Consider the following 72,089-nt stretch of genomic DNA (forward strand, 5'->3'; position numbering starts at 1 on the left):
GCGTAAAACTGACTGGTTTCTGGCAATGAATAAGTTTTCTCTATACAAGGAAACGGTTTACCACTGTTGCAATGGATTGGATTGGCCCCACAGGATGTTCAAATCTATGATATGCCAAAAATATGATAGGCTTTGCAACAATCTCAAATGGTTGGAAATGTCCATCCAATGATTATTGGTTATTTTTCAATGTTTTCCATATTATGCCATTGATCTTGTCTGCATGTAAAGTTTCCCACAACTTCTTATTGAACATTACTATGGTGCAGTAGGGGTGAGACTGCTGGCACATAGCAGGGAAACAGAAAAGGTTCATGGAGGGGGAGGACATTATATCAAAGGTTTGCGAGTAATTTTTTTATTACATGAAATGCAAATAAAAAGCCCTTGAACAAAGACTTTCAGATTCATAAGGTTACTTGCTACTCATTGCTGAGAGAAGGAATATTGTAGTTGATGGCTACATTGCAGGTCCCATTGTGAGCTGTGAGTAGACTATTTTTAGGAAAAAGTGAGTCAGAGCTGAGGAGCTTGATCACTGCTGAACATGAAAAGTTAATAGAAAAGGTTCTTCTTGCTTTTGTCTTTGTGTAAAGTCAATCAAATCAGGAGACACTACTGTTTAGTTAACAATGATTTATTAACAACATTAACCTATTAGCAATGATTGTGAATAAACAATGACTATGAATGTTCAATAATTATGAAATGTTCAAAGTCTTTGGCGATTAGACTCCATCACGACGTTGAGATGTCATGCTGACGTCATCGTGCTTATGAAGGGGGTAGTGAAGCCGTGAGTAGAATAGGAGCCTGGTAAACCAGCGGGTCACGTGAACTCTCATTTCATTTCGTACACACTACCAACACAATAAATACCTCAGGAGTTGATCTGTCATAAACACTGACTGCTGCTCAATACGTTTACATGGGATACATCAGGTGCCTTCAGGGACACTGAAGGATGGAACGAGTCAAACAAAACAGGACATGTTTAGGTGGCAGATTTGTGTGATTTGTGTCAAATCAGCCATCAGACCATCTTACTTTGTCTGTTCAAGCTGGATTTCAATGAGTGATACAAGGAAATTATACATGGTTAAAAAAAAGTATATATATCCAAAGGGGGGTGGAGGTTTCATAGACAAAGACTTGAAAGCAGTTGGAAAGCCAGATTAGAATTGTTCAGTGAAAATTTCTGCTCATGAAATCAGTCAAAATGATTCAAAATGAAATCATGAAATCAAAATGTTTCAAAATGAAATCAGTCAAAAATGTTTGTTAAAAGCTTACACTGCCAATCTGATAAAAAGAGCAATTCTGGGTATGATTTTGCAGTTACTCAATCTTCATCCACAAGGGGGCATCTTGGAACTGCATTCAACTCCATAATAATTAAACCTTTATTAGATAGCCCTCTCTCTGTCACTCCTTGTATCTGCACAGAGAGGATGCACTTCCCCAAGGCCTTACAGCAAGTTGAGCTATTTCAGGCATTAACCAAATTGTCCTTACTCCAACAGCCGGGTGTGAGTAGAAAGTGAATTTGAACACACCAATCACTGAGCACATCACTGTCTAATTATGCATAAAGGCTCCTGATTTGAACATGTTACAGTGATCAGACTGTTGCAGGCCGTTTATCCTACAACCTACACCATTGGTTCTTAAAGTGCGGTCTGGGGACCCCCAGGGGCCCTTGAGGGGGTACCAGGGGGTCCACAGCAAAAAGGGGAATCATTTATTTTCACTAACTCCATCCATAAGTACAGTAACACAATGACAGACTGTATGGCTATTTTGGTCATGGGTTCCTACACTATGTAAAAGCAAAAATCGTATCAGAAGAGGGACCCTGGGACAAAATCTTATCAAATGGGCGTCCGTGTTCTAATTTGTCAGTTTAGGGGTCCTTGGCGTGACCAAAATCCTACACTACACTATTATAGTAAACTAGAAACAGAGCAAGCCACTCACACACAAACAGTGCTGTCGTTCACACTATGCCTTAGCAAATTCATGCACAAATGATTTTTTTTTAAGTGCCCCCAAAATGTTATCAATGTCCCCATTCTTTTAGACAGTGAGGGCAAAAGTTGCCGCCCAAATATTTGTTAAATTTCCTACACTAACTGTACCTCTTTGGTTTTCCCTCACATTATGCAGCTTGGCTGCTGCACAGCCTCGCCCGCGATATTAACTCCAGGACACTGGGCAAACTAATGATACTTTCTCTTACTGTAGATAATACAACTAAACTGTATTCCACTATATACTCCCTGTAGGCTATTCTTTATCTACATGGTTTACATTTATAGCTTTTGACATCTTTAATAATGTTGATGATTTCACTCTCTAACATCATTCTGTCTTGGATAGATAAGGACTGTTCATGTGCTGCTATAACCTGCAAAAATAAGATACTAAATGAAATTGCAACATAGCCTTATCATTTAATATTTTAGGTTCCACTGTTATACATTTATGGATTTGTTAAATTATCATGTGTAGTCACACCAAAGGGCAAATTGAGAGTTGTTGCACTTGTTAAGTAGTTCAGTATTGTAACAAAATGAATACCTTAATTTTGAGTGAAAGAAAAGAAGCTGGCAATTTCCCCACTCATTTATAGTAGTATACTTGTGTGATTTGGCATAGTAGTAAACATACCATTAGTATGTATTAGAATATATGGGTGCCCTGTGCATAGCCGTGCTACTCCAGGGTGCAGTTAGAGCAGGAACAGAACATCATTTAAGATCAAAGTAATTCAGCACACCCTAGGGGAATTAGTTTCATTCATATACATGAATTAAACTAAAAAGTCCATTTGAACACCTGGACTACTTTGATCTTGAATGCCATTAGTATGATCAATGTAGAATTCACAGTATCAATATGACTGTTAAATGCTTTCAATGAAACATTAGATAGCAGGAATCCAAACAATACAAAGAATGCACACAAAACAGACTTCTTAATGAAAATTTGACATTTTAATGGAAACTAAAATTGTGAACACTTGAGTTTTTTTTTATTGAATCTATTACATTGTTTGGAATTTGAGGGTTATCATGCTTTAAAAAATGAACATTGTAATGTGACACTTCTGTTAAATAAAAAAAATAAACAATCAGACTGCACACTTAAAAACTTAAATGTCAACTTGTAAGACATTTGAGAAAGAAATGCTATTGCCTCATATTTGGGGGCTAGAGTTGTAGACGTGATAAAGGAGGAGCAGACCGATAATGCATCAATAAGCACAATAGCCATTTGAGATGACGAGGAGAAACGGAACACAGATGACGAGGCACCACAGATCTGTTCTCTTCATGGCCGTTGGCGGTACAGAATCGTGTCAAGACACACCTTGCCCTTGTTTCTACCACGTGTAAACACTGTACTGTACCTCTCAGGTGCCACAGAGTGAGTTAAGAAATTAACATGTGTCACAAGAGGCGAGGAGAGTGGTAGGAGGGACCGTTTTAAAGTGGAGCACAGAGTCCAGCATTTCCCGTGACAGACGATTGATTACTGGATGAAGAAGCAGCACTTTCAGTTATTTGTTTTTATCTCGATATTGTCTTGCTTTTTGGATTCCTCCTCTCTCAGACCGTAACACACTCAAAAGTGACATTCAGCTGCTACAGTAGTGACTTCACTAGAAAAGATTCTCCATAGCCCAGCAAAGTTGTCAGGAAGCTGCTCATCACCGTCAATGTCCCCCATCGGTGCATTTTCCATACAGTAGCTGAATATCTGAGTCGTGTACCTTTGGCGAAAGCAGATTCAAAGTTGTCGGAACTGCATATTAATACCCTTAAACTCACTCGCCCTCACAACATATTAATACCCTTAAACTCACTCACCCTCACAACATTATCATATTAATACCCTTAAATTCACTCACCCTCACAACATTATCAAGAACACTAGAAAAAAATATATATTAAGAGGAACTCTTGATGCAGTGTATTTCAATGGTCATTACTCCATCACAACTATTTGAAGAAATGTGTTAAAGTAATTTGTATAAAATCTGCTGGAAAAAGAGTAACTTCAAATATATTAACATTGATGCTATAAGGGAAAATAGGTCTACTTCAACCTTAATCAACAACTAAATAGTCTAAAACTGATAAAAAATTAGATCATTTTCCTTTGAAGTAGTTTCATTCTAATTGTGCATCTATGGATAAATTAAGTGACAATTCAAAAATAAACTTGTTTTCTTTTAAACATACAATGTTAAAATATTAATTAATTGAATCAGTTCAGATTAATAATGTGCTACTTCAGACGTTAATGTGACAATGAACTGGCAAGGCTATACACCAGCAAGCAGTTGTCATCTGTCCCATTCAAACTGATTTTGGCTTTAGGTCACACAATTTTTAAGCCATGAAAATTTCAAAACCTAGAAAACACCAAAAATACTCTTTCAGCTACTTCCATGTCACTTAAAGAAGAAATTAGGATAGCTGTAAGAAAATGTGAACAGCATAGCAAATGTTACAACAAAAAATAAAATAAAAAAAATGGCACGGATATATGCTGGAAGCAGATTTTAAACAATCCAAATCGCTGTAAAAGTATATGTTTTCACACAGGCACCTGAACATTAAACAGGGATTTTGAAATATATGGGGAACTTGCATATAATAGGAAGAACTCACTATGCACACACCCACAAACAACAAGGCCCAGCGGCCAAACGACTCACTCACAACCTGGAAGCCAGCATCAGCATCAGCATCCTTGAGGTGATTGCACATCCTGAGGGGGTGAAAATATAGACTCCACATGTTCAGGCTTAACTTTCTCAACACAAAGCACACCGACACTCACTCCCCCCATCATTCTATTACCATACTCAGCTATTAAGAACCAGTTTTTGGTTTTGCAGGCTACAATGCTAAATAATAGTTCTATCTTCATAAATGCATATTCAATATAGCCTTTTTGCTGTATTAAGTGCTTTAAAATGACGAGCCTTGGGGCAGGAGGATGGTGATTCTCTGATTTCCCTGAATCCAGGACCATCCTCTTAAAAAAAGGAAATGTCAAAGGGTTAGGGTATTCACCATAAGACAAAAGTAACATCACATACATATTCTGACCAGTGTCCACCCTGTTTTACATTTAGAAGTCCATGAATGGATTCACCGTCCACTGACATTGAATGCTTTTAGACTGTTTTGAACATAATGATACTACATCATTTGGCATGTAAAGAATGGGATCCTTATGAAGTCACTTTGTCTAAGCAGTACGGGCAATCAGAAGAAAATGAAGTCATGAGTTCTGCCAAACTTCACTACGCCAGATTGACCTTCAATTCTCACTAGCAGTCAAAACATAAGTCTACATGCTAATGGGCAATATCCACTCAAATCTTCTTGCTTCAACGACCACCGCGTAAGACACAATTTTGTTCTTATTATCTGATAACACACTCATCCATCACACGCTGTACGACAGCAGCAATAACAAAGCATTTTAAATAGCAGAGAGCTAACTGGGTTTAGACAGATGGAAGTAAAACATCAGACAACTTGTACAAAACATGGTTGTAATTACGACTTCCAGTTCCCTCTCGTTAAGCACAAGCTGTGGCATTGCCTAATCAGAACACATTAGAAAAGAAAGCTCATACCCGGACTGTAGCACGAGCAAACCAATATAAACAGCACTGATGTTCAGACTGTAGCACGAACAAACCAATATAAACAGCACTGATGTTCAGACTGTAGCACGAGCAAACCAATATAAACAGCACTGATGTTCAGACTGTAGCACGAGCAAACCAATATAAACAAACAGCACTGATGTTCAGACTGTAGCACGAGCAAACCAATCTAAACAAACAGCACTGATGTTCAGACTGTAGCACGAGCAAACCAATCTAAACAAACAGCACTGATGTTCAGACTGTAGCACGAGCAAACCAATATAAACAAACAGCACTGATGTTCAGACTGTAGCACGAGCAAACCAATATAAACAAACAGCACTGATGTTCAGACTGTAGCACGAGCAAACCAATATAAACAGCACTGATGTTCAGACTGTAGCATGAGCAAACCAATATAAACAAACAGCACTGATGTTCAGACTGTAGCACGAGCAAACCAATATAAACAGCACTGATGTTCAGACTGTAGCACGAGCAAACCAATATAAACAAACAGCACTGATGTTCAGACTGTAGCACGAGTAAACCAATCTAAACAAACAGCACTGATGTTCAGACTGTAGCACGAGCAAACCAATCTAAACAAACAGCACTGATGTTCAGACTGTAGCATGAGCAAACCAATATAAACAGCACTGATGTTCAGACTGTAGCACGAGTAAACCAATATAAACAACCAGCACTGATGTTCAGACTGTAGCACGAGCAAACCAATCTAAACAAACAGCACTGATGTTCAGACTGTAGCATGAGCAAACCAATATAAACAGCACTGATGTTCAGACTGTAGCACAAGCAAACCAATATAAACAAACAGCACTAATGTTCAGACTGTAGCACGAGCAAACCAATTTAAACAGCACTGATGTTCAGGAATAATAAATGAAGAGGCGCTTCACTATGAACATGAGAGAAAACGAGCCATCAAAGATTGCGAGAAGATGACCGTCTATTACACAGGGAAAACAGCGCATGGAGCAATGTGCTTTTCTAAGGAGAAATCTAACGGAAAAACTCGAGCCCAAAATGATCGATGACAGCACCTTACATGCCATGACACAGTTTTCTTCAAAAGAAATAGTGTGGTGTTTTGTCACAGCATATGAACTCTATAATAAGACTCCAATTAAACAGTTTCCAATTTGGGCACATTACATGATGGAGGGGCCATTTGGCAAAAACAATATTTAACATAGTCATGGCTTTATCAACACTACCTGAGTTACACTTAATAATTCTGTATTTATCAACTTATTTTTCTGAAAAGTAACAGCCCAGAGCCATTCTTTCAAGGAGTATTTCGTGTCAGTACATATAGATCTCTCTAGTAATTAAAAGATAAAAGCAATTAGTTTACATAAAGTGCTATTAATCCACACATTAACCAAATCGTATCTTCTAGAGAAAAGAAACCTGGAGAATTCCTTCCTCAACTGAAAGCCAATCGTGATTTGGAGATGGTAATAGAAACGAGGCCATGGCTGGCCAGTTAGCATGTAGTATCAATGTGGGCTCCCTAGCCTTCATTAGGTGTTTCAACACAACCTCTTGTATGCAAGCATGACATCCCAAACATTTTGGACACAGAAAGAAGCTACGCGCTAAAGGCCACAACACTTTCCCCCATATAACCCATTCCACAAGCTGTATGGGGTCACACAGTGTTATTGCACACTGGTTTGCAAACTTAAAAATGTTATCCACAGTATAAACGTAAGAGTAGGAGTCGTCATCACATTTCAACACAGTATGACAAAGTGGCTAGTCAGGGACCCTGGGTTAGTATTGCAATTGTTTTGTTACCGTCATCTTTGTGTGGCAATGAACAGTGACTTCTGACTCTCCACCAGTAAACATGCAGGAAATACAATGCCATAGTAATCAAACAGAAAATTAAAGACCAACTGCTGAGTTAGCAAAAATAATAATAATCCAAGTTGAAAAATGCAACACGTAATCCCTTGAAAACAGGAAATTAACCATGATTCCATGGAGAGAAAATGCAGGCAAAATAATTTGTATGGACATCCTGAGTCTTGCTGCTTAACAAATAGCTCAAAACACAGAATACCACTTATTATAAGCAATATCTCCTGCTCCAGAATGTCACTCGCGCCTTATTCCTAAATCTGTATGATTCGTATAATATTAAAAAGTTAGATGAATCTGGATTTTAAGAATAGGCTGCACTGATCTCACATCAATAAACCGCATGAAATGTATTTAGAACTTTAGGAGCAAAAATGTTTTAGACTGATGAATACATAACCTGATTTTTAAATCTTTAGCACACCTATAATAAAAAGTGAGATGAAGGGGCGTGGCTTTCCTTCAAATTGGGCACTTCTGTATCTGTGCTCTGGGATCGTACTGCAGTGCAGATAACACTTATTCATGTAGGTCAGACAAAACGGCATAAAAAAAGAAAGCAAAAAAAGCAAAAAGAGCAGTTATTGAATTACTGGGCATTCTGATTTCCCCTATTATTTAAGACAAAGGTTCTCCCTCACTGGATAGGGCCTTACCCATCAGCTTTCACTTCAACAGAACTCCTACAAAACTCCATTTCACAACTTCCAAGGCATTCTTTTCAAGTTGTGTTCTCATTTCTTTCAAGATGAAGTCAAACTTGCACACTCGTGTATGAATAAATTCTAACATATCTACATTGAACTTAATTGAATGCAGAAGAAATCAAATGACAGATGGAGGCCTCCTACAGTTAGACTGATGGTTGCCGCAGTACAATGGACAACAGGAGAAAGGCTTGGGAGGTGCAGTGGATGACACCTTCCTTTGTTGAAGTCCAAACGTCATCTCTAAAGAGCTATGAGGCAGACCTCTAGCACAGCTCATTTTCCCACGTGTCCATCATATTGGAGAGGCACCGATCAACTCTTTAAATATCCCTCCCGAGTCTGTGTTTCTGAACTAAGTCCAGTCTGATACCTCCAAGAGTCTGTTATTCCGCTCTAGATTCCAAAGAAAATCTGTCCCGCTCAACACTCACAGTTGTCATTTGATCTATCCAACGGGATCAAGACTTCCAAGGTAGAAAACTGCAGCACCCAGGAGAGGAGTAGTTTTGTACTGTAGACGATCTACCTCACTGAGCAGATCCATCCTTGGTCTCATCATACACCACTACTCTTTTTGGATCTAGAGCAGGTGAGATGAGGTGAGAAGAGAAAGCACAGGATTAGATTATTTTCTCTATAGTGCCACAAATTTTACAACTTCAATTCCAAAGAACCAGATGCAACAATTGCACAAAGTAAAAAAACATATCCTGTAGATAATTAGGGCTGGGCAATATATCGATATCGTGATATGAAAGTAGATATCGTCTTCGATTTTGGATGTTGTAATATCTTGATAAGTGTTGTCTTTCCCTGGTTTTAAAGGCTGCATTACAGTAAAGTGAGGTCATTTTCTAAGCTTACCAGACTGTTGCACCTTTACCCACTTAGTCATTATATCCACATTACTGTTGATTATTTAACAAAACTCTCATTGTGTAAATATTTTGTGAAAGCACCAATAGGCAGGGAAGGAAACCCTGTCATATTTTGATCAGTCTTGTTTTAATAAAGTGCTTGTGTCATCTCACATGTGGCTTTGACTTGCAATTAAATATCTAGCCCACTTAGGAAATACTGAGATATACATTGTGTATCGCCGCCATTCAGTCTAAAAATAGATGATTTTTAGTCCATATAAGTTTAAGTTATCCTTTATTTATCCCCATGGGGAAAAACTCATCCTCTGCATTTGACCCATCCTCTAGTAGGAACCTTCCTAGAGCTAGGAGCGGTGGGCAGCCGCAGTGCAGCGCCCGGCGACCAGCTCCAGTTCTTTTGCCATTGCCTTCGTCAGGGGGGCACTGACAGGAGTCTTAAACCTAACATACATGTCTTTGATGGTGGTAGGAAACCGGAGCACCCAGAGAAAACCCACACGAACACGGGGAGAACATGCAAACTCCACACAGAAAGGACCTGGGACGGACCGGGGTTCGAACCCGGGACCTTCTTGCTGTGAGGCAACAGTGTTAACCACTGAGCCACCGTGCCTATAGGCTGAGCCCTATAGATCAGGGGTTCAGAAACGTTTCCGTCCAAGTACCACTACGTACCAAACCAAATTTCCCAGGGACCACTTCCACTGGGTATACCAACCCCCCCTAAAATATAATTGGCTGATTTAACCATGCAATAGCAGCAGAAGGGCTAAATGACAATATAAGGCTACTAGCTGGTTCAAAATGGACACACACACCTTTTGCCCCCTCGCCAAAATTTTGCCTAACTTTGTTATTTAGCCACCTTCCTAACAATCTAGCATGACATGGTTGATATAAATCGATTCCTTAGATCTTTTAGTTTCATATGATACCAGAAACTTCACTCTGGCTTTAAAACTGAGCCTGATGCAGCCTCTTAAAGTAAATGGTCAAAATTGTGATGTTTCCCAAATATCGCGATATTTCCTAAAATCGACCCAATCTGGCTACTCCTCAGGGTTAATGTGTCTGTAAAAACTGTTGTCTGTACTAAAAAATAATAAAATAAATAAATAAATGCAATTTTCTGGCGGGCCACCAAGCGGAGCCCCGCGGATCACAGTTTGGGAACCATTGCTATAGATAATGCAGAATGCATGCAAAATGTAAATTCTACTTCCACAAAATTGGCAACTGTATCTGCCTCAAAGCTCTGGATCACAGTATCTCAAATGATACCAGGCTGTTTGGTAGAATGAGTTTTCATGCTTTTAATCCAACTTCAGCAGCATCAATGTTGTTCAGGACTTTAGTTTGCTTACATTTCTGCTGTTTAATCAGAAAATAATGATGGCCTTCATTTTGTGAGAATTAGATGTCAGTCCAAACTGCAGCTACAGTACCTGTGCTGGGGAGGCATTCCAATAGGCATTTGTATGCATGCAGGGGCATCGGACAAGCCAAAAATCTGAGGGGGCGACTCTTGGTGGCGGCCGAAGGTCCACCGCTGATTTTTTTTCCCCCCCATTTGAAGACAGATTTAGAGGAATATCTCATTTTAAATTAGCATTAGGATTAGAGAGTTGTGATGTCATTATTCAGTTTTAACCATCAATAATGGTTTATTTTCTCATTAGAGTAAATACTGTATATTTATTTAGAGATTGTTGTCAATTATTTGTGCTGTTATGGTTATTAGCTTAATCACTCACTTCTACACTAGCTTCTACACTGCTCCCACTTTTCTTGAAAAATAGCAAAATCTTCCTTCACCCAAAAGGTTATTCACATAAAAAGACCATATCTCCACATACATATATATCCACAATCGGGTTGTTATGCAAGCAAAATTCAGAGGGGCTTGGGTCGCCTGTGATTTTTTTTAGCTGTTTTTCAAAAATGTTGGCCGTTTGAAGCCAGATTTAGAGAAATATCTCGATTATCTATCTACAGTATTATTATCTCTATTTTAAATTAACATTAGGATTAGACTGTTGTGATGTCATTCAGTTTTAACCATCAATTTGCTCCTTTTCTCATTAGGGTAAATACTGTATAATTTATTTAGAGATTTGTTTTGGTCAATTATTTCTGATGTTATGTTAATAGCTTAGGCACTCACTTCTACACTGCTACCACTTTTCTTGAAATATAGCTAAATCTTGCTTCACCCAAAATGTTATTTACATAAAAAGACTATCCACAATGCTAATTATTTTTAGAGAACTGCATCTTGACCTGGAGACATCGAATTCAGTGTTTTGCTAACTACAGTATAACCTGTGATCACCTTCACCTTCACCTATCCCATTAGTCTCGGTTTCCAGACGTTTGGTGAGCGGCGCCAACAGCGCCACCTAACCACCAAACGTCTGGGAATTTCACTGTCAAAATCTTTCTCTTCGAGCCCGGCGAGAACGGCCGGCAGCAGACACGCCTACATTTATTATTTAAGTTTATACCTGTTGTTTATTTTACAATAATTGTTCCTACCCGGAAGTGGTCCGCTTGCTACTGTGAACTTGTGTGAAGTCATCAGTAGGCTCTGTAACGTAAGCCTCGGGAGTGGGGCTTATCGCTGGGGGAAAGACCTCTAGCCGCCGGGGCCGGATGAAACACGTCCTATTAACAGGTTATGTTTGTTTCTAAGTGATTAATATGTTTCTCTGCAAACGCGGCAATGTTTTGCGAGACACCGGTTCTGCCCCCAGAAAGCAGGCCCGCCCACAACACTCAGGATTGGTTCTCCGATGCAAGGCTTCCAACAGCACCACCTGACGTTATGAAAATATTTAAATAGTAATATTCTCAGTCTTACAGTAGTGAAACGGATTATGACTGAGGGCTGAGTCTACTATCCCATAACCCCGGAGGGTCGTTGGGGCACCACAGACGATCTGTCGACAAGCTCTGTGATAGTAGTGATAGTAGTGGTAAAAGCTCTGTGATAGTAGTGGTAAAAGCTCTGTGATAGTAGTGATAGTAGTGGTAAAAGCTCTGTGATAGTAGTGGTAAAAGCTCTGTGATAGTAGTGATAGTAGTGGTAAAAGCTCTGTGATAGTAGTGGTAAAAGCTCTGTGATAGTAGTGATAGTAGTGGTAAAAGCTCTGTGATAGTAGTGATAGTAGTGGTAAAAGCTCTGTGATAGTAGTGGTAAAAGCTCTGTGATAGTAGTGATAGTAGTGGTAAAAGCTCTGTGATAGTAGTGGTAAAAGCTCTGTGATAGTAGTGGTAAAAGCTCTGTGATAGTAGTGGTAAAAGCTCTGTGATAGTAGTGGTAAAAGCTCTGTGATAGTAGTGGTAAAAGCTCTGTGATAGTAGTGGTAAAAGCTCTGTGATAGTAGTGATAGTAGTGGTAAAAGCTATGTGATAGTAGTGGTAAAAGCTCTGTGATAGTAGTGGTAAAAGCTCACTGCCATAACAGCTCTACATGACATGGAAACATGATTAAGGGATGGCTAACATTACAAGCTGCCTTGCACAAGTAGCCAACTAACTTGTTATGCAAACTATGCCTATAAATAACAGCATTTCATTATCATGTTTGAAAAGGGGATTGATTCTCTACTACTAATGACCGCCATGCCATGAATTTTGCAAAAAAAAAAAAAAAATTAAAATCTGAGGACCCCCGCAGTTTCTGTATGCATGCACCAATTTGTGAATTCAATGTGCAACTGTAATTATTCACTCCAACCAGTCTTACACTTACAGTACACTTTTCACAACCCAGTTTAAGTGAAACCACGCCCACGCCCGCATGATGCGACCGAGGTTTCTGCATGTCACTTCTGCTCGCTCGCATGGAAGCCGGCAAGCTTGGAAAAATACTTCGGAAAGATAAATGAAGATCGCTGCTTATGCAGCAGAGCACATATTTATTCACTTTATGCATAATATGACATTAATTATGTGGATATATATATCACTTAAAGAGTGTGGTGCAGGTAAAAAAAAAATTTATTTACAGGACTCAAGATTCTCATGAAAATACCCCCAAAAAACAAAAACAAAATTAAAACATGCCCCCAGGGCAGAAATATGGAGGAAAAAGGTGGCATTATAATGCACATGTTAAAAAAAAAGCCATCTGTGCAGATAACACCTGTGACGAGACTTGGGCTACTGTACTTACTGTAATAATAATAATAATAATAATAATAATAATATACAGTCAATCAGCAGAAAACTTTCCAAAACACCAGATGTACGATAATTATCGTATTTGTACGATAATTTGCCACCAAAACCAATAGCATTTTGACCCTCTGTCTGGTACGATAGTTTGACACTGCCCAGAATGTATTTCAGCATTGACGGGAGAAAAAGAAAACTCCGCTCCATTTCCCCCCCAAAGGCAACTTTTTACTTTCCTTTTAGTTTGTGCTCTATCTATGGTTAATATGGCACTTTATAGTTTCAGTAGTCAAACGTAACTAGTAGTAAAAACGTTTTTCTTTTTTTTCCCGATTTTTTTTTATCCCATTTTTATCCCCCTTAGTGCTAATTTACTTTTATTTATCCTGGTTGCTACTCCACCCTCTGCCGATCTGGGGAGAGCCGAAACTGGCTCCATGCTTCCTCCGAGACATGGGCAGTTAGCCAGCTGCTTCTTTTCACCTGACAGGGGAAGCTTCACTGGTAGGACATAGCACGTGGGAGGTTCACACTATTCCAACTGGTTCCCCTCCCTCCGAACAGGCGCCCTTAACGACCAGAGGAGGAACCACATTAGCAACCAGGATATTGCATGTTTTGGTGAGGGGTTCCTATATGAAGGAAGCCCCCGGGAGGCACGGGGAGAACATGCAAACTCCACACAGAAAGGCCCTTTTGACGACCCCACCCGGGCGGTGGGCACTCGAGGACATGCGGACGGGCACGCATTCCTTCATCGTTCACAGGTGAGAATCGAACCCAGGACCTTCGAGCTGTGAGGCGACAGCGCTTACCACTGCACCACCGTACCCCCAGTAAAAACTAGTTGACCCCCAATATGCAATCGGTTTTTCAAAATAACGCCCATTTGCAAAGATACATTTGGGACCGACCATCTCAGCTCGTGTAAGCCGGCTGCAGAATGGTCTGAGGCGGATAACTTTATCGTCAGAGACGGACGCAAGTGGCACTCACTGGAGCTCAAGAGGAGAGCAGTTTCAGCTACAGAGGGGAGGAGTTTTAGCTGCAGAGTGGAGGTGATGTACTGTAGTGAGCGGCCTCTCGACAGGCGGACAGACCGGGACAGACGGTCGGCGTACAGAGGTAATGTTCCCAGGGAACATTATTGTGTATTAAAATCGTCACAGGTGTTATTGCTAGATTTGAGGGGTTTTATGTGCGTGTGGCAGATGCTTCACAAAAACCAGTCTAGATGCAGCAATGTGTGGGGAAAAAACAAAAGAGAATCCTAATTGCTACATAAAAGTCCCACATATTAATGCAAAGTGGTGTCTAACCTGCATCATGCTCTTTAATGCATATAATATGACATTATTTAAGTAGTAAAACAGATGTTAAGTAACATTATTTTTTCTTGGCTTTTAAAAGTAATCATCTCTGATTCTAAAGTGTATTTCGGAGGGTAGGCTGGCTTGACCGTAGTCTGATGAACTGAAATGTGTAATGGATATTTGAAGTTACAATTGGCGTGAAGTTTTCTGAAGGTTTAATCCTGCGCGGTAGAGGGGTAAAGATTCGGTTAATAAAAAACTTTTTAGGTGAGCGTTTTGCTAGCTTGCTAAGCTAGCAGAGCGCCGCGACGTGACGCTTCTTCCGGTCGCGTCATACAGCCGTGGTTTCACCTAAACTGGGTTGCGAAAAGTATACACGATGATGGCCAGGCTATAATTTTGCTGTTACTGGTACTAAAATAAGTATGGGCATGTTTTCCCCTAGCTCATTTAAAAAGTGATAACAAATGTGGCAGCATGATGCCTCAGGTGGCAGCATGATGCCTCAGGTGGCATTGGTTACCATGGCAGTTAACAAGGCTTGTTAGGATAATAGGCTGCGCGGGTGGCAGTTATAACCGCGCTGACCGCGGATATCCCGCCCCGCAGTCTGACACATATGAATAACTTGAACTTCTGGCCTGCATTTGATTACATTGTTACCCCTCCAACCATCGTGAGTACCATTAAAGACGAGCTGAACCCAACGGAACCCAAGTGGCGCGAGTGTTGGAGACGTTTCAGACTGAAAACAAATCTTGTCTGAGATGACAGATGGTTGAGAGGCAGGGCATAGCGTGTCGATGATTTGATTTGACAATTCTGGGGGCTGGATTTGGCATTGGCCAATCTTGGCGTGTTCTGCCCCCAAATCGAGTGGGTTTCAGCGTGTTGTGGCGCTACGCGAGTGGGATCCACGGAGAACCTGGCAGCTAGCTGCTTCCGTGTGAACAGGAGCGGAGAATCCGAGGCATGAGTAGTACCTGCCCATCTGGAATCTCTTGAGGGGCCGGGATAAGACCCGCGTACGTTAACGTTATCCTGGAATGCGAGTTTAACGAGCCAGTTACATGTCTTTGCATTCTTAGACATTACTGTTTGCTTTATTTTGTATGTTATACAATTGGCCAAGATATTAGTTAGTTTATGGGCTAGAAATTCTGCCAGGTTACAGGCACTAGGCAGCTATTTTCTCCTTCATTTCGAGGAGAAAATTCTCCTGAAATGAAGATTGATTGACAGCTGAAACTCACCAGTAGCGAGCACACTGAAAATGGATGAAAAACTCACTGGGTGCAGGGCAAGCAAAGAGTTGAGTGAAGAGAGAAAAGCCAGCACTCCAAATGTCCTTTCACAGTTCCTCAAACAGGGCAGCAGCAATGAACGTTTCAGCCAAAGGCCTTCCTCAGCATTGTCGACAACGTTGAGGAAGGTCTTTGGCTGAAACGTTCATTGACAGCTGCCATGTCGTGATATGATTGGTTGAAATGGGGTAGAAATCTGATAGTACTATGTGATGTCAGCAAACTGTAGATTACTGTTGTGAATTAAATCTTGAAAAATGAACTTTTGATGTGAAAAAGTGTGAAAAACTAAAGAAATTAGATTTGTGATTTTTTTTGCATACATTATTAAATAGGTGCACTCAATACCCAGGTATTTGAACTAAAATAAAAAATAAAAACTGGTTCAGCTCGTCTTTTAACTTTTTTTAAAAATAAAAGTTCCGAATATTGAGACTAACAACTTTTGTTTACCTTGTTTTTGCAAGTTGAAAACGTATTCCATTTCTGTTGAAGGAAAATAAAAATGATATTAGTTCAGCACACAAAACAAGACTGGATGAAGTCTTGAGGAATATATTTTTTTTTAGCAAAATGCACTACGGAATCCTTCATCAAAATTATATCAATAAACACATTTAGACATTTTTCATTTATCGTTTCATTTATCGTAAGCATTTTTACAAATAAACTTGGAAAAACAGTTAATAGGTAAAGTTAATGTAAGTTACCTTTAGTGTGATAAATGACAGCAGCTTTTATATCAAACGTCCCCCAGCTACACCTCCTGCCAATGTCTTTAGAGTGGACCTGTTCTTTACATGAGCCGAACGACAAGGTGCTCAGCAGGCTGTGTCCAGGCTTAGCACCGCTGTCCTTACTGGGGGCTGACGCAGCCTCAGCTTTAGCGTTCTCCTGGCCAGAGGCAGCACAGTCTGGAGTCAGAGCCTCAGCTTTAGCTTTCTCCTGGCCAGAGGGATGCATCTTGGTGTCCTCCCCACTCATCACACAAGCAGAGGAACAGGCATTAGACACACTGCTAGGGGCACAAGTCCTTTTCTCCGGGTCTTGAGCTGATGTGGCTGGCTCTGGGATTGATGGCTGAGCGGCCTTGGCTGCGACGGCCTGACGCTCGCCTTGAGGTGCGACCACAGTAGTCTTGTCCTCCACAGTTATCTGCCCGCTTCCTCCTTCTGGCCCCAAGTTGGGCTCGTTGATGAAGGAAAGCCCCCACTGATTTTGGAAGATATCTCCCAAGGCTTTCTGATTTGTCTGAGCAGCCGGTGGGTCAAGTTGGCGAGCACTAGGGAGCACAGGTTGCATATTTAAAGGGTAAATTAAAAGAGTACACTTTCTAAGCTCATACGCTTCTGCATCAACGGGACTGGTTGTAGAGCTACAGTTACTTTCCAAAGAAGATGCTACATTGTCACCACTTGGGATAGACGGGGCTAGTGGAATACTACTAGCAGCAGGAGCAAAGAAGGTACCCACTGATGGGCAGCTGTTTCCATTTCCAGAAACAGGACCATTACTAAAGCTAGCTGAGGTGATGGTTTTCATAGCAGACATGGGGACCTGTGACAGTCTAACAGGAGGAGGCAGCGCTTCTCCCCCAGCTTGGGCTACTTTGTTTAGGTTCTCCTTTACTTTACTTGCATAACTGATCTTGGGCACAATTTTAGCACTGCTATTGTCCACAGGAAATACTGGTGGGGGCTTGAACAAAGTCCATGAGTCCTCTTTTGAAGGTGAGGAAAGCTTGGCTTTGTGCCTTTCCTCAAACTTTTTACCAAAGGTGCCTACTGTTTTGCCATCTGAGGTCTTCCTTTGAGATTCCCCCATTGAAGCCTCAGGGGCAACTGGCCGTCTACTAGCTGCTGACTGAGCCTCTACTTTATGGACAGCTCTGAAGCCATCGAGTCGTGAACTTACTCCCTTCTCAGTTGGCTCAAGATGAAAAGCCCCAGCCTCCTGTGTAGTGTTGCCCTGTTGCATGTCTTTCTCCTTTTCTCTCATCACATTGTCAGTGTTCTTGACAATGTTACATCTGGCCTTGCGTTTCTTTGGAGTAGTATATCCACCTTCTGAGCCGCTGCCATCATTGTCCTTGCAAGAATAGCCATTTGCAATGAAGCCACAGTTTACACCATTTTGAAGCAACACAGAGTCTTTCTTATCCAAAGGTTGACCCTCATGGTGATTCACATCCAGAGCCTTTTCCTTGTCATGTTTAAGGTCCATACTCTTCTTATGCTCCAAACTTTTGCTGCTCACCTTTGGAACGGTCGTGTACAGCTTTTGGGTTGACTTCTGCTTCACGCTTGCATTAGTGATGTGTCTGTTACCATTGCTGTTGGGGGGATGCGACATACCAACAGTATCAAATGGATGTGGAATCTTCTCCCCCTCCTCGTCACTGATGTTTACTTTTTTATTGCCTGAAAGGGGAAGCACAATCAGTTTATAGTGCATTGACAGAAAGAATAGCTCAACCACTGTATCCCCTACATTCGCTCATTCACCTCATAATATAAATGGCCCCAACTGCTAGGGGAAAACACTGGAACAACAAAATCCCATAACAATTCAATACAAATAGAAAGGTTTAATTTAAAACAGTAGGCCTATATATTTGCAATTGTTTTCATTATTCACTGCCTTGCATCTAAAGCACCCTCACTATAGACAATGGCCATACGTCAAAGATAAGTGCATAACAAAGCATTTAGGGATATGTGTCAAAGGAGTTGTGTTTAGTATTCATGGTTGGCAAGGATGAACAATTCAGTCAGTTCATGAAACCCAAAGGAATGGCAAAGTCCCTGCATCTAGTCTCATATGGCTCTAAAACTTCAAACCCAGCTTATAATCAACTATATTTCTAGGGACAAGTAAAGCTGTTACACTATCAGAAGCACACAGTTTAGAGGGTAGTATGCGTCCCTGACATGACCCCCCCCCCCCCCCCCCCCGCACCGTCTTGCAGATAATATGGCATCTGATATATCCAGATCTACTGACATATGAATTATCCACATTTTAATGAAACCATTGGCATTAAAAAAGTATCTCAGTTATCCACATTGAAAATAATTTCTTTGCAAACTGCAAATATGCATGACCAGCCTCGTTTGCAAATATGCATTACCAGCCTCATAATTTAATCTTTTTTTATTTTGTTGGCAGTTAATAGAAATCTACTGATCTCATGATGTGATATAAGCAGTTTTTCTTACATGCTTTAAACAATTTCCATCTCAAACAGCAAGACAAATTAAAAACGGATAAAAATCTGGGTATACAGCAGGGAAAAGAATCTGCTCTGCACACAGTTCTTGTAGGTGGACTGAAAAGTGTAACCTTTGTATGATTTAATTGTATCCTAAGTGTCAGTATGACAAAATTGATCTCTGTGACCACATCCTCACGTTGGGCTATCTGATCGCCATCTGTTTTTAAAGTGTAACTTACCCCCAAAACACTTTTTTTCAGCTTTTAACCAATATACATATGGCTTTTGGGGTGGTATGTGAAGGATTCTGGTCAAAATCTCCACATTTGAGACCAATCTGTTACAATTTTACAAACCCCTATCATTTCAGCAGCATAAGTTCTAGGGGTGGGGGAAAAAATCGATACACCATAGTATCGCGATATTTTGCCTGACGATATTGTATTGATATTGGACACACACACAATTTTCTTTCTTTTTTTTTTTTTTGCAGGCCATGCCACGCCATGCCACCGGGCTGCTATAAACTTTCGTTCCAAGGCCAGCAGTAAACAAACGGTAGCATATTTTCATTTTGTTTTAACAGTAACAGTTTTGTCATAACAGTAATTTACAAATTCCCCAGTTACTGAATGGGCTGCACAAGATGTTTTGTGCAAGTGAAGTGAAGTTGCATTGTTCAAAAACTACCTAAGTACAGTAGTCCACACACACATCCAGTTAAGGTGGACTGTAAGTAGACTGTAACAAACAGTTCAGTTTGTCAGGTGCATGCAACTATGACATGTAGGGCTGGTACGGATCACGGATAATCCGTGACCCGTACGGATCAGCCCCCACGGTTCGGAACGCGGTTCGGAACGTCAATGGTCCGCGGACCCCCCCCCCTTTCATTTAACGTTAGTGTATGAGAACGCCTGCAGCACAGCCAGACACAGACAGGCATAATCATGGCAAGCACAAGTGAGCTTCCTCATCCCTTGTCGCCGCTCTAAAGTCTATCTGAAGGCTGTGGCTAGTGGCTACTAAAGACAGCGTTGACAACAAACTTATTTCAACACCTCTGAAAAAGCACAGGAATGCGATCAGCGTGTTGCACAAGATAACGAGAGCCACAACACACACACACGCGCGCGCACACACACTTTTCACGAACACATCATCACCGGATGGTGAAATGTTGCCTTAGGACACATAACAACAAAACAACACGTGGGGCCACTGAGTAGCTTAACGTAGCATCAACGTTATATTTCCAGACTCACATGGTCTGGTCTGTACCCGTGTCAAGTGACTGCAGGTTGTTAGCAAGCAACAGCCACGAAGTTAGGCATAGCAGTGCCACCTAAAACAGGAAGTTGGGTTGTTCTGCCTTCAGAGTAAAAGCATACATTGTGTCACTTATGAGAAAAAAATATTTTTTGAGCTGTGCAGGGCAACAAATGGTTAGAGAAGTATAATAGTATTAAAAAAATCAAATCCAAAATCTAATTTTGAGAGAAAAAAATCTGATATATATATTTTTTTGCTGATCCGAAAAATCCGTGATCCGTGGCTCAAAATCCATCACGCGATCCGATCCGTGGGTTTTCTGATCCGTGCCAGCCCTAATGACATGACTTTATGAAAGTTGTTGGTCTGTCTACTTGACAATGTTGCTGCAATAAAATGGTTGAAGTCAGATGTACAGACTGGAAAATTGTTCTTATATAAACCAGATGTTGACAAAGTTTTCCTTTGGGGACATCATTTGCAGTTAAAAAATTAAGAAATCGCAATATAGCAATATTCAATATATCGCAATATCGGCGATATCGCAATACTATCGTATCGTGACTCAAGTATCGTTTTAGTATCGTATCGTGGGCATCTGGTGATTCCCACCCCTAATAAGTTCCCTCTATGGGTTCAAACCTGCATTTTTGTGTGCCCTCAAATGAATGGGAGATTTGGTACATCGTGACGTCACGGTGGTATTTGCGCATGCCCCACTCATGTGGGGGGGGGGTAAATCCCATGTGATTATTACTGTAGTTCACTCGGCGCGAGCCCTTTAAGAGCAATGCATCCATGGGTAATTGCCTACTGTGGCTAATATTAGCCGCTAGTTAGTTATGTTACATGGCAGTAAAATGCCACTGAATGACCAAATTGATATAACCTTTAAAGCAGCTACGAGCAAGATTTGATTGTTATTAAACAGTCTAAATTGAATATCGATGCCTCACATCTTACCTCTAATAGTAGACAAGACCAACGCCGAGTAGTCTCGCTTGAACCCCGAGTGAATCGGCCAGTGTTGTCTTGATGATTAGTCTGTCTGTCTGTTAGAATATAACGAGAGATGTTCGCAAGAGTAGCAAGCCCCTGGATGTAGCGACTAGCGAGCATGGCGTTCTCCTTGTTTATGGTCTGTTGCTAGGCAGAGCGAAACAGTTGAAGGCAGGCAGCTGCCGTAAACCGTTTCGTTTCACTTCCTGGTCTATCCGGCATGCCGGAAGACAGACAGACTCTACAATCATCAAGAGAGCAATCTCCGATTCACACGGCTTTGGTCTCAGCTACTATTATAGGTAAGATGTGATGCATCAATATTACATTTAGACTGTTTAATAACAATCGAAAATCTTGCTCGCAGCTGCTTTAACCATTTCGAGTAACACTGTTTCCATACGGATCACCAGCGTTAGTTTGTTGTTTATAACGTGGCTGTATTTATCATTCTCTATCTCTGATACACTGAAAATACTGGGAGGCGGGCGATAGCGTCTCTGTCGATGATTTGATTTGACAGTTCTGGGCACTGGCGTTGGCCAATCCTGGCGTGTTCCAAGATTCAAGATTCAAGATTTTTATTGTCACTCCATGGTACACGTATCACGTGTGAAATTCTTGTGCTGTGGACTCCGTTTACAACATAGTACAAATATAGTCTCCACCCCCAAATCGATTGTGTTCTGGCGCAAAGCGAGTGGGTTTCAGGACGAAACAGTCTCAAGCCACTTACATTATCTTTAGAGCAGTGCAGTAAATACAATATTCCTGGAATGCGAGTTTAACTAAACAGTTACATGTCCTCTGCATTCTACAACAAATAAAGACATTACTATTTGTTTTATTTTGTATCTTACATACTTATAGGCCGTTATGATCGTTTATTCTGCCAGGGTACAGAAGGGAGTATAGGCGGCCATCTTGCCTGCAGTTTTCAAATCAAGTAGAACACCGTTTTGCAAGAAATCTTGGGGGTCAGTCCCCCTTTAAAAGGAGAATTTCGGTTTTTTTAACCTGCAGCCCTCTCCTCACATTAATTATGATCTTAAGACTCACCCAGTGATCTCCGCAGCGTTTTTGTCCGTCCTAGGCGTTGTTGTGATCGAAATAGTGTGCAAGTCAGTGCTAGAATGTAGCTCCGTGGGGGCCAAGTGGCAGCGTGTTTTCCTCCATGTAAATAAGACAGTTTTATTCCCGTTTTCGACGCATATCGTCATAAACTGTTCCCTAAGGAACGATCAGACTGCAATTGTCCCCGGGCGCCGAGCAGTAGTTGTTACAGGCCTGTCGGATCAGTGAGACTTTCCTGAGGAGAGCTGACCCGACAGGCAAAAATGGGCTGCCTGCAACCACCAGTGAAAAGAGCCCGGGGAAGAATTGCAGTCTGATCGTTCCTTAGGGAACAGTTTATGACGACATGCGTCGAAAACGGGAATAAAACTGTCTATTTACATGGAGGAAAACACGCTGCCACTTGGCCCCCACGGAGCTACATCCTAGGACTGACTTGCACACTATTTCGATCACAACAACGCCTAGGATGGACAAAAATGCTGCGGAGATCACTGGGTGAGTCGTCAGATCATAATTAATGTGAGGAGAGGGGTGCAGGTTAAAAAAAAACGAAATTCTCCTTTAAGTGTGTCATCAAATCACTTGCATCTATGAACTGTGTAGCCTACTGGATTATGTGGTTTTAGGCTGTTTAAAATTTAGGTTTAAAATCTGATCTGACATCCAAGATGCATGTTAATGCCAGGTGTACCAGCAGAGATCATAGGGACATTTTTGAAATAAATATGGACTGGCATGGAGTCTCTGTGCACCATAAATAGGTACTGTATATGCGTTGCACAAGGGGCATGGGAACTGCTGTGTCAACGTAGACTCCATTCAGTGGTGCTGTCGCTCATGTCAGATATGGCATAGCAGTAGCACACATTACGCTTATTGGTGCAGGCTTGCTAGATTATGCTTGCAATGCACAGGGGGCAGTTTCTCGCTTATTGTTGACTACCAACTGTTACCTAGCTATCGCCGAATTGATGGCCATCCTAACACCAATGTCTGTTCAGCTGTGGCATGGCCATATCGCTTCAACTAGGCTGCTGCGTGGCTTCACGTTGACTGGACAACATGCAACAGGCCTGAGAGAGACGGCTAGCATGTGCTAATGTCAACTAACCAGCCGCTAAGCGTCAAGTTTGAAACCACCACCACCAGTGGGTTGTGCTAGCTACAGGATGTAGCTAATAAACTTAGATGAACACAAAAAGAAGAAAACTACATATCATTACCGAGATAAATTAAAATACAGTATTGTGGTGGTCAAGATGTGCTAGCTGGCCAGGTAACTTTAGCCTTACAGCTCCCAGTGATGTTCTAACATGGCCGACAGGAAATGGCAGCTCAGAACATTCCAGTGGAGCCGGTGTAGGTTTCCTAAACTGGACAGACATTCTGAAATGAATAAAGCGAAGCTATAACGACGCAACGGCGGTTCAACATGCACATATAAGGGCTATGATGAACGGCGACCTAACAAGATGTTCGCAGAGGATCCCATTGCATTAGCAAAAGGAAAATGGGTGGTGAAGCCGGCGCACAAGGTCAATCCCCGATATGTCAAAGCACCACCAGCGGCAACTGTCACGCAACGTCAGCTAACTATGCTAACGTCATGGCTGCTTTCTCGTCCCATATACAGGCCTCTATCTGCCTCATCAGCTACTAACCAGTTGCGGCATTTCTTACATTGTTTTGGCCAATGTAATGACAATTTTAACTAAGAGCTAGCTAAGCCCTAAATAACGCTGGAGTTAACGTTAGTTAGCGTTAGCTAATGCTAGTCGGCTCGTTGACATTAGCTGACTAAAGCTAGCCCAGCGTTAGCTAACTTTTCCGGATGGCCCAACCTGTTTTCTTCGTCTGCGTTTCCTGATGCTGGTGCTGGAAGTGGCTCTGATCATGTTTTAGACAAGTTGTATGTTGAATAGGATTTCTCTCCTCTCCGTGCTGGTAATAATGCCTCTCTTGTGCCCGATCTTTGGGCTGTTCCTCCATCGAAGTGTAGAATGTCCGACTTGTTCAACCAGTACGTTAGCTAGGTAAGTACAGAATAGTCCAATCACTGCCAGTGTAAAACGGAAGCTATTTGAAGCCTCTGTAAACGTCAGCAGTAAACGTCTAAAAATGATACTATTTTGGGTGGTCACCACCGCTCTCGAATCCCATGTCTAGTATTTAGGCAGAGTTATGCTGGGGATAGTCCACACGACTTTTCTTCAAATCCTGACAGACGGTGAAAATAGAGATCACTTCACACTAAATAACCGATGACCAGTACTGTTTAAAAAAAAAAAAAAAAAAAAAAAAAAAAAGCTTGTCACGCAGGCGGAAAGGTTTGCAGACTAGACGATAGCGGGGTGGGGTTCATATGAACTGTAATCATATGACCGGAGCGCTGCCACGTCTCCATGCTGTACAGGGGACACACTTTGGTACGGGGTCCGGGGAGGATATGCCGCCCTCTCAGTATTGGAAAATCGATCTCTTGCAAATTCAATATAAAATAAATTGTTTTAATAATGCGTTGATTTGGAAGTATTTATCCAGACACCGGAAAAATAAATAAATATGGCCATTTCTCCCCTGCATCCTGGATGCCAAAAGTTTGCACCAATTGAAATCTTTCAGCATTTATGTATGCACTCAAGAATTTGTCATGCGATGGCTTCTACCACCAGGAATAACTTCTATTCTATTCTATTCAACTAAACTAAAATAACTTGGAGAACTTGGAGAGACGTGTTGCTCAGTGGAGAGGTAGGCTATATTCCATCATTGTGCAAAAAAATAAAAAATGAATTCATTCGGGACGCGCGAGGTCTTAGGTCTTGTCTATTTTAAAGCATGGTTGAGGCTGGACTGGTCCACCTACTATAGGCTCGATCAGTACTAGTAAATACTTCAACTAGTTTCCCATGGTCAGTGAATGCTATACAATATGACCAGATATACGAGGGATCATCAGCCGAGCAGCATTTTGGTAAACAAACCGCGTCACTGGGTGGCAACGGCAATGGAACCCTATGAAGTGGCGCGAGGCATGAGTGTCATGCTCTAGCTGGCTTGACTCTGTTTACATTTAAAAAACTGCGACAGTTCACACAACTTTAACACGACATGCATATATTATACATCAAACTCTTGAGCAAATTCTGCTCTCACTCAGAATGTCAAAATATAAGTGATGTGATGTATAGTTTTTGAGATATTAACGTTTTTGTTTGGCACAACTCATACTATTAACTGCCGCGGGGTTCCGCATTTCTGGGTGTCAAGTGACGTCACGCTGATTTAGACAATCTGTAGACAACACTGCTCATTTCACTGGGGTGCAGAATTTGAATCAAACGCCTTCACCTGTTGAACAGACCTTTTGTCATGTCAGGAGACCAAAAAAACAGTGGTAACTTGCTGTCACTACCTTAGTTGCTACTAAATTTTAATTGGTTATAGAGCTGCGGACCACATTGTCAATGAGTCTATGACTTTCATGTGTCATCCTTGATCATTTTAGATGCATTGGTGCTTTGCTTTTTAGATTGATCAAAAATAATTAAACTTACTGTATTGTTTATTGTTTATTGTGGATCCCCATGTCTACACCAAGGTGAGACTACTCTTCCTGGCGTCCAAACACATAACATAAAAACATAATACAATAACATTGTCGACAAGTTGATAATTATAACAAACAAAGACAAAAATAGAGTGAATCAGCTCACTCTATTACATATCATATATTTCATATTTCAATCATGAGAGACCAGAGGGTAGAGTTTTAACAAGCAAGCTTTATTCAAGTATGGCAGAGCGATAAGATCTATGGCATGGGACGGTATGGCAACTAATTCTGATGGCATGGCAGCATGGCGACTAGTTCTTTGGCGTAATGACTCCACGCTAAGATGCCTCTCTTCTTGCGGTGAGAGAGGGCATCTGCTCGGACTAGAATAGAGAATCCCCCCCCTGTAGGGGATTCTTCAGGAGTCAAGACATTGGTGATGGCCTGGGGAGGTGGGTGGGTCGAAACGCAGCTTTCAGAGAATGGGATGCGATCAGCTCGGGTACGGCGACCAGAAGATCAGGGAAAGAGAACGATGACCCACGGAGCATGGCTATAAATACTGCTACGTCATAGCCTCGGCACTGACGACATTATCGGCGTCATATAGGCAAGTGCGTCACGCGGACGTTACGCTGGGATTACACTTGTGCTCGTCACACTAGGATTACATGAGGTGAGGTGAGGTCACTAGGATTGCGCGTGGTGCGAGGCAGCGTGTCTGGTCTTCATCTTGAAACTAGGTCGAGACCACCATTTCAATCATGAGAGACCAGAGGGTAGAGTTTTAACAAGCAAGCTTTATTCAAGTATGGCAGAGCGATAAGATCTATGGCATGGGACGGTATGGCAACTAATTCTGATGGCATGGCAGCATGGTGACTAGTTCTTTGGCGTAATGACTCCGCGCTAAGATGCCTCTCTTCTTGGGGTGAGAGAGGGCATCTGCTCGGACTAGAATAGAGAATCCCCCAAAAGAAAGAAAACCCAAACTGCCAACCGGTCTGCTTGCCTCAGCGCTACAGCGGGCGCTGGGCGGAATGCGACGCTTGTCGCCGACCGGTTGGCTTGGCGGCCGCGACTTACGAAACCCCCCGGGCGTGGCCGCAGCGCTGCAGCAGGCACTGGGTGATCGACCAATCCGGCGAGCTTCGGCGCGCTGACTTAGGAAAACCGCCGACCGGGCGCAGCTGCGCCCGGTCGCGGTTTTGCTTGGTTTACTTGGTTCACGGCGGCTTACGAAAATCACCGCCCGGGCGTGGCCGCAGTGCTACGGCGGACGCTGGGTGATCGACCAATCCGGCATAGATCGGCGCGCTGACTCAGCATTAGGAAAACCTCACAGCGGCTTACGAAATCACCGACCGGGCGTGGCCACAGCGCTACAGCGAGCGCTGGGTGATCAACCAATCCGGCATAATTTGGCGCGCTGATTTAGTGTTAAGAAAGAAAACCCCCCTTTTAGCCAAAACCCCCCTAGCATTGAGAAAGACAACCCCGGCTTTCAGCCCTTTGCATAAAACTGCCAACCGGTCTGCTTGCCTCAGCGATACAGCGGGCGCTGGTCAGAAGGCGACGCTTGTCGCCGACCGGTTGGCTCGGCAGCACGGCGACTTACGAAAACCACCGACCGGGCGTGGTCGCATCCAGCGACCAATCCGGCATAATTCGGGCGCGCTGACTCAGCATTGAGATTTGAGAAACCCCGCAGCGGCTTATGAAAATCACCGTCCGGGCGTGGTCGCAGCGATACAGCGGGCGCTGGGTGACCGACCAATCCGGCATAATTCGGCGCGCTGAATTGGCATTTAAGCCAGACGACCCCCCTTTTTGCTTTAAGAACGAAAACCCCCCCTTTGCCTAATCCCCCCCCAAAACTTTGACTACGGGCTGTTCAACACCCGAACACTTTGAGTAGTCTACCGTACTTACAGGCTGTTCAACACCAAACACTTACAGGCTGCTCGACACCTAGAACACTTTGAGTAGTCTACTGGGGTCTGAATTAGTGATTTGACTACGGGCTGTTCAACACCCGAACACTTTGAGTAGTCTACCGTACTTACAGGCTGTTCAACACCAAACACTTGCAGGCTGCTCGACACCTAGAACACTTCGAGTAGTCTACTGGGGTCTGAATTAGTGATTTGACTACGGGCTGTTCAACACCCGAACACTTTGAGTAGTCTACCGTACTTACAGGCTGTTCAACACCAAACACTTACAGGCTGCTCGACACCTAGAACACTTCGAGTAGTCTACTGGGGTCTGAATTAGTGATTTGACTACGGGCTGTTCAACACCCGAACACTTTGAGTAGTCTACTGTACTTACAGGCTGTTCAACACCAAACACTTACAGGCTGCTCGACACCTAGAACACTTCGAGTAGTCTACTGGGTCTGAATTAGTGATTTGACTACGGGCTGTTCAACACCCGAACACTTTGAGTAGTCTACCGTACTTACAGGCTGTTCAACACCAAACACTTACAGGCTGCTCGACACCTAGAACACTTCGAGTAGTCTACTGGGGTCTGAATTAGTGATTTGACTACGGGCTGTTCAACACCCGAACACTTTGAGTAGACTACCGTACTTACAGGCTGTTCAACACCAAACACTTACAGGCTGCTCGACACCTAGAACACTTTGAGTAGTCTACTGGGGTCTGAATTAGTGATTTGACTACGGGCTGTTCAACACCCGAACACTTTGAGTAGTCTACCGTACTTACAGGCTGTTCAACACCAAACACTTACAGGCTGCTCGACACCTAGAACACTTCGAGTAATAATAATAATAATAATACCTTTATTTATATAGCGCTTTTCAAAACAAGTTACAAAGCACTTTACATACAGATTAAAAAAGGCAGAAGGCAGACAGTACATAAAAATTGCATACAATTAAAGACACTAGGTAGACATTAAATATACCATGTAAACGTGTAATATTAAAAAAACTAGGAGGAATAGAACAATAAAATCACAATAAGATCAATAAAAAGCAAGTCTAAAATAGTGAGTTTTTAGACGCGACTTAAAAGAGGACAGTGTGGTCGCTTCCCTGATCTCCTCTGGAAGGTCATTCCATAACCGGGGAGCGTGAACAGAGAAAGCCCGGTCACCTTTAGTTATGAGTCTGGATGGAGGAATGGCCAGGAGTGACCTCCCAGAGGATCTCAGGTTGCGGTTTGGCTCGTAGGGGTGCAGGAGGTCAACTAAATATTCTGGAGCCAGTCCTCTACAAGCCTTAAAAGTGATCATTAAAATTTTAAAATCAATTCTAAAACGAACTGGAAGCCAATGAAGTGATTTTAAGACCGGTGTGATATGTTCTCTCCTGTTGGACCTGGATATGAGTCTAGCTGCGGCATTTTGAATTAACTGAAGTTTATTGATGTTTTGTTGTGTGAGACAGGAGAAAAGTGAGTTGCAGTAGTCTAATCGGGATGAAATAAAAGCATGAATGACAGTTTCCAGATTTTTAGTGGATAAGAATGACCTTATTTTTGAAATTTTTCTTAATTGGAAAAAACATGATTTGACAACGGAGTTTATGTGCTGATCGAAATTGAGATGGTTGTCGAATATGATACCGAGATTTCTACAGGAGTTAGTAATGTTAGATGAGAAGGGGCCAAGATGGGAGGAAATGTGATTCTGCGATGAGTCTGGAGCTATGATGATGATCTCGGTTTTACTTGTATTTAACTGTAGAAAGTTTGATGCCATCCAGTTGTTGATATCTGTAATGCACATATGGAGGTTATTTAGTCTACTGGGGTCTGAATTAGTGATTTGACTACGGGCTGTTCAACACCCGAACACTTTGAGTAGTCTACCGTACTTACAGGCTGTTCAACACCAAACACTTACAGGCTGCTCGACACCTAGAACACTTCGAGTAGTCTACTGGGGTCTGAATTAGTGATTTGACTACGGGCTGTTCAACACCCGAACACTTTGAGTAGTCTACCGTACTTACAGGCTGTTCAACACCAAACACTTACAGGCTGCTCGACACCTAGAACACTTCGAGTAGTCTACTGGGATCTGAATTAGTGATTTGCAATCGTTGACTACAGGCTGTTCAACACCGAACACTTTGAGTAGTCTACTGTACTTACAGGCTGTTCAACACCGAACACTTGGAGTAGTCTACTGAACTTACAGGCTGTTCAACACCTTAAACACTTCGAGTAGTCTGCTGGGATCTGAGTTAGTGATTTGCAATCACCACGGCATTTGCGAGTCGTTACTACCGTAGGCACTAATTTGCCGGAGCGCTGCTGGCGCTATGAATTCGGGGAGGCTACCACCAATGAAATGCGAAGTAGCAAGCTACTGCGAGGAAACGAGAGAATGAATGCCAAGTGCTTACCATTTGAAGCCTAGGGGAGGAGGGATCTTTGGGCAGACAGTATGGCGGCCTGCTCCGGTCGGATGTAGGCCGCGTAGGCTGACGAGGACTAGCAGCCCCGGAGAGCTGCAGGGCAGGTTGGTGCATGAAGAGCTGCAGGGCAGGTTGGTGCATGGAGAGCAGGTGCATGGAGAGTTGCAGGGCAGGTTGGTGCATGGAGAGCTGCGGGGCAGGTAGGTGCATGGAGAGCTGCAGGTGGGTCGGCTGCTGGATGGAGGCTGCGGAATGCCATTTGCCTAGGTGAGGAGGGATCTTTGGGCAGGCAATATCGCAGCCTGCTCCGGACGGATGTAGTTGCAGGGAGGCGGAGGACGCCCCTCGCGTGGCGGTCGATGTGGCCGCGCCGATCCCGAAGGAGTGGCTGGAATAGTGCCCCGCTGGGAGGTCACACATCTGGAGGATCCGCTTGGGGAGAAGAGTGAACCAGGCTTTTGTCATGTGATGGTGGGGCGAGATGAGGAACAGAGGACGGGCCAGTCTGGGGTCGAATTTCCGCGGAGCGGGCCATGGAAGCAAAGGGGCAAAAGGGGGAGACTGTGATGATCGGGATGAAACTTTAGATCGGACCGGGTCGCGTTCCGGGAGGGGTCGAATGACGCCGGACATGTGAACTCGCCAGCGCGGAGGAACCCATAAAAGGCTAACAAGAACCGCATTCTAAGAGAGAATTTTGCAGGGGAGAGAAAAGGCCGTCTCTTGAGCGCGCTGATGGGGCTTTGAACAGCAATGGATAAGAGGTCAGCAATGACCTACATGTTTAAGGTCAGCAAGCCAGACCATGACTATGATGATGACAACGATGATGTTTTGAGCTTAGCCGCCAATGCTGTATGGGTCTGGAGTGGCCGCATTGATCAGATGATGAGCGTTGATGAGCTGAAATGAACAATATGATACATGGACTGAATTGCTAGCAGGAGAGACAGACAAGATTCGCCCAATAGCATGCATGAACTAACGCTCCTTCCGGCATGCCTAGCATTATGGACACTAGATGCTCAATTCGCTAAATGACTGGGATTAATGCCGGAATGCGATTAATGCCTTTTCCGAGGCCCCGGTGCTGGAGCTATGGCATTGACACATGATTGATACGGGGATAGAGGGACGCAGGAGGTCTCTCAGCCTGATTGATATGACTGACAATCCGCAAACGGCATGATACCAAGAAGCATTATTATTATGAATGATGAAAGGATACGGTGACGCACGGTGTTGACGGCCCGGCGATGCCTGGAGAAGCCTGGACACCAATGGTTGCTGCCGGTGCGGGAGCCCTGGTGGACGCTAAGTGCTGGTTCTGCTGGCGACGGTGCGATCGCTGCAGTCCTGGACTCCTACGAGCCGGCGCTTTAATGACTTGCACGGTTAACGTGACAAGGGCGGTGATAGCCTGAACAGATATTTTTTAACTTGCAGCATTGTTGCCGTGGAATGAGAGTATATGAGGAGCCGTATGCCGATGATGGACATCGCCCTGCAGCACAATTAAATATCCAAATCGTAGGCTACTGTGACCTCACTTGGTTTGCCATTTAAAGAGGAGTATGTTTGATGAGCAGCCGGCTTCTGTTTATTTGACTGAATGGCTAGAGCATCATCTCGGAGAAAGGGAAACGTTTTTTTGGGGGGGTTTTTAAGTTTAAAACGGAATCTGGCTGTCATTAGGCATTGATTAACTGGATGCTATTGCTAACTGATACCTTGAACGTCCATTTGCCATGATTCTGGCTGGATATTAGCTATTGTAAATTTGTCACATGGATGCAATTTGTGCACGATGTGTAAATACATTTAATATTAATTGTTTAGGCCTAATTATTTGTAAAGTCGCAACACATTAGAGATGTGTGTAGTTCTTCATAGATTTAGCCTCTTCATTTTGCTCTCGAATGCACCAGGTTAACGGATTTTACTTTAAAATGTGCCAGATCTTGGATGCGAAGAGACCTTTAAGGTAGCTCCGCCATCTTTCTTTCGCTCTGTGAGCTTGAGAACAGATTTAAACTCCTGGAGGATGAGACCGATAACCCGCCCGGTCCCCTGTACTCCTCAGTGCTCCCTCCGCCGGCCGTACATCCCAGCCCGGGAGCACCATTCAACGTACGGAGCACCGCCCAGTTTCCACCGCTGTCCAGGTCCTCATCTCCTCCGTCTCCGCCGATGTCCGCTGGCCTGTCTGCAGTACCTGCTCGTCCTGCTCGATCCCGGCTCGCCACCCGGCTCCGGCTGCTGAAGGAGGCTGTCTCCAATCGCCCTGAGCAGTCCAACGGGATTATTTCAGCTGGGCTCCTCTCTTCTCCCGCTGTGGGTACTGGTGCTGGTTCTCTCTTTCCGCCCGGCCCTGGTTTCCCCGGTCATTCGGGGGTGCCACCGAACCCGCCATGCCCGAGAGAAGTGGCCGCTAACGTTAGTTTGGTCACTAACGTTAGTTTGGTCGCTAATTCCTGTAAACCCAATCAGTCTATAGGTCCCGACCATCGCTCATCACCCCCGCCTCCGCTTTTCCCTCCAACTGTAGCAATTATTGGCGACTCTATCATTAAAAATCTTCGTTATATCAACGCCATCACATATTGCTTCTCCGGGGCCACGACAGTTGAAATCATTGATAAACTCCCCGCCATCCTCGCCTCACTCCCGTCCTCTGTCACAAAACTAATCCTTCACGTGGGCTGCAATGACACTGGCCGTCAACACTCCGAACAAACAAAACAGAACTTCATCCGACTTTTCGATTTGCTCACAGCTAGTGGAAAATCCACATATCTGTCTGGCCCAATCCCAACTCTCCGTCATGGTGACGTGCGATTTAGTCGTCTGTTAGCGCTCCATTACTGGCTCCAATCGTCCTGCATCTCCCACGGCATCACGTTCATCCATAATTTCAATCTATTTTGGGAACGCTCCTCCCTGTACGCTGCAGATGGCCTCCATCCTAGCACTCTAGGCGTTAAAATGCTCAGTGCAAATCTCCGTCATGCTGTTGCTGTCCACTCGGCCATGCCTGCTTGACTGTCTGCCCCTGCTGCTCACGTCCACCTCTGTCCTCCCTCCCCCTCCCCCTCCCCCTCCCCTCCCCACCTGGCCACTCCTGGTCAATTGCCCACACACTCCTCTGATGCAAATCCTCTCACCAGCTCCCCCTGGCGGAGAGGAGGACGTATCACCTCCTCACCTCCCTCCGAAACATGTCATGTTACTGATTCTGATGTAGGCTACGCTGTCTACCCATCGTCTCACACTGTCAACTCTGTCCCCCTTGTACCTCCAGTCATAAACATAAACATTCACTCCTTCTGGTCCAACGAGCCCCGCCCCCCTCGCACTGCTGCCCGTACTGTAGATCACACTGTTTTATTCCCCCTGCCTAAGGCAGTCACATACACCCCGCTTGTCTGTTTCAAACTGGCTCTTTTTAATGTCAGATCTCTCACCAGCAAGGCACTGCTGGTGCGTGACTTTATCCTGGACAGGAAACTTGACATCCTATGCCTTACTGAGACCTGGCAACAGCCAAATGACTTCTCCCAGCTCAATGAAGCCATCCCACCCGGCTTTACATATATCAGTCAACCCCGCTCCACTGGGAGGGGCGGCGGCCTCGCTGTACTCCACCGTCAGAACATCAATGTCACCACTGTCGCTCTCCCCCACTTCTCCTCCTTTGAATGTTTTGCTGTAAAACTCACTGGCTCAAAACCCACCATCATTATCACCATTTACAGACCACCAAAGCCCTCTGCTGCTTTTCTCACTGAATTTTCAGAACTCCTAACATCTGTCTGTGCCTTATCCCCCATTGTCATCTTACAGGGTGACTTTAACATCCATATTGACAACCCGTCCAATGCCCTTGCAAATGACTTCACCTCACTCCTGGACTGTCTCGGCATCACTCAACATGTTAATTTCCCAACGCACAATAAAGGTCACATATTAGACTTAATCTGCTGCACTGGTCTCACCCCCTGTAACCTTGCCCATGCAGTTTTCCCCATCTCTGACCATAAAGTTATATTATTTGACATCCACGTCCCCCTACAAAAAGCAAAAGAACACCGGACCATCTCCTTTCGGAACATAAAACGCATCAACCCCTCTGATTTCACCTCCCTCATCAACTCTTACCCCTGCCCCCCCCCACTCTCCTCCCCTGCTGACTTGGTGAATCATTACAATGACTGTCTCTCCTCCTCACTTGATGCTCTGGCCCCCCTGAAAACCCGCACAGTCTCCTTCACACACACTGCTCCCTGGTTCACTACTGACCTCCGCCAGCTCAAAGCCGCCGGCCGCCGACTGGAGCGGCTATGCAAAAAAACCGGACTCTCTGTTCACATCCAACTATACACCGATCACCTTCACCATTACAAGAACGCCCTCTCCACTGCCAAATCCTCATACTACTCCAACCTCATCAACACTGGTAAAGGCAACACCCGGGCCCTTTTCTCAACAGTCAGCCATCTACTTCAGCCCCCCAGGACCCTCCCCCCAAACATCACCTCTGATCACTGCACTGCCTTTCTGCAATTCTTCAACTCTAAAATCAACACCATCCACCAACAGCTGGCCTCATCTAACACTCCCGCCAGTGATCCACCCTGGATGGCTACCCTGGCCAAGCCACTCATCCGTCCCCTCTCCAACTTCACTTCAGTCACAGAACACTCCGTCTCCGATCTCATCCGAAAAGCCAAATCCACCACCTGTCAGCTTGACCCCCTCCCCACTGCCCTTGTCAAAGCCTGTCTGTCTTCCATCTCCCCCATAATCACAAAAATAATCAACTCCTCCCTCACCTCTGGTACCGTCCCCCCCCAGCTCAAAATGGCCGCAATCACACCCACCCTCAAAAAACCCGGTCTCGACCCATCTGACATGAACCACCACCGCCCCATCTCCAACCTTCCCTTCATATCCAAAACACTTGAGAGGGTGGTTGCCGCACAACTACAGTCCCACCTTGACTCAAACCACCTCCATGAACCCTTTCAGTCCGGTTTCCGCGCTAAACATAGCACCGAAACAGCCCTTGTCAAAATCACGAATGACCTCCTCCGTGCAGCTGACTCTGGACTACTCACCATACTCATCCTTCTTGATCTCACCGCCGCCTTCGACACCATCTCCCACCCACTACTCCTGCAACGACTAGCTGACATTGGGATCACCGGCACTGCACTCTCATGGTTTTCTTCATACCTCACAGACAGACATCAGTTCGTACAACTTGGGAATCACAGGTCTGGGTGTTCTGCTGTCTCACTGGGTGTCCCCCAGGGGTCAGTGTTGGGCCCAGTACTATTCATCACTTACCTCCTTCCCCTGGGCACAATCCTCCGTCACCATGGTGTTCAATTCCACTGTTACGCCGACGATACACAGCTCTACATCTCCACTAAACCCACCTCCACCCTCCCCCCCACCTCCCTCACTGCCTGCCTCCATGACATCAACAGCTGGATGAGCAGGAATTTCTTAAAACTTAATGGCAATAAAACTGAGGCCCTGCTCATCGGCTCCAAAAACACACTCACCAAATCCCAAATCCCCCCCACCCCCCACATCACCATTGACGGTTTCCCTGTTCCCTTTTCTGCACAAGTCAAAAGCCTCGGTGTCACCCTGGACAATACCCTTTCTTTCGCCCCCCACATAAAATATATCACCCGGACTGCCTTCTTTCACATTCGCAACATCTCTAGACTCCGCCCATCCCTCTCCCAATCCAGCACAGAAGTTTTGATCCATGCATTTGTCACATCCAGGATTGATTACTGTAACTCTGTTCTCTCCGGCCTCCCCACCAAACTCCTCAACCGACTCCAGCTCATACAGAACTCTGCCGCCCGGATCATTACCCGCACTAAAGCCTCTGATCACATCACCCCCATTCTCATCCAACTCCACTGGCTCCCTGTTCCATACAGAATTAATTACAAAATCCTCCTGCTCACTTATAAAGCTCTCAACCACCAAGCACCCATCTACCTCTCTGACCTCCTGCACGACTACACCCCCTCCCGTTCCCTGCGCTCCTCCACTGCTGGTCTCCTCACTGTCCCTTCACACCGCCTCACTACCATGGGTGCAAGGGCCTTCAGCTGCACTGCCCCCAAGCTCTGGAATTCCCTACCCCCACACATCCGACAGTCCGACACCATCACAACATTCAAATCCCACCTCAAAACCCACCTGTTCAAACTGGCCTACTCCCTCTAACTCCCTGCTGTAATTTGCCTTGTTCTTAATTTGTATATATTTTTACTACTTGAAACTATATGTATATGTTCTATGTATATGTTGTATATGTTTTATTACTTGAAACTGTTTTTATGCACTGTAAGGCGACCTTGGGTGTCATGAAAGGCGCCTCGAAATAAAATGTATTATTATTATTATTATTATAGGCGAGGATATAACAACCGGAACATGCAGATTGTCAAGAGTTCATTCATTCACTATGATAAATGCATCGCTACTTGTGCCCAGCTCGTTTCCTTTGCGCGCGACGTGCAGACCGCTGTGGATGGTTAGACGATTGTTTTTGAATTACACGCCACATGATTTAAAATTAAGATTTGATTGCTAAAATATATGACACTATGTTATGTATTTAAGAGATGATTACGACTGATTTTAGTGGGCCGTTAAATCGCCCGATTTAATACTGAAATGCTGATGCTTTCCTCGCGGGTCCTTTCACGTCCACGGGTGCCTGGTCCTCCATCGGGCCTTCGCAGTGACGCGGCGCGCGGCGATGCCTATTGGGCTTGAAAGAGAAAGAGAGGAGGGTGTGTTCGGTGTGCTGTGGTCGTCGACCCCGTCATTGGTAGAGCAGGTAGTTCTTGAGAGAGGCGGGCAGGGGCAGTCCGTGGATTTCGCTCAGGCGGTCCCTTCCTAGAGCCGCCTGCACTGAACGCCTGCACAGGTCCATCAGAGGGAGGGGCTCCGGATCGAGTCCATTTATGTACCGGACTCATATTATCGCCGTGTCGCACCATCTTGAACGCACCATCACTTCACGCCTCACACTGCACATAGAGCACATGGGACTCCTGGGTATTCACCAAGCAGGCTTCCGCAAAAACAAATCCACCACTGATAACATCCTCCGGCTGTCAGAAGCAATCACCCGCAGTTTCACCAAAAAAGAATTCACCATGGCAATATTCTTCGACATAGAAAAGGCTTTTGACAAAATGTGGCACAACGGACTACTCTTCAAACTTCAAGACAATAAATTCAAACTACCACCTCCCATCTACAATATAATATCAAGCTTTCTCCATAATCGACAAATCAAGGTCAAAGTCTCCACTTCCCTGTCCACCCCTTTCACTCCCGAAGCCGGTGTTCCACAAGGTGCAGTCCTCAGTCCCCTCCTTTTTCTGCTCTACATCTCAGACGTCTACTACCCCACACCCACCATTGGACATGTCTCACAATTCGCCGACGACCTCTGCTACTGGACTCACTCAAAATCCATTCCACTTGCTGCCAAAAAACTCCAATCATGCATCACTACAATAGAAACCTGGTCTAACACATGGAGAATTAAACTCAACCCCACCAAAACCCAGCTCATATTGTTCACCAAAAACCCCCGTCTCAAACCAGCCATCCACCTCACCCTCTACAACACCCCCATCGCCCTGGCAAAAGAGGCTAAGTTCCTAGGAGTGACTTTTCAAAGAAACATGTCATGGACCACCCACATCAATAACCTGGAAAAACAAGGAAACCAAAGACTCAACCACCTCAAAGCACTCAGCGGACACAAACACGGAGCATCACCAGAAATCATCCTCAAAGTCTACCAATCATACATCAGATCCATCTTCGAATACGCAGCACCAGCCTGGACTACAGCCTCACAACACCAATTCAACAGACTACAAACCATCCAAAACAAGGCAATAAAAATGGCATACAGACTCCCAATGTACATCAGCACTGAATACATCCACAGCATGTCCGGACTCCAAACCATCAAACAAAGAAACACCATCCTCACACAGAAATACATACATCGAGCAATCAACAACCCAGCACTGACGCAGTTAATCCATGAAGCACAATGGGCCACCGGCACACCCCTCTCCATAATCCTGCAAAACAACCCACCATAACCACCAACAGTATGATAGTATGATTTTATGATTTTACTTATTTATTAGACAGAAAAAAAAAAAAAATCATCACCTTTCCTTTAATTATATCCGTTATTTAGCAGTTGCCCCCCACGCACCCACCCTCATAGTCACACAAGCACACGTATCATTGAGCTCTGTTGGCTTTTTCCATGTCTATTTTATTCTGTTTTTAATTATTTTTTTCTTATTTGATTCTTTTTTATTTCTTAAAAAAAAAAAAAAAAAAAAAAAATGCTGCCATGATACCAGTCGGCTCCTCCCCCGATCTCCGCCCCCTATGGCTCCTCCCACAGCTCCATATCCCCTGGCTCCACATCCATCCAGTTGCCTATGGATAGAAAAGGGCACAAGCCCTGAGCTATCCATCAAGATCAAGAACTAACGAACGAATCGCCGTGTCACATGCTGAGAGAGCGAACGGGGGTGAGTGGTACCGCGAACACGAATGGCTTAATAGCAGGATCGGAAGGAATGAGGCAGCTTGAGGATGGCGAAACGCAGCTTTCAGAGAATGGGATGCGATCAGCTCGGGTACGGCGACCAGAAGATCAGGAAAAGAGAACGATGACCCACGGAGCATGGCTATAAATAAAATACTGCTACGTCATAGCCTCGGCACTGACGACATTATCGGCGTCATATAGGCAAGTGCGTCACACGGACGTCACGCTGGGATTACACTTGTGCTCGTCACACTAGGATTACATGAGGTGAGGTGAGGTCACTAGGATTGCGCGTGGTGCGAGGCAGCGTGTCTGGTCTTCATCTTGAAACTAGGTCGAGACCACCATAAGTGTATGAATTAGTATAATGTAATGTTATATAATATAACATTGCACAATGCAGTACAATACAATACAATTCAACATATACAATAATTAATGACCGAAAGATATCTCATTATTCATCACTGCATGTTTTAACTTTAGGCCTAAGTGTTGAAGTTGGGCTTCTTTAAAGGTGTCAGTTTAGGGATAGTCTTTGGCTAACATCTTTAGTCCAATGTGATGTGAATGTGAATGTGATTTTTATTAAAAAATGTTATTTGAATAATAATAATAATAATAATAATAATAATATGATAAGATATTACATTTAGAGAGGGACACACAAATGCATTTGGAGAAGGCAAGTGCACAATTTTGACCAATCCCATATTAAAACATTTTAAATTCCAATCCTTCCAATTCTTGAAATTGCCCATTTAATCAAATGAAATGTTTGGCCATGGAAATTTGAATCTGTAAATCATGTTTCTAGTTGGTATTGATGTGCATTGTGGGTCAGTGTACAGAACCTTTCCGCACAACGCAATCTTGTCTGTTGCTTCCTGCCTTACCGTCTGGTGGTGCCAAGTCCAACTTAGCTTTGCAAATAAGGGGGAGGGCTTATTATATATCAATCATCAGTCATACTAAATTAGTTTACCAATTAATGATGATTGATACATTATTGGCAATGAGTCAATCCATTTGGACGTATTTAATTAGTTCAGTTGACTACACATAAAAACAATTTTTTTTTAAACATGCCAAAACCTCTGAGGCCTCCTTACCTCATTCTGGCCTGTGTGGGCAGCTGTGGCCATAATGTGCCATAAAATAACCAACAGCACCCTCTTGTGGGCCCAAGGTACAGAGTTTCACATTTTGTGGTCTCTCCCGGTTTCTTCAGCTCAGTCCTGGTAGATAATGATTAAGACGTGATGTAATGGAACAGATGAATAACATGCATTTTGAGAATAGGCCTAATCATGCTAAAACGTGACATTGATAGGGGATAATCGTTCCATGTATTGATCATCACTGATGATGTCACAAGTGGTACGGTGTCACAGGGTACGGTGGCGCAGTCAGTAGCGCTGTCGCCTCACAGCTAGAAGGTCCTGAGTTCGATTCTCGCCTGGGACGCTGTGGGTGCTGGAGTTGTGACCCCCCCATATCTTCAGTGCCTACTGCCCAGGTGGGCTATCTCGGCGAAAGGGCCTTTCTGTGTGGAGTTTGCATGTTCTCCCCGTACTCCCCAGGGGGTTCCTCCGTACATAACCCCCCACTAAAAACATGCAGAAGATCGTCATCCGACCAGTGACGACAACATCTGAAGTTGGTCCCCGGGCGCTGGAAAGAAAAAGCGACCATTGCTCCTGGCCTGCCCCCTGGAGGAAAGGACAAGCCTGGATGGGTCAAATGCAGAGGACATATTTCACCGGCCACCGTCAGCATGAGTGTGTGTTGTGGCCGCATGCATGTGTTGTAGTGTTTGTGTGACAATAAAGACGGGCTGCCGTCTGGAATCGTGTATTAAGTGGAACACTAACAAGGGTTCCCAACTTTCAATCCATTTAGGTGTTCCAGTGCTGGGGCCCTAAATGTCTTGCTTGCACCTGTTTTACTTCCTGCCCTTTAGACACAAAATGGGTGAATTGGGTGGGAAGAAATAGGCTAATGGAACCTACCACGGTGCTGCAGCAGAGGTAAAGTCGCCTTTTGCAGGAGGATGAAGTGAAAAGCATGAAATACATGAATGAGGCACACCACACTGCAAAGGATGGACTTTTGACTCCTAATTGCATTAAGCAGTTCAATTTCAAGTCATTTGTAAATCCTATTAATTAGGCGATACCTTGCATGTGACTTTCTGACTGACTAGTAGACAGTGACCATGGCTGTCAGGTTAGGTTTTAGTGGGTGAGCTACAGCATATTGTTCTCTGGTGTGTGCAGAGATGCCATCCTATTTGTCTTTACTTATTCGAATAGGTACACAGAATATGTGCTGCACATGGGGCTCTGACACACTCAAGAGGGTCCCTGCCCACCATGCTTGTTTTGTCAGCTAGTTTGTTTAATTAAATATTAATATGAAAGCTTCATTTTATGCCAAGATTAATTTTTCAAACAGACTATGCAGCCATGACTTGTTTTTCACCTGTTTTGCAGAGATGGTTCAAACCTAATACCTGATGCACGCCTGTTCCTATCTGAGTGAGCTGAGACAACACTGCATACGTTTTCCACTTTAACATGCATTATTATGTGTTATGTGTATTTAGGTTTGTTTAATTGACAATGCCGTTTCTATCTTCTTCTTCTTTTACCAGATGGGCATTGATGTAGAATGGAATGCAATGCATTCTTCTCCCGAACATAACCAGCACCTTTCTACTGAGCCAAAACAATCAAATGGTGACATTTTGATGAAAACCACTTGATATCAAAGAAATAGAGCCAGGAGTCTTGAAGTCGACTTATATGATTGTATTCACATATCTTATATGATTGTATTTAGCCTACACATATTGTACAAAAGAGTTACTTCTGGACTGTTACTTCTGGACTCAGTTTCCCATAATCCTCCACACCTCACATTTGCTCCTTCCCCTGATTCACCAATGCACACACCTGCCAGCAATCACCCATACACACCTGTAGGCAACCATTTTAGGGCATCCTCGTCCGTCAGAGTATATAGTCTAGCAGAATGGGCCCTCAGATTTTGAGATACCCCTACCCGAGGTAGAACAAATGACAACAATGATTTTTCTCATCTTTAGGGTCTCCCATTAATGAAATTGATTGTTGTCAAAAAAAAAATGGGGGAAAAGATGTTTTTTTGGCTGTTCTTTAGAACTACCCCAATCCCTGAAAAAGAGCCAAATTAGGCCAGTCCGAATAGGGGAAAGGTGACAAAAAAGCCAATAACTTGAGAATGCTCACTCTTTTCCTCATCAGATTTGCTGAGGTATGAACCAGGTGGCTGCCCTACATCACCAAATAGTCAAAAAATGATTTACCTAAAAAGATAATGACTTATAGTCCTGTAAATATAGCTTTAGTTTAGGCGGAAATTGTACTTTGTGGTGATAGGAACATAGGACTCCATCACTTTTCTCTCATTTATCAGAAAAACTGAAATCCCTGAAAAATATACCATTACTGAATTGTCTAGGGTGCTATTGAACACTGACCAGTAGTTGTATGGAGATATCTGGTACAGTTCTATTGCAAATGAGATTTCTTTAGACATAGGCCTACTACCTCTTCACTGAAACAGTCAAATTATTGTATGTTATTCTGAATGGGGAATAAGTGGCATAAAAGCCTATAACTTGGGAATGCTCACTCTTTTCCTCGTCAGATTTGCTGAGGTATGAACCAGGTGGCTGCCCTACATCACCAAATAGTCAAAAAATGATTTACCTAAAAAGATAATGAATTATAGTCCTGTAAACATAATAATAATACATTTTATTTGGTGACACCTTTCAAAACACCCAAGGTCATTGTACAGTGCATAAAAGAGACATGACATTCTAAAATATCATACATAAAAACAAGCATTGCAAACACCAGCATCATTAAAATATGACGAGCGTAGATATAAGAAAAGACAGGAGATACACACGGCAGGCGAATAACAGATTGAGTGCTGTATTATGATTAAAGGTAGTAGGCCAATTTGAACAGGTGGGTTTTGAGGTGGGATTTGAATGTGGTGATGGAGTCAGATTGTTGGATGTGTGATGGCAACGAGTTCCAGAGTCTGGGTGCAGAGCAGCTGAAGGCCCTAGCACCCATGGTACTGAGGCGAGGGAGGCGGGACAGTCAGGAGGCCAGCTGAAGAAGAGCGTAGGGAGCGGGAAGGGGTGTATTCCTGGAGGAGGTCAGAGAGATGGGTGGGTGCTAGGTTGTGTAGGGCTTTGTAAGTGAGCAGAAGGTTTTTGAAGTCAATCCGGTAGTGAATGGGAAGCCAGTGGAGTTGAATGAGGACAGGGGTGAGGTGGTCAGATGATTTAGTGCGGGTGATGATCCAGGCATTTGGAGTCTGTTGAGCAATTTGGTGGGTAGGCCAGAGAGAAGAGAGCTGCAGTAATTAATCTGGGATGTAACGTGGATCAGGATGAGGACTTTGGTGCTGTGTTGGGACAGGGATGGGCGGAGTCTGGAGATGTTGCGGATGTGGAAGAAAGCAGACCGGGTGATGTTTTTTATGTGGGGTGCAAAGGAGAGGGTGCTGTTCAGAATGACGCAGAGGCTCTTGACTTGGGTGGAGAAGGGAACAGGGAAGCTGTCAATGATGATGTTTGGGGCAGTGGTGTTTTGAGCTTTGGAGAGGATGTTTTTGGAGCCGATGAGGAGGGCCTCGGTTTTACTGGCATTTAACTTCAGGAAGTTACTGCTCATCCAGCTCCTGATGTCCTGGAGGCAGGCGGTGAGGGAGGTGGGAGGAAGAGCGGTGGTGGGTTTGGGGGAGATATAGACCTCGGTATCATCGGCGTAGCAGTGAAACTGGACACCATAGTGTCGGAGGATTTTACCCAGGGGGAGGAGGTAGGTGATGAATAGGAGTGGACCCAATACTGACCCCTGGGTCAAATGGCAGAACACCCGGACGAGTGGTTCCCTAGTTGGACAAACTGTTGTCTGTCGGGAGGTAGGATGCAAACCAGGAAAGTGCAACACCAGTGATTCCAATGTTCGCCAGGTGCTCCACAAGTAGTGGGTGGGAGATGGTATGGAAAGCAGTGGAGAGGTCAAGGAGGATGAGGATGGTGAGGATTCCAGAGTCAGCTGCACGGAGGAAGTCATTATTTATTTTTAACAGGGCTGTTTCAGTGCTGTGATTAGGGCGGAAATCATATTGAAATGGTTTGTGGAGGTTGTTTGAGTTGAGGTGGGACTGGAGTTGGGCGGCAACCACCCTCTCATGAGTTTTGGAGATGAAGGGGATGTTGGAGTTGGGACGGTATAGTGTTTGAGGTCAGATGGGTACTGTGGCCTATAAGTTAAGAATGCTCACTCTGATGATCATCATATTTGGAGAGGGAAATACCAGGTGGCTGAACTACATCACCAAATAGTCAGAATGTGGGGAACCCAATAAAATAAAGTTGATCTAAATTACAAGCCTCTAAAACATAGAAATACAAGGTGTAAATATTGGAAGTTTTATTGAAACTGGAACATTAATCCAAACTATAAATCAGTAGTATCTCCTGTCTTGACATGATGGAATAATACAAGTATAATAGTAATCATAATACATTTGTTTTATAGTAGCCCCAAATCTCAGTGCTTCATTTCATTTCATGAACAAAAACAGGAGAACAGACTAGAAAAAAAACTGCTCATTTGACCTGGCATATGGACACTTGTTTCACAGCCAAAGTCCAAATATCCAAATATGAAATACAGTATCAGCCCTTTGTTGAACGTATTATGACCGTACCAGATTATTGTGCCAGTGTTTGGGAGTTTGGGGCACATTCACAAGCTTATACTCCATGGACTGCAATTGTAAGGCTTGCAAAAGACTGATGCAAACAAACTGTCTAAATATTGCTCAGTCTGTAGGCAGCCTGTCTATCTGGAGACAATCATGTTTAATATATCCTTAGTATCATTGTCCATTTGTCAGATTAAGCTATCACAATGTAAAAAAAAATCCTCTTCTGTGTATCATATTGTAACCTTTTTCCGAAGTATTTGGATGTTTCATTGTTGCTGCGCGTACATAAGATGTGTTTCAGTGAGAGGTCAAGTATATAGATACTAGAATGTCAAATGTCAGGTTCCTCAGATGTTTGGGGACACATTTTGACATTCTGCACAGCAGGTGCCGAACTCCGTACAGGGGAGGCCAACAGAGAGGCACTGGCACTTTCCACTCTTTTAACAGTTTGGATCTTTGCAAAACAAGTAAGTAATGTCTCTCACTTCTGTAGGTGCTGGGGGTTTCCTAAATAGGACTGGTTTAATGGCTCCATCTCTGACAATCCATCCCTTGCCGATAGGACTCCATAACATTGGTTTGAGCATGTGACTGTGACACCATATCGCTGTCTGATACATTGCTCTTTGCACATGTTGTGCAAATGCATCCTCTGTTGGTGGCAAATTTGCAGAGGCTGCATATGTTGTTGATGCAATTATGAACCTCAGTTCATCCAAGTTTGTGCACATCAGTCCATTTTCCTTTTTATTTTTTCCGTAAAGCAGAAGTGCAAATTCTCTTGCGACTGGCAAAGACTCTTCCAAGCTGGCAGAGTCCAAAATGGGCCAGATCTTTGAGCTCACTGAGATGGGTCTTGAGTTTGGTGAATGCTGTTGTCTTTCCTATTCTGTACAAACTACTTGTGTCACAGCCAGTGAGTGCATGACATGCTGGTAGACAGCAAGAGCAATGTATCAGACACTGATATGGTTTCACAGTCACATGCCCAAACCCCTGTTATGGAGTCCTATCGTCAAGGGATGGATTGCCAGAGATGGAGCCAACCAGTCCTATTTAGGAAACCCCCCAGCACCTACAGAAGTGAGATACATTACTCACTTGTATTGCAAAGATCCAAACTGTGGAGAGAGTGGAAAGTGCCAGTGCTTCTCTGTTGGCCTTCCAACATCTTATGCGCAGCAACAATGAAAGATCCAAATACTTCGGAAAAAGCTTACAATATGATACACAGAAGAGGAAAGAATGTAACATTGTGATAGCTTAATCTGACAAATGGACAATGATACTAAGGATGCAGTATATTAAACATGATCGTCTCCAGATAGACAGGCTGCCTCCAGACTGAACAATATTTAGACAGTTTTGTTTGCATCAGTATTTTGCAATCCTTACAATTGCAGTAAATGGAGTATAAGGTTGTGAATGTGCCCCAGACTCCCAAACACTGGCACAATAATCTGGTAGGGTCATAATACGTACAACAAAGGCCTGATACTGTATTTCATATTTGGATATTTGGACTTTGGCTGTGAAAAAAGTGTCCATATACCTGGACAAATAAGCAGCCACTTTTTATTTCTCTGTTCTGTTTTATTTTTGCCTTGGTTATTTTGTTTTCTAGTCCGTTTTTCTAGTCTGTTTTTGTGATTGTGTATTATGTATTATGATTACTATTATACTTGGATTAATGTTCCAGTTTCAATCAAACTTCCAATATTTACAGCTTGTTATTTCTGTTTTATGGTAATGGTAAATGGCTTGCATTTATATAGAGTGAGCATTCTTAACTTATAGACTATTATGCCAGTGACCTAATTTGACTGTTTCAGAGAAGAGGTAGTAGGCCTATGTCTAAAGAAATCTCATTTGCAATACAACTGTACCAGATATCTCCATACAGCTACTGGTCAGTGTTCAATAGCACCCTAGACAACTCCGTAATGGTATATTTTTCAGGGATTTCAGTTTTTCTGATAAATGAGAGAAAAGTGATGGAGTCCTATGTTCCTATCACCACAAATTACAATTTCCGCCTAAACTAAAGCTATATTTACAGGACTATAATTCATTATCTTTTTAGGTAAATCATTTTTTGACTATTTGGTGATGTAGGGCAGCCACCTGGTTCATACCTCAGCAAATCTGATGAGGAAAAGAGTGAGCATTCTCAAGTTATTGGCTTTTTTGTCACCTTTCCCCTATTCGGACTGGCCTAATTTGGCTCTTTTTCAGGGATTGGGGTAGTTCTAAAGAACAGCCAAAAAAACATCTTTTCCCCCAATTTTTTTTTGACAACAATCAATTTCATTAATGGGAGACCCTAAAGATAAGAAAAATCATTGTTGTCATTTGTTCTACCTCGGGTAGGGGTATCTCAAAAACTAAAGCCTTTTTTGAGGACTTGCTGCTAGACTAATAGGCTATCGTTTCTCAGTCTAAGCATTGTCAGTTGTCATGTCTCCTAACTATGTAAACTATGTCGAGTGTGCTCTGAAACACCTTCAGTCCTCACACGAAAACGCTGTCATTCTTCCTGCATTACTGTTTCACTCCTCACGTGTCAGTCAGTCCTCATTCCTCAGTCCTCACTCCTCACATCTCACACGAAAACGTTGTCATTCCTCCTGCCTCACTTATCACTCAAACTAGCTGTCAGTCATCACATGCAACATGAAAACGCTGTCATTCGTTGTTTTTGGTTGTTCTTCCGTGTGTGATGGGGAAACCGCAAGAATGCCTCTGTGAAATGAGCAACACTTTCTTACAACTTCACTTCCGGTTGAGTGATTTTGCCTTCAAAATAAAAGCGCGTTTTTTTTTTTTTTTTTTTTTTTTACAATAGATTAAAGTAGTAATCCATGAGGCCCAACAGAATTAACATCGTAACACTAAGAGGAACATCTAGTTTAATAATCAAACATTAAACTAGATGTTCCTCTTAGTGCTACTATGTTAATTCTCCTCCCACACAGAATTAACATAGTAAACCTTTCTAACACATATCTTATATGATTGTATTTAGCCTACACATATCTTGGCAAAGAGACTGCCAGAACATGAAAAGAACTGTCATGTTTAGAGGTATGCAGGAATGGAACACCCTTCCCACATTACACAAAAGAAAAGCAAAAAACATTTTAAATTCTTGGTAAAACAGCACTTACTACTGTGATAATGCTATGTATGTGTGTATGTATGTGTATATATATATATATATATATATATATATATATATATATATATATATATATATATATATATACATACATTTATGTATATATACATACACATATATATACATATATATACATACATACATTTATGTATATATACATACACACATATATATATATATATATATATATATATATATAGAGCATATTGAAGCATGTACATAACTAATATATATGGTGATGGTAATAGTTATATGTATAATTATATATATAAGATATGGTAATGGTATATATACAGTAGGTATACATAATATGTGATGTAGTTTTATGTATATTCTACACATCTGTAATGGTATGTAGGTAATTCTGATGTATGCAATATCTTGAAAGGTACAGTATGTATGTATGTATGTAATATCCGAAATTGTACCGTTTGTACAGAATGTATTTTTTTATACAGAATGTAAATTTTGTATGTGATATCTTGAAACTATGCAAGTTGTTTGATATCTTGAAACTATGCAAGTTGTTTGACCCCAGGAAGAATAGCTGCAGCTCTGCTGTAGCTAATGGGGATCTTAAATAAAGACAAAGACAAAGACTGCAGAGTGGTGTTTTCTCTACGTCAGAGTTAAAGCTCGCAATAGGTAATGCAGCTCGATTGACTAGAAAGTGAGTATGAGTAGGCTACTTCATCTTATGCATCTAGCCCTTAGCGTCCACATTCATAACTCTATCATGATAAGCCAGAGGACTCTGACCTTCAGTGTATGACACTCAGCAGGGAGATATGTTTAAATATGTCTTTCCTTCATCTGATCTGTTTTAGAAAAGGTCAGCGTTCTTTTTTCCAAAAGTATTTAGTAGTATTATTGAAGATGCAGGTACAAATACAGTTTCCAGAAGAAACAAATATCAGATTGGCACATTTCTTATATCATATTATATTTGCTCTCGCTGATTTGCCGAATTTGGAACTACACATCAGTAATCACAAATATGCCTATTCAAAAATATAAATAATGTAAATAAATATAATTGTGTTCAACTTATAAACAAAAAACAAAACAGCTGTGATTTTATAAGAGAAACACCACACACGTCTCAACATTGCTGTTTTCTCCAACTCTCCAACCTGAATCTCTGCCTCCAGAGATGCCATGCTATCTTTGTCTTGACTTTAGGTACACAGAATGTACATGGGGCCCTGACACACTCAAGAGGGTCCCTGCCCAGCACACTTGTTGTGTCAGCTAGTTTGTTTAATGAAATATTAATATGAAAGCTTCGTTTTATGCCAAGATTTATTTTTAAAACAAGACTGTCCCTAGTGATGGCTGGGTCATTCTGGCGACACTGAGGCTTTCATTCTTTAAAATTTTAACATGGCAATATGATACTAGAATGACCACACCGTGGATTTATGCCTCCGCCATTAGTTCATTCTTGAGTCCAAATCGCCATTTGAGGCAAATTGGAAGAAATTCCGTCAAGGCGCTCCTGAGATGTTGCGTTACAGAGCTTGGAAATTGGGTGTGTGAGGTCACAGTGACCTTGAACTTTGACCTTTGATAACCAAAATGGAATCAGTTCAAGTCCAAGTCGATGTTTGAGCCAAATCAGAAGAAATTCCATCAAGCCGTTCTTGAGATATCGCGTTAACGAACTTGGGAATGGCGTTCGTGAGGTCACAGTGACCTTGAACTTTGACCACCAAAATGTAATCAGTTCATCCTTGAGGCCAAGTTAATGTTTGAGGCAAATCTGATGAAATTCTGTCAAGGCATTCCTGAGATATGGCATTAACAAGCTTGACAATGCCGTTGGAGAGGTCACAATGACCTTGACCTTTGACCTTTGATCACCAAAATGTAATCCGTTCATCCTTGCGCCCAAGTCGGCTTTGAGCCAAATTGGAAGAAATTCCATCAAGCCGTTCTTGAGATATCGCTTTAACGAACTTGGGAATGGCATTCGTGAGGTCACAGTGACCTTGTCCTTTGACCACGAAAATCTAATCAGTTCATCCTTGCGTCCAAGTCGATGTTTGAGGCAAATTTGATGAAACTCTGTCAAGGCATTCCTGAGATATCACGTTAACACGCTTGAAAATGGCGTTCGAGAGGTCACAGTGACCTTGACCTTTGACCACCAAAATCTAATCGGATCATCCTTGAGTCTAAGTCGATGTTTGAGGCAAATTTGATGAAATTCCGTCAAGGCGTTCCTCAGATATTGTGTTAACGAACATCGGACGGTCGTACGTACGGACGGACAACCCGGATCCATGCCTCCGGCCTGGCTATCGCTGGCGGAGGCATAAAAAACCCAGGGCAATATACTGTAGGCTAGGTGCTGTGCATACTGCCCAGAAGTAGAGTAGGCTCGTACTTTACTAAGTCACTAGCTAGACTCTTCTCCTCTGTAGTTCCCCAGTGGTGGAACAACTTACCAAACTCCATTCGATCTGCTGAGTCTCTCTCTATCTTTAAGAAGGGACTCAAGACCCAGTTCTTTCAGGAACACCTTCACACTTGATGGTGGGCATGAATGATGAAAGGGATTGATGAATAAGTGACAATAGATGTACATGAATGTTAATTGCATGAATGATGATGAATGATTGCAGAGATGGGGACTTGGACTTTAGACATGGACTTGAGTCGCACTTAAAGGCCGGGTTTACCGTGGGGAACATGAATATATATTAATTCTTAAAAAATCTTAAATTTCGAATCCGTTGAAATTTTTGAAATTGCTTGTTGACAGCCAGAGAAAAAAAAAATGAAAAAAAAAAAAAAAAAAAAAAAAAAAAAAAAAAAAAAAAAAAATGGGCCAGGTGACGCGTCACCTGGCCCAATTTTTTTTTTTTTTTTTTTTTTTTTTTCATTTTTTTCATTTTTTTTTACATACAGTACATACTTTGAATTCCTTTTAGCTATGCAGTGTTCTAAGCAGACCAGATGGCATGCAGCAGATGATAGCATTCTCATCCATAAGAGACTTGAGACTTGACTTGGACTTGAGATCAAAGACTTGAGACTTGACTCGGACTTGTAAAAAATGACTTGTGAGCATCTCTGGAATGAGGGGCATGAATGATGAAAATAAATCCTATGTATGCACTCTGTGCACTGCCTGGTGGCACCTAGGTCCATTCAAATATAAATCCTATGCACTCTGTGCACTGCCTGGTGGCACCTAGGTCCATTCAAATATAAATCCTATGCACTCTGTGCACTGCCTGGTGGCACCTAGGTCCATTCAAATATAAATCCTATGCACTCTGTGCACTGCCTGGTGGCACCTAGGTCCATTCAAATATAAATCCTATGCACTCTGTGCACTGCCTGGTGACACCTAGGTCCATTTGGATATAAATCCTATGCACTCTGTGCACTGCCTGGTGGCACCTAGGTCCATTCAAATATAAATCCTATGCACTCTGTGCACTGCCTGGTGGCACCTAGGTCCATTCAAATATAAATCCTATGCACTCTGTGCACTGCCTGGTGACACCTAGGTCCATTCAAATATAAATCCTATGCACTCTGTGCACTGCCTGGTGGCACCTAGGTCCATTCAAATATAAATCCTATGCACTCTGTGCACTGCCTGGTGACACCTAGGCCCATTCAAATATAAATCCTATGCACTCTGTGCCCTGCCTGGTGGCACCTAGGCCCATTCAAATATAAATCCTATGCACTCTGTGCACTGCCTGGTGACACCTAGGTCCATTTGGATATAAATCCTATCCACTCTGTGCACTGCCTGGTGGCACCTAGGTCCATTCAAATATAAATCCTATGCACTCTGTGCACTGCCTGGTGACACCTAGGTCCATTTGGATATAAATCCTATGCACTCTGTGCACTGCCTGGTGACACCTAGGTCCATTTGGATATAAATCCTATGCACTCTGTGCACTGCCTGGTGGCACCTCGGTCCATTCAAATATAAATCCTATGCACTCTGTGCACTGCCTGGTGGCACCTCGGTCCATTCAAATATAAATCCTATGCACTCTGTGCACTGCCTGGTGGCACCTAGGTCCATTCAAATATAAATCCTATGCACTCTGTGCACTGCCTGGTGGCACCTAGGTCCATTCAAATATAAATCCTATGCACTCTGTGCACTGCCTGGTGACACCTAGGTCCATTCAAATATAAATCCTATGCACTCTGTGCACTGCCTGGTGGCACCTCGGTCCATTCAAATATAAATCCTATGCACTCTGTACACTGCCTGGTGGCACCTAGGTCCATTCAAATATAAATCCTATGCACTCTGTGCACTGCCTGGTGGCACCTAGGTCCATTCAAATATAAATCCTATGCACTCTGTGCACTGCCTGGTGACACCTAGGTCCATTCAAATATAAATCCTATGCACTCTGTGCACTGCCTGGTGGCACCTAGGTCCATTCAAATATAAATCCTATGCACTCTGTGCACTGCCTGGTGGCACCTAGGTCCATTCAAATATAAATCCTATGCACTCTGTGCACTGCCTGGTGACACCTAGGCCCATTCAAATATAAATCCTATGCACTGTGTACACTGCCTGGTGGCACCTAGGTCCATTCAAATATAAATCCTATGCACTCTGTGCACTGCCTGGTGGCACCTAGGTCCATTCAAATATAAATCCTATGCACTCTGTGCACTGCCTGGTGGCACCTAGGTCCATTCAAATATAAATCCTATGCACTCTGTGCACTGCCTGGTGACACCTAGGTCCATTCAAATATAAATCCTATGCACTCTGTGCACTGCCTGGTGGTACCTAGGTCCATTCAAATATAAATCCTATGCACTCTGTGCACTGCCTGGTGGCACCTAGGTCCATTCAAATATAAATCCTATGCACTCTGTGCACTGCCTGGTGGCACCTAGGTCCATTCAAATATAAATCCTATGCACTCTGTGCACTGCCTGGTGGCACCTAGGTCCATTCAAATATAAATCCTATGCACTCTGTGCACTGCCTGGTGACACCTAGGTCCATTTGGATATAAATCCTATGCACTCTGTGCACTGCCTGGTGACACCTAGGTCCATTCAAATATAAATCCTATGCACTCTGTGCCCTGCCTGGTGGCACCTAGGCCCATTCAAATATAAATCCTATGCACTCTGTGCACTGCCTGGTGACACCTAGGTCCATTTGGATATAAATCCTATGCACTCTGTGCACTGCCTGGTGGCACCTAGGTCCATTCAAATATAAATCCTATGCACTCTGTGCACTGCCTGGTGACACCTAAGTCCATTCAAATATAAATCCTATGCACTCTGTGCACTGCCTGGTGGCACCTAGGTCCATTCAAATATAAATCCTATGCACTCTGTGCACTGCCTGGTGACACCTAGGTCCATTTGGATATAAATCCTATGCACTCTGTGCACTGCCTGGTGACACCTAGGTCCATTCAAATATAAATCCTATGCACTCTGTGCCCTGCCTGGTGGCACCTAGGCCCATTCAAATATAAATCCTATGCACTCTGTGCACTGCCTGGTGACACCTAGGTCCATTTGGATATAAATCCTATCCACTCTGTGCACTGCCTGGTGGCACCTAGGTCCATTCAAATATAAATCCTATGCACTCTGTGCACTGCCTGGTGACACCTAGGCCCATTCAAATATAAATCCTATGCACTCTGTGCACTGCCTGGTGACACCTAGGTCCATTTGGATATAAATCCTATGCACTCTGTGCACTGCCTGGTGGCACCTCGGTCCATTCAAATATAAATCCTATGCACTCTGTGCACTGCCTGGTGACACCTAGGCCCATTCAAATATAAATCCTATGCACTCTGTACACTGCCTGGTGGCACCTAGGTCCATTCAAATATAAATCCTATGCACTCTGTGCACTGCCTGGTGGCACCTAGGTCCATTCAAATATAAATCCTATGCACTCTGTGCACTGCCTGGTGACACCTAAGTCCATTCAAATATAAATCCTATGCACTCTGTGCACTGCCTGGTGGCACCTAGGTCCATTCAAATATAAATCCTATGCACTCTGTGCACTGCCTGGTGACACCTAAGTCCATTCAAATATAAATCCTATGCACTCTGTGCACTGCCTGGTGCAGAGAATGGGATGCGATCAGCTTGGGTACACCGACCAGAAGATCAGGGAAAGAGAACGATGACCCACAGAGCATGGCTATAAATACTGCTACGTCATAGCCTCGGCACTGACGACATTATCGGCGTCATATAGGCAAGTGCGTCACGCGGACGTCACGCTGGGATTACACTTGTGCTCGTCACACTAGGATTACATGAGGTGAGGTCACTAGGATTGCGCGTGGTGCGAGGCAGCGTGTCTGGTCTTCATCTTGAAACTAGGTCGAGACCACCATTTCAATCATGAGAGACCAGAGGGTAGAGTTTTAACAAGCAAGCTTTATTCAAGAATGGCAGAGCGATAAGATCTATGGCATGGGACGGTATGGCAACTAATTCTGATGGCATGGCAGCATGGCGACTAGTTCTTTGGCGTAATGACTCCGCGCTAAGATGCCTCTCTTCTTGCGGTGAGAGAGGGCATCTGCTCAGACTAGAATAGAGAATCCCCCACCTAGGTCCATTTGGATATAAATCCCATCCACTCTGTGCACTGCCTGGTGGCACCTAGGTCCATTCAAATATAAATCCTATCCACTCTGTGCACTGCGTGGTGGCACCTAGGTCCATTCAAATATAAATCCTATCCACTCTGTGCACTGCCTGGTGGCACCTAGGTCCATTCAAATATAAATCCTATGCACTCTGTGCACTGCCTGGTGGCACCTAGGTCCATTCAAATATAAATCCTATCCACTCTGTGCACTGCGTGGTGGCACCTAGGTCCATTCAAATATAAATCCTATGCACTCTGTGCACTGCCTGGTGGCACCTAGGTCCATTCAAATATAAATCCTATGCACTCTGTGCACTGCCTGGTGGCACCTAGGTCCATTCAAATATAAATCCTATCCACTCTGTGCACTGCCTGGTGGCACCTAGGTCCATTCAAATATAAATCCTATGCACTCTGTGCACTGCCTGGTGACACCTAGGTCCATTTGGATATAAATCCTATGCACTCTGTGCACTGCCTGGTGGCACCTAGGCCCATTCAAATATAAATCCTATGCACTCTGTGCACTGCCTGGTGACACCTAGGTCCATTTGGATATAAATCCTATGCACTCTGTGCACTGCCTGGTGGCACCTAGGCCCATTCAAATATAAATCCTATGCACTCTGTGCACTGCCTGGTGACACCTAGGCCCATTCAAATATAAATCCTATGCACTCTGTGCACTGCCTGGTGACACCTAGGTCCATTTGGATATAAATCCTATGCACTCTGTGCACTGCCTGGTGGCACCTCGGTCCATTCAAATATAAATCCTATGCACTCTGTGCACTGCCTGGTGGCACCTCGGTCCATTCAAATATAAATCCTATGCACTCTGTGCACTGCCTGGTGGCACCTAGGCCCATTCAAATATAAATCCTATGCACTCTGTGCACTGCCTGGTGGCACCTAGGTCCATTCAAATATAAATCCTATGCACTCTGTGCACTGCCTGGTGGCACCTAGGTCCATTCAAATATAAATCCTATGCACTCTGTGCACTGCCTGGTGGCACCTCGGTCCATTCAAATATAAATCCTATGCACTCTGTGCACTGCCTGGTGGCACCTAGGCCCATTCAAATATAAATCCTATGCACTCTGTGCACTGCCTGGTGACACCTAGGTCCATTTGGATATAAATCCTATGCACTCTGTGCACTGCCTGGTGGCACCTAGGCCCATTCAAATATAAATCCTATGCACTCTGTGCACTGCCTGGTGACACCTAGGCCCATTCAAATATAAATCCTATGCACTCTGTGCACTGCCTGGTGACACCTAGGTCCATTTGGATATAAATCCTATGCACTCTGTGCACTGCCTGGTGGCACCTCGGTCCATTCAAATATAAATCCTATGCACTCTGTGCACTGCCTGGTGGCACCTCGGTCCATTCAAATATAAATCCTATGCACTCTGTACACTGCCTGGTGGCACCTAGGTCCATTCAAATATAAATCCTATGCACTCTGTGCACTGCCTGGTGGCACCTAGGTCCATTCAAATATAAATCCTATGCACTCTGTGCACTGCCTGGTGGCACCTCGGTCCATTCAAATATAAATCCTATGCACTCTGTGCACTGCCTGGTGGCACCTAGGTCCATTCAAATATAAATCCTATGCACTCTGTGCACTGCCTGGTGGCACCTAGGTCCATTCAAATATAAATCCTATGCACTCTGTGCACTGCCTGGTGGCACCTAGGTCCATTCAAATATAAATCCTATGCACTCTGTGCACTGCCTGGTGACACCTAAGTCCATTCAAATATAAATCCTATGCACTCTGTGCACTGCCTGGTGCAGAGAATGGGATGCGATCAGCTCGGGTACAGCGACCAGAAGATCAGGGAAAGAGAACGATGACCCACAGAGCATGGCTATAAATACTGCTACGTCATAGCCTCGGCACTGACGACATTATCGGCGTCATATAGGCAAGTGCGTCACGCGGACGTCACGCTGGGATTACACTTGTGCTCGTCACACTAGGATTACATGAGGTGAGGTCACTAGGATTGCGCGTGGTGCGAGGCAGCGTGTCTGGTCTTCATCTTGAAACTAGGTCGAGACCACCATTTCAATCATGAGAGACCAGAGGGTAGAGTTTTAACAAGCAAGCTTTATTCAAGAATGGCAGAGCGATAAGATCTATGGCATGGGACGGTATGGCAACTAATTCTGATGGCATGGCAGCATGGCGACTAGTTCTTTGGCGTAATGACTCCGCGCTAAGATGCCTCTCTTCTTGCGGTGAGAGAGGGCATCTGCTCGGACTAGAATAGAGAATCCCCCACCTAGGTCCATTTGGATATAAATCCCATCCACTCTGTGCACTGCCTGGTGGCACCTAGGTCCATTCAAATATAAATCCTATGCACTCTGTGCACTGCCTGGTGGCACCTAGGTCCATTCAAATATAAATCCTATCCACTCTGTGCACTGCGTGGTGGCACCTAGGACCTAGGTCCATTTGGATATAAATCCTATGCACTCTGTGCACTGCCTGGTGACACCTAGGTCCATTTGGATATAAATCCTATGCACTCTGTGCACTGCCTGGTGGCACCTCGGTCCATTCGGACTCAAGCTTGGCCTCATGGCACTTACTCATGTTGTTGTCTCCTGACTAGATCATTGCTTGTGTTGTATAAAGCTCAGATGTACGTCGCTTTGGATAAAAGCATCTGCTAAGTGAAATTGTAACATTGTAACTTTATTCATCTCCAATTAGTGGATGTTCATGCCACAAATCATGGCAAGAACCTAACTGCCAATTGTTGCAGTGCAATTTTCCATATGTGTGTGAAGATAGGAAAGAGAGGGCAGCAAAGACTAGTACACTAAGAGTGAGTCCTGATTGAGGACTAAACCTGATGGTGCTTTGTCACCACCTTTTGGTATAATAACAACACAACGTGATGGATTTTAGAGAGAAGACAGTTGAGTGAAGAGGACAATAATCAAAATATAATGGATGTAATACTGTATTCTCAAAATTATAAACCTCTTAATCAATAATGAAAATGGGCTATAGCCACTAAGGGAATGTCTAGGCGACCACAATAAAGAGAGGGTCAGGACAAAGGTGTCCTACAAAGATTTCCTGTGTTTTTTACATTGACTTCCATACATTGAACACAATTGTATTATTTTTTAATAAATCTGTATTTTTGCTCTAGTTGCACATCATCATAGATGATGATTTGTATTTTCTTTATTATTCTGATGGAGTCCAGCCTACACAGTAAAATCCTATTAAATCCCTGATAAGTCTGTGTACTTTCAGATGAGTCCCATTCATTCATACATTTTCATGACTTGCATTCTTATTGTGGGTCATAGGGGCTGAGGTCTATCCCAACATGCAGTGAGCACAAGGCAGGCAAACGGCCTAGACACAACTAACACAGGTAGATAGACAAGCACACTCTCATTCACTCTGCTCTCCAATCTGCCTGACTTGCACATATTTGGACTGTGGTGGAAAACCTTCATGGACACAAGAGAAAATGCAAATTCCACACAGACAGGGATGGGAATCAAACCCAGGACTTTTTCTTTCTTTTTTTGCTGGCAAGTGCTTGGCAGCACTAGCCAATAGCCCCCCCCTGCTGCCCAGATATATTTCAATAGTTACTGTACATGTTCACTTTGACTGAATACAGAATTTTACATAGAACCCTCAAACAAAAGTCTAAATAAAGCGGCACACTTAAATAAACTTGTACTTGTTTAGGAAAATGATGCCTGGTGCTGTCAACATCAAATCCACTATGGGAAAAGTGCAGGGCAATATTGTGATACATGGCCAGGTAGTAGTGTAGAAGGCCATTGATTTGGCTTAAATCACTTTGATTAGATATATTTTAATTTTTTAAATGTAAAAGAGTAAATGGCCAAATGCATCCTGAGCTTTAACTTTCTGTATGGTTCCTCCAACTGACTTCAGAATTGGCCCAGTCATGGTTAAAATGAAGCAAGAACTGTTACCACGTAGGCCTTTTTCTTCTCTGATAGTGTTAACTGACACCAAAGATTAAATAATTCAAATGAATTCAGTTCAGTTTATTTTATATTAAACAAAACATGACAATTTCATCTGTGTGGAACTTGCAGTCAACTGGGCTTTAATACACAACCCATAGTGCAGTTCTGAGAAGAACTAGGTATAAGTTCACCACTATGTCTCAGTGACTCTGTTTTCATGCAGCATGGTAAACCATTCATATAAGACTAATTGAGCCATACTCCAAATGCAACAGCCTAATTGAAACATTTCCGTTGGGCTAGTGTGACACTATCCGCCAGTGGGTTTGATGCCACTGAAGGATATACTGTAGGTTACACTTCTGAAAAAGTGTTGAAAGGATCAGTTTTGGTTCAATGGTTCTCTTTTGACAGGTGGTCACATGTGGCACCTTCAATGCATGCGTTAATTGCGTTTCATCCACACACCAAATGGCATGGCAATCTAGCAATTATTTCAATGATTCCTAGTTAAAAGATGAATGCCATAGGGGGGATTTTCAATACAGATTTGTTCAAATCAGTTACTGAATGAATGTGCAGGGAACTGTTGTACAAATACATATATACACTTGTGTGCTATTGAGCAAATCTGAATGTCACGCATAAATTCCCTCCCTTCCCCACCTTTAGCATTTTTGAGCTTGCATTGATCAAGCAATATATAGTTAAAAACACCCAGAGCCTCATCAGTCAGTCAATAACAGTACAAAGCAAGAGAAACAGGGATAATACTCTTCCTTTTCTTCTTCTTCCTTTATCCCCCATACATGGGATGTCTATAAATAATTGGACGGATAAAGATTATGTAAAATATTAACCTTTGTTTCTTTTTCATCATAAAAAAATAACATTTACCTCTAGAAGTCTGCAGCCCATAAAATAAATGAAATACAGTATGTTCAGTATCAAAGTATTTTCCAGCTCTATAAAACAGTGTTAAAGAGGACATGAAACATTTGATCACATGACTCTAGTAGTTCATCAGACAAGACAGGACACTGCTTTCAACTCTGAAATGTACCTCGATTTGATAGAAAGATGAACATTTCACCTTTTCGCCAACTATGGATTTTGAACGTTTTGATGAATCAGAACAACCACAATCCAAGTCAGAAACACAACAGCATAGCTGTGAGCCTGTTCGAATTCAAATCCTTACTACCAACAACTACTAGCCTGTACTCCACTACTGTACTGTACAGAAGCACTCAATTGCTACTGTTTTATTGAACTGGGTGATTGCTGTTTGGAGTGATATATTTTTCCTCTGTGATATGAAACCTGTAGGGCTGAGCAGTATTGACCATAGCAGCATCAAATACGTATAAAAACAGTACCAAAGAGTGTACATCTTCCTTTTGTGTGTGTGTGTGGCTTTACATCTAAAAGAACATTATACAGCTACCTACATACAATGAAGTGCAAGGTCTAAAGCAGTGATACTCAACTTGCAGCCTGGGGGCCAGATGCGGGCCGCGATAGGGTGCAGAGTGGCCCCCCAACCATTTTCTAATTCACAATGAAAACTAACATGAAATAAAGTTTGACTAAGCTCCAGCTAAATTGACAAATGCCGCCATCTGCTTGACACTCAGGCAGTTATATATGTACCTAACTAACTTAACTATCCTGTGTGCACATAATTGTCAGACTAAACTCTGGCTGACACCCCAAAAACCTACAATCCGCTAGTGTACAGAAACAATAATGTTTGTTTGTTTGTTTGTTAACTGGCCCCTGGCCTCCTATCATTATACAAAAGTGGCCCCCGGACAAAGCAAGTTGAGTATCCCTGGTCTAAAGCATCAGTGCAAATAAAAAGCGCATTTTATGAGAAGTATAAAAAATTGAAAAGAAATTGATGCACTCTTCCATTGCATGGAATTAGCCGATGGCACTGGACATGCAGTCAAAACGGATCTCGCATGGCTCGGCTGATGGCTCTCAGTCTGTAAATGTTTCAGTGAAGAGAGAAGAATTAAAGGTATCCAGTGTTCTTGAGCAGTTGGATTGTCACAGTATGGCTAGGAGGTCTTCGTGTCGTAGAACTTTGTAGGTGAGCCAGTAAAGGACATTAAACATGAGGAAACTCATGGGGAATAAAGCTCTGGATATGGTATCGATCCTTTTTGCCCGATCCACAAAGCGCCTGCGGATGTCATAGAAACCTAAACCAGGAGGCAGGTCAGCAAAGACGGGTGTTGCATCCATCTCTGGTGCGTCTCCTGCTGCCAGGGCAAGGCCATAACTGTGGAAGAACAAACCCTGCTGTGCCAGCTCTTCCTCCTAGAGCAAAACAAGAAACACTGCCATTGAAAAATCATCTGCTCTCATTGTACAATAATCCCCCCAAGTGTACTTAGCAAATTCCCCTTGCTGTCCCGGTCGTTACTTCACTCCCGCTGACAGTCTGTGGAGAGTTGTAGACTAGCACATGCTTCCTCCGATACATGTGCAGTCGCCAGCGTCTTCTTCCACTGCCTGTGATTGAACCCGGGTCTCCACGGTGGTAGGCGAGTGCTTTTACCTCTACACTACCCAGATGCCCCAGTGTTTTATTTTCCTGAGCCAGTGATTGGTTGGTGTAATTGAACTAGACCCCAGTACACACCCTGGCACAGACGCTGCATTGCTGGGCTGCGGTGCCATGAGGAGCGCTGTTGCCTGGTATGTCACCGCCTTTCACTTTACTCTCACCGCTTCCCTGCTGATGGGTGAAAAGCAACATCAATTTAGTCATCAGACAAACTGCACTGAACAAACAGCATTCATATGTGACAAGCAAATGGTGCAATTTATTTTTAAAATGCTGTACTACATCAAAAAGTAATCATTGTCTATTTCTTACCGAGTGAATGCGAGTCTGAATTGAGTGTGAAATGTTTTTTGAAATGTTTTAAAATAAACAAATGTAATCCTAAAAATGAATATGAATTTAATGCAATAAAAAAAATGGCTTCAAGCAGACATTTATTGTTGTGTTAATATCACAAGATATTCATGAATCCTCCTGGAGCTGCTGTCACATCGCTTCTTACTGTGTATTAAATATTTTATAATTAAGGACGGTTTGGCCTATTTGGCATCTTCTATTTGTCTTCTCTTCATGGCTTTCAGAGCCAAGCTGAGGCCGCAAGATGTCGAGCACATTCACATTCAGCCAACAGTGGAATGAGGTGAAGGCTTGAATGAATCACAGGTCACTGCTCTCCGTGTTCCCAGCATGCAGCTGAGTTGTGCAGCTCCTCCAGAGCTGGGCATGGGGAATAGCAGGTGACAGTAGCCTGAGGGCTTGAGTGGGTGGGTTGCACTCACGGTTCTCTGCCGCTGTTGCTCTCGGAGCTTCTTCCTCAGTCTGAAGAACTCCTTATGCTGGCGTGAAACAAAATTAACGGCGGCGTATTCCAGCAGGGCAGCAAACACGAACAGAAGACACACAGCCATCCAGATGTCGATGGCTTTCACGTAAGACACCTGCATAACCGTGAAAATCTAATGAGTTCAAGTCACTCGTCTAGTTGTGCATGGTCTGGCTTTAGACGTTAATCCTTAAAATATATATATTTGATTACAGAAATAAAGTAGCCACAATCATCCAGAATGCTTTCAAAAGTAAGGAATTACAATTTCCTTGTTGGGGATTATAGTTACATGTCCGATTACTTTATACCTTACATTAAAATTCTATGATTAAAATTATGATTTCTAGGGCAGTGCTTCTCGACTGGGACCCCCAGGGGTCCCTGGGGGGGCTCCAGGGGGTCCCCAGCAAAAAGGGCAATAATGTATTTTCACTAGAATTCCAACCACAAGTAACAGAATGTATGATTATTTTGGTCATGGGTTTCATACACTTCCTGTAATAAAACATCTAAAAGCCTAAAGACCCCAACACCAGGCTCCTGCAAGACAGGGCCAGGAGAGTCGGAGGGCCTTCACAAAAGTGAAGATCTTATCAGATGGGGGATCCTGGGACAAAATCTTATCAAATGGGGGTCCGTGGTCTAATGTCTGTTAGTTTAGGGGTCCTTAACATGAAAAAGTTTGAGAACCACTATTCTAAGACACCAATTAGGTGTCAATGGACCATCAATGGAATTTTGGATTGCACTATAAAGTGCTTTGCATTGTTACATCTGATAGTTACACTGGGTTCATAACAGTAATTATTTTCTATAGTCATCTGATAGTTACACTGGGTTCATAACGGTCATTCTTTTCTAGAGTCATCTGATAGTTACACTGGGTTCATAACAGTCATTTTCTACAGTCATCTGATAGTTACACTGGGTTCATAACAGTCATTTTCTGCAGTCATCTGATAGTTACACTGGGTTCATAACAGTCATTTTCTACAGTCATCTGATAGTTACACTGGGTTCATAACGGTCATTTTCTACAGTCATCTGATAGTTACACTGGGTTCATAACGGTCATTTTCTACAGTCATCTGATAGTTACACTGGGTTCATAACAGTCATTTTCTACAGTCATCTGATAGTTACACTGGGTTCATAACAGTCATTTTCTACAGTCATCTGATAGTTACACTGGCTTCATAACAGTCATTTTCTACAGTCATCTGATAGTTACACTGGCTCCATAACAGTCATTTTCTATAGTCATCTGATAGTTACACTGGGTTCATAACAGTCATTTTCTACAGTCATCTGATAGTTACACTGGGTTCATAACAGTCATTTTCTATAGTCATCTGATAGTTACACTGGGTTCATAACAGTCATTTTCTACAGTCATCTGATAGTTACACTGGGTTCATAACAGTCATTTTCTACAGTCATCTGATAGTTACACTGGGTTCATAACAGTCATTTTCTACAGTCATCTGATAGTTACACTGGCTTCATAACAGTCATTTTCTACAGTCATCCGATAGTTACACTGGGTTCATAACGGTCATTTTCTACAGTCATCTGATAGTTAGACTGGCTTCATAACAGTCATTTTCTACAGTCATCCGATAGTTACACTGGGTTCATAACAGTCATTTTCTATAGTCATCTGATAGTTACACTGGGTTCATAACAGTCATTTTCTACAGTCATCTGATAGTTACACTGGGTTCATAACAGTCATTTTCTACAGTCATCTGATAGTTACACTGGGTTCATAACAGTCATTTTCTACAGTCATCTGATAGTTACACTGGCTTCATAACAGTCATTTTCTACAGTCATCCGATAGTTACACTGGGTTCATAACGGTCATTTTCTACAGTCATCTGATAGTTACACTGGCTCCATAACAGTCATTTTCTATAGTCATCTGATAGTTACACTGGGTTCATAACAGTCATTTTCTACAGTCATCTGATAGTTACACTGGGTTCATAACAGTCATTTTCTATAGTCATCTGATAGTTACACTGGGTTCATAACAGTCATTTTCTACAGTCATCTGATAGTTACACTGGGTTCATAACAGTCATTTTCTACAGTCATCTGATAGTTACACTGGGTTCATAACAGTCATTTTCTACAGTCATCTGATAGTTACACTGGCTTCATAACAGTCATTTTCTACAGTCATCCGATAGTTACACTGGGTTCATAACGGTCATTTTCTACAGTCATCTGATAGTTAGACTGGCTTCATAACAGTCATTTTCTACAGTCATCCGATAGTTACACTGGGTTCATAACAGTCATTTTCTATAGTCATCTGATAGTTACACTGGGTTCATAACAGTCATTTTCTACAGTCATCTGATAGTTACACTGGGTTCATAACAGTCATTTTCTACAGTCATCTGATAGTTACACTGGGTTCATAACAGTCATTTTCTACAGTCATCTGATAGTTACACTGGCTTCATAACAGTCATTTTCTACAGTCATCCGATAGTTACACTGGGTTCATAACGGTCATTTTCTACAGTCATCTGATAGTTACACTGGCTTCATAACAGTCATTTTCTACAGTCATCCGATAGTTACACTGGGTTCATAACGGTCATTTTCTATAGTCATCTGATAGTTACACTGGCTTCATAACAGTCATTTTCTACAGTCATCCGATAGTTACACTGGATTCATAACGGTCATTTTCTACAGTCATCTGATAGTTACACTGGCTTCATAACAGTCATTTTCTACAGTCATCCGATAGTTACACTGGGTTCATAACGGTCATTTTCTATAGTCATCTGATAGTTACACTGGCTTCATAACAGTCATTTTCTATAGTCATCTGATAGTTACACTGGGTTCATAATAGTCATTTTCTACAGTCATCTGATAGTTACACTGGGTTCATAACAGTCATTTTCTACAGTCATCTGATAGTTACACTGGGTTCATAATAGTCATTTTCTACGGTAAAGTCTCACAAAAATAAAACTGTCCAACCTTTGGGAGGGAGGCCCTTGAACCTGAGCTCTGCGTTGTCATGGTGAGCACTGTGGTGATTCCCAGGCCCACTCTGGCTGGAGCGGCGTCCATGTTAATCCAGAATGAGACCCAGGACAGGATGACCGTCAGCAGGCTCGGTATGTACATCTGGATTAGGTAATAGCCCATTTGACGCTCCAGATAGAATTTGACCTCAATACAGGTGAATTTACCTAACCAGAGGAGAAGATACGGACCGTGACAAACTGGACAATGTCATGACGAAGTTGATTGACAGTATCTACCATAGAATCTAAGATGGCATTCCTCATTTACCTGTGTTGTAGTGCTTGGTGCAGTAGCCAAGGCCTTTCTCCTCTTTCAGTACAAACTGAGGGAGCTGCAGATCATCAGCAACCTGCACAGGACCCACATCCAGCCATTCAAAAATAAGATCATTCATGGTGTAGCCAACTGGAAGAGAAACGGAGAGAGGGATATGGCTGCTATAACTTTATGCTAACATTTAGGATATGTGATATTGGCACAAGCCTGCATTGTTAGCTTCCAAGAATAAGATGAATAACTCACAGCTTTCAAGCTGCATCGTACATGTCTGACTGTCCATGGGGAAATTTTTCAGATCCATCGGACAGGAAAGGATAAGCGTGAGCCTGGAAATTAGACAGAATCACAGTGATTTCACACGTAACATGTTTGATAAAGATGATTGAGAAACCGTTGAGAACTTGAGAAGCATTCCATCTTCACAATTGAGGTCAATGATCTGCATCAATCTTTTTTAGCTGCAATCAGCTAGCCTGGGTAAACCCAGCCCCCAGTGACCTGCTCTCAGGCTTAACCTGAGAGCAGGTCTGAGAGCAGGTCACGTGGCGGCTGGGTTTACCCAGGCTAGCAATCAGCAGCTCTAAAGCTGCGTAGCCCTATAGGTCGCTCTGTCGGTTGGTCCACAAAAAGTGCATTTCGGAAATTCGCATATCCGGTCGCAGCTATTACGAATCTACGCTTGTTTATAAATGTTTTTGTACTACCACTGTTTCTTTGATATACTTCTTGTATTGTTGTATTTTACTTTTAGTGCATGTAAGATTACTGCTTGATTTTTCCATAACTACATTGTAATTATAGTGATGACATTAATACAATTACAGCTGTTTCTGTTGCTTAAAGTTTAAGCATAAAATTCCCCTGAGTTTGACTGAAAGGTCAAGGCAACTGGTGAGTGTTGGTTCAAGTTACAACTTGAGAGAAGTGGTGAGAGAGAACTGGAAGTTAGTGTTTGTTGGCAACATGACACACAATGGCATCTGGCTTCATCAAGTCTGACAGAGATAAACCAGGGTGTATTATTCACTCAGATGATTACCAATATAAAAATGCTGATCACCTGATGCTATAGAGGACATTGCCATTCTGGAATATCCGGAGTAATTTGTTGTCTGTGGTAACCTCATGAAAGTTTGCTCCCTTTTCATTCGCAAAGAATAGGTCAGGCTTCCATATGGAGTCCAACATTGAGGGGTCCAGGTCCAGAGAGTCATCCGGATACTCCTTATATGCCAGCCGGGGGTCATTCCACTGTTGTCGCAGGAATACATTGAGACGGTAGTCCTGTGGTTTGGGATGAAGTCATCATTAGAAAGGAAAAAATACTGGGGGGGGAATGTTGCCACAAGTGGCAATTCCAGGAATCATGCCATGCCAGTAGGCTTTGCAGTTTGGTCAAAAATGCCATAAGTGATGAGCCCATATCAGTCAGGTCGGAGGAGTAGGAGGAGACATGAGTTTATTTTTGTGAAAAACTGTCCAAGTGAATGTTCTACACATGGGCAATGACAAATAGCTCATACACATGAAACATTTAGTGTCTGAAGTTGCAGATGCTTTTTGGAGGCATTAAGAGGTATGGCAGAAGTGGATAAAAGTACCACCTTGAAAGATTTACTGCTGCAGAGGGTCCAGAGCTTTATCATGGGGATGCTCAAAAATGCAGTTTTTGAAGCACTGAATCACTGGTAACTCATGCAATGAGCCTGTGAAGGGTATGACAATGACCTAGAGCATATGTTGTTGTATGTTTGCATTCATATTGTTGTGAAAAGCTTAACTGCTGTCATTCAGCCCTCCTTTGACAGGTTTGCATCAAATGTGTTATGCATATTCATTGTACATAGTTTCAGGTGCACTGCCACAATGAGTCACGGCAGGAAAAGAATAGAAGCTGTTTTATGTCTCATTCTGGTGTCATTTTAGTGTGAAATCTTGTGTGAGGGCCAAGATGGAGCAAGTGAACAGGAATGAGTCATGAGCAACAAACCAATACACCTGCAGGGTTTCTCGGCAAGCAAGCAGCACTGCACACACGCAAGAGCCAACTCCAGCTGTGTGAGCAAAAATGTACCTTAAAAGCTGACAAAATAGACTTGATGTTTTGTCCGATGATGTCATAGACAATCATGACATCACAATGTTGCCTGTGACCTCAGACAGCATTGGCATTCCTGACCAACGATGTCATAATCAGCTAGACAATGCTATATGTCGATGACATCACAATGCAATCTGTGACATCATCGAAGCTGTGTGTTATGACATGTCATACTTCCAAAACCAGCAAGGCTATAAATATAAGCAGAGAGCAAGCAGGCTGCTAGGCTTAACACAGCACAGAGTCCTGAGTCCAATAGAGCAGATGGGTTCGCTCAGGCCCGCTCCAACCCATTACGCAGAGTACGCAGACTGCGTAGGGCATCACGTGACTGAGGGCACAAAAATAAATAAATAAATAAATAAATAAAAAAAATTTTTTTTTTTTTTTGGTGCCCTCAGTCAGGCCACTCACTGAACAGCAGGCCAGGCGCCGCCTACTGGTTTACTAGTGGTTTTATTACTTTATTCAGGGTGCATCTCATTGTAAAATTGGACTCGGCCCAAATTGGGCTTCAAACGGCCCAAATTGGGCTTCAAGCGGCCCAAATCTGGCTTCAACCGGCCCAAATCTGGCTTCAACTGGCCCAAATCGGGCTTCAGACGGTCCAAATCTGGCTTCAAACAGCCCAAATCTGGCTTCAAACGGCCCAAATTGGGCTTCAAACAGCCCAAATTTTTCGCCGCCGCCCTTCGGACGCCGGCACGCACGTCGGCCTGTATCGGCCTGGCCTGCTTGGTATCTAATGCCCGGCCTGAATTATGATCCCAGTCCGCCCCTGCTTGCATGTACAGTTTAACAATCACTTGTTTGCTGACATGTACAGTAATTCTAACAATTGTTTGTTTCCCACATGTAATGAAATGTGAGATACACTAGTATCGTTCATAATTAATGATTTTGCAGTCTTTCGTTTGACAGTTATTGAAAGTTTTACGGGGGGGGGGGGGGGGGGGGCACCACAGAACAATTACGCTTAGGGCACCCAAATGGCCAGGAACGGCCCTGGGTTCGCTGAACTCGCAAACCCCTGAGAGGGTTCCCTTGATCGCCATGAGCGGGAAGGACTCTGCCCTGTGCCGATCAAATGACAAAGGGGACCTAGTGCCGGTGCCATGTTCTAGAGTTCCTCATGGGTTTGAAAGACGGACTCGTTCGAATTCAAGGTGAGAGGCTCGGCAGGACCTGCTTGGTCGAAAGGCAACCAGGGAACCATGAGCGGATCCCACAGTATAGAGTCCCTCTCTACCTGGGTGATCAGGCTTTCCCTCTCAGGGGTTCGTGAGTTCAGCGAACTCGTCTGTTCTATCCTTAAGTTTGAGCCTGGCTCCGTTCTTGAAGCTCGCAATGTCGCAGACACACTGGCAAGAGTGTGATGGAGGCCCCTCTCTCCCATAACCCTCCTAAGTTGTCATGGGCTGAAGCCTCCTTGGATTTCTGTTCCATTCATCCTGGTTGTCCTCTTCCTTAATCCTGGATATTGAAGCCATAGACCAGAACCTAGAACTCTGTTCTGTGCTCATATTTATATCCTTGATGACTTTGGGAGTATGACATCACTGGTGATGTCATAACTCCCGTCTAGCCTCCATGATGTCACAGCTTGCATTGTGATGTCATCGACGTCTAGAATTGTCTAGCCGATTATGACATTGTTGGTCAGGAACGCCAATACTGTCTGAGGTCACAGGCAACATTGTGATGTCATTGTCTATGACATCATCGGATAACACATCACATCTCACATGATGTCACAGGCAGCATTGCGTTGTCATCGACGCGATGATGATGTCTTCACCAGAATGTCATCCAGGTATAGTTTCCTCCGGGGGCCGGCCAGCCTATAGGCATTGACGCGAAGCCTTTATAACAGTATTAGCCTGTATTAGTAATGTTAACTATGCTAACAAGTTGTTTAATGCAATAGGGGACAATTTACTGTAGCATACCTACAAAACGTTTTCTTTTACATACATGTATCTCTTTAATATTTAAAATTCAAAACTTAATTATTATTCAGCCTATCAACCTGAGAGAGGACATGATCTCTCATAATACTAGCTTTAACCATCAAGCTCAATGGGTAAAGCATTGCATTAACACTAATAGGGTTAGGGGGTCAATTCCCACTGGTCCACCCATTCCAAAAATGTATGTGCTCATGTCACTGAAAAGGTGTTTTGGATCAGAATCAGAATCAGAATCAGAAAGACTTGAATGATCCCCGGGGGGAAATTGGGACAAGTTACAGTAGCTCGCTCACAGAACACACATAGCATAAATAAAATAAACCGTAGTAAATGCAATATTAAGCAAATAAGCAGAAAAACACAACATAGCATAGAATAACTAGTAAATGCGATAGAAGCAAAAAAATAAGTAGAATGTCTAAGTAGCAAAATACAAAATACGTAGAGTAAGTATACATTCCGTGTCAATTATCATTATTGCACGTGACATATTGCACATATTGCACGTGATTTATATTAAGTTGGCTTGCCCTATACGTTATACATGGCCAGGCACAGTTAACCTATCGGCTGGCTCAGTCTCAGGGAGACTGAGCGTCTCCGAGGTGCTCTTTTAAGAGAGGTATTAAATAGACCAATGGCCACAGGCAGGAATGATTTCCTGTGCCTCTCCGTATTGCATCTAGGTGGAATCAGTCTCTCACTGAACGTACTCCTGTGTTTGACTAGCACGCCGTGGAGTGGGTGCGAGTCATTGTTCATGATGGAGCATAGCCTGGACAACATTCTCTTCTCTGACACCGCAGTCAGAGAGCCCAGATCCAGCCCCACAATGTCCCTGGCCTTACGGATCAGTTTGTTGAGTCTGTTGGCATCCGCTGCCTTCAGCCTGCTGCCCCAGCACACAATAGCATACAGGAAGGCACTAGCCACTACCGACTCATAGAACATCCTCAGCATGGTCCGGCAGACGTTGAAGGACCTCAGCCGTCTCAGAAAGTAGAGACGGCTTTGCCCCTTCTTGTAGAGTGCATCAGAGTTCTTAGCCCAGTCTAGTTTATTGTCAATGTACACTCCAAGGTACTTGTAATCCTCCACTATGTCAACACTGACCCCGTGGATTGAGACAGGGGTCACCGGAGCCTTGACCCTCCTCAGGTCCACCACTAGCTCCTTTGTCTTTGACACGTTGAGCTGCAGGTGGTTCAGCTCACACCATGAGACAAAGTTGGCCACCACATCCCGATACTCATCATCGTCGCCATCTTTGATACATCCCACTATCGCAGAGTCATCAGAGAACTTCTGAAGGTGGCAAGACTCTGTCTGGTAGGTAAAGTCCGTGGTGTAGATGGTGAAGAAGAAGGGAGAGAAGACCGTCCCCTGTGGTGCTCCCGTATTGCTGACCACTCTGTCTGACACACAGTTCTGCAGGCGCACATACTGTGGTCTGCCAGACAGGTAGTCCACAATCCAGGCCACCAGGGGGGCATCCACTCGCATCGCTGTCAGCTTCTCACCCAGTAGAGCCGGCCTGATGGTGTTGAAAGCACTGGAGAAGTCGAAGAACATGACTCTCACAGTGCTGGCCGGGTTGTCAAGGTGGGCGTAGGCGCGGTTGGTAAGGTAGATGACCGCATCCTCCACTCCCAGTCGGGGCTGGTAGTCGAACTGGAGGGGGTCAAGGGATGGTTTGACCATAGGCCTGAGCTGCTCCAGGACAAGTTTCTCCAGGGTCTTCATGATGTGGGACGTCAAAGCTACCGGCCTGTAGTCGTTGGAGCCACTGGGTCTTGGCTTTTTCGGTACAGGAACGATACAGGACGTTTTCCACATCACGGGGACCTTTTGGAGACTCAGGCTCTTGTTGAAGATCAGCTGTAGCACATCACACAGCTGGGGGGCACAGGCTTTGAGCACCATGGGGCTGACGCCATCCAGCCAGCTGCTTTCCTTGCGTGTAGTCTCAACAGCTGATTCTTCACCTGGTCAGCTGTGATGGTCAGCGTGGGTGGGGGGGGAGTGGCATCATCAGCTCTGAAGCCCTTCGGGGGGGGGGGGGGTGTGGCCTCGTCATTGGGAGACGGGGTATGGCCTGGAGGATGAGGGGGGGGGGGGAGGTGGGCCATCAGCCGGGGCCAGAGGGAGAGAGAGGGGGGGGGGAGAGCCGTGTGGCGGGGGCTGCTGTTTGTATACTGCAGTCAGGGGAGTCGGGGGAGGGTGCCCCCGGGCCAGCCGTATCAAATCTATTGAAAAACAAATTCAATTCGTTGGCCCAATCAACCCCCCCTCCACCCCCTGCTTTGTTAAAGCCAGTAATGGCTTTCACACCTCTCCACACCTCCCTCATGCTGTTTTGCTGGAGCTTTGCCTCAAGCTTCGACCTGTAGCACTCTTTAGCCACTCTAATGCTCGCTTTCAGCTCCCCCTGGATGGCTCTGATCCTCTCTCTATCCCCCGACTTAAATACTCTTTTCTTGGCGTTCAGGATGGCCTTGATGTCTTTAGTTACCCAGGGTTTATTATTCGGGAAACATTTTATTTCCTTTGTGGGTATGTTGCAATCCACAC

The 72,089-nt window shown here is 43.6% G+C and overlaps 2 protein-coding genes across 2 annotated transcripts in view; both read right to left on the minus strand.

Moving 5' to 3' along the window:
• Window positions 1-3,007: 3,007 nt before the first annotated feature.
• Window positions 3,008-24,514, minus strand: nufip2 (nuclear FMR1 interacting protein 2). The gene is made up of 4 exons (XM_083646163.1): window positions 24,358-24,514; window positions 16,665-18,374; window positions 16,408-16,440; window positions 3,008-8,857 (listed from the first exon to the last, which is right to left on the minus strand). Exons 1-4 carry the CDS (start codon window positions 24,503-24,505, stop codon window positions 8,805-8,807), a joined length of 1,944 nt encoding a protein of 647 aa, XP_083502289.1. The 5' UTR covers window positions 24,506-24,514; the 3' UTR covers window positions 3,008-8,804.
• Window positions 24,515-60,762: 36,248 nt separating this feature from the next.
• The window catches only part of glra4b (glycine receptor, alpha 4b), a gene marked incomplete at both ends in the record, with an annotated part of 24,336 nt that continues 13,009 nt past the window's right edge, over window positions 60,763-72,089 (minus strand). The window contains 7 exons of the mRNA XM_083637138.1: window positions 60,763-61,035; window positions 61,361-61,456; window positions 62,065-62,223; window positions 65,118-65,332; window positions 65,436-65,573; window positions 65,691-65,773; window positions 66,508-66,731. Of these exons, the coding sequence (XP_083493264.1) occupies window positions 60,763-61,035; window positions 61,361-61,456; window positions 62,065-62,223; window positions 65,118-65,332; window positions 65,436-65,573; window positions 65,691-65,773; window positions 66,508-66,731 (1,188 nt within the window). The remainder of the gene's footprint in view (window positions 61,036-61,360; window positions 61,457-62,064; window positions 62,224-65,117; window positions 65,333-65,435; window positions 65,574-65,690; window positions 65,774-66,507; window positions 66,732-72,089) is intronic.

The sequence above is a fragment of the Poromitra crassiceps genome (assembly GCF_964638095.1).
Source record: "Poromitra crassiceps genome assembly, chromosome: 1".
NCBI classification, from domain to species: domain Eukaryota; kingdom Metazoa; phylum Chordata; class Actinopteri; order Beryciformes; family Melamphaidae; genus Poromitra; species Poromitra crassiceps.

Bases quoted from the DNA above. Each gene is read 5' to 3' on its own strand.
- nufip2 (XM_083646163.1), bottom strand. From the start codon at position 24,505: ATGGAGGAACAGCCCAAAGATCGGGCACAAGAGAGGCATTATTACCAG. The intron at 16,441-16,664 runs GTAACTTACATT...TTCCTTCAACAG, and splicing joins TGTCATTTATCACACTAAAG to AAATGGAATACGTTTTCAAC. The intron at 8,858-16,407 runs GTAAACAAAAGT...CACCTGCTCTAG, and splicing joins TTTCAACTTGCAAAAACAAG to ATCCAAAAAGAGTAGTGGTG.